The 71731-nt window shown below is 38.6% G+C and overlaps 3 protein-coding genes and 2 non-coding genes across 8 annotated transcripts in view; 2 read left to right on the top strand and 3 right to left on the bottom strand.

Annotated features, from left to right (window-relative positions):
• Positions 1–20828, top strand: part of CMKLR2 (chemerin chemokine-like receptor 2) — a 46875-nt gene extending 26047 nt beyond the window's left edge. For 2 of the 4 annotated variants that reach the window (XM_059928535.1, XM_059928533.1), the window contains 2 exons: positions 8866–8927; positions 19481–20828. In XM_059928535.1, coding sequence (XP_059784518.1) covers positions 19509–20576 — 1068 coding nt within the window. In that variant the 5' untranslated portion in view covers positions 8866–8927; positions 19481–19508 and the 3' untranslated portion in view covers positions 20577–20828. The remainder of the gene's footprint in view (positions 1–8865; positions 8928–19480) is intronic. The other 2 variants (XM_059928536.1, XM_059928534.1) reach the window with 1 other exon arrangement.
• A 9181-nt stretch (positions 20829–30009) lies between these two features.
• Positions 30010–33671, bottom strand: EEF1B2 (eukaryotic translation elongation factor 1 beta 2). The gene is made up of 6 exons (XM_059928537.1): positions 33526–33671; positions 32944–33066; positions 31209–31335; positions 30865–30931; positions 30319–30444; positions 30010–30208 (listed from the first exon to the last, which is right to left on the bottom strand). The coding sequence occupies exons 1-6, from the start codon at positions 33603–33605 to the stop codon at positions 30054–30056; spliced, it is 678 nt and encodes a 225-aa protein (XP_059784520.1). The 5' UTR covers positions 33606–33671; the 3' UTR covers positions 30010–30053.
• LOC132369391 (small nucleolar RNA SNORA41) lies at positions 30577–30709 on the bottom strand. Its single transcript, XR_009504371.1, has one exon. It is a non-coding gene; the product is annotated as a small nucleolar RNA SNORA41 (small nucleolar RNA).
• On the bottom strand, positions 31014–31092 carry LOC132369389 (small nucleolar RNA SNORD51). The gene has a single exon (XR_009504369.1). It is a non-coding gene; the product is annotated as a small nucleolar RNA SNORD51 (small nucleolar RNA).
• A 467-nt stretch (positions 33672–34138) lies between the features above and the next one.
• NDUFS1 (NADH:ubiquinone oxidoreductase core subunit S1) lies at positions 34139–71296 on the top strand. Its single transcript, XM_059928532.1, has 19 exons — positions 34139–34267; positions 37763–37827; positions 38354–38445; positions 40493–40600; positions 41303–41379; positions 42028–42109; positions 42190–42320; positions 42775–42960; positions 45325–45459; positions 46138–46252; positions 47514–47659; positions 48003–48131; positions 51664–51793; positions 54584–54744; positions 59018–59172; positions 61234–61409; positions 62098–62232; positions 62336–62408; positions 63949–71296. The coding sequence occupies exons 2-19, from the start codon at positions 37767–37769 to the stop codon at positions 64038–64040; spliced, it is 2184 nt and encodes a 727-aa protein (XP_059784515.1). The 5' UTR covers positions 34139–34267; positions 37763–37766; the 3' UTR covers positions 64041–71296.
• The last annotated feature ends 435 nt before the right edge of the window (positions 71297–71731 follow it).

Genomic DNA, 71731 nt, shown 5'->3' with positions numbered 1-71731 from the left:
TTCAACTGGGTCTAAGCTACAATTTTATGCATCCATTAAATTAAATTTCAAGATTAACTTTGTAATTTCTAGAAGTTCTATTTGATTCTTTTTTGGCCTCGCCATGCAGTATGTGGGATCTTAGTTCACCAGCCAGGGATTGAACCTGTGCCCCCTCCACTGGGAGGGCAGAGTCTTAACCACTGGACCACCAGGGAAGTCCCTCTATTTGATTCTTCATAAAACTTTCTTTGCCCAAAGTCGATATTCTGCCTAAAATTCTAGTGGTTATTGGTGCTTCTGTCTTTCATATTCAGGTCTTTTAAAGTGTTCTGCTAAATTTCTGTTTTCTTGTGTATAAAATGAAAGGACTAGAGTAGATTATCTCTACTATCTCATCTTACTTTAAGGACTATGATTCTGTGGTTTTTAGCCACCTGACTCCATCCTCCTTCAAAGAGATTAAAGAATTGAAACTGGTCTGTAAAGGAAGAGCTCCCATTCCCCAAGCAATAATGGCAAGTTGAAAAAGAATAAAAGTAATAGAAATGATAACCAGATCTTTGGGGGTGAATATGGGGCATAAGAAAATTGTTTCCCTTCACTGTACATCACATATGAAAGAACTTTTATAGTGTTTTCTCTCCATGCCACCCCATCCCTCTTAGCAGAAAATAAAATAAAGTAAAATAAAATAAAATAAAATGAAATGAAATGAAATGAAATGAAACTACACTTAGCAAGGCAGCACTGCATATATGCATTGACTGATAGAAGACCATGGCTAAGCCACAGAATCAGAACCGTACATCCTGACCCATGGCCAGGAGAGCCATTAAACTGCATCAAGTGTAACATTAGAGTAACCAAAACATAGAGTTTCAGGGTTGGCAGAACTTTAGACATTAAGTCCAGTCACATTCGATGCCAGAAAAACCTTCAATTTATGGTTGTCTCATTAAACATCTCTAAGTATGAGAAATGTGCCATCATCTGACAAAGCTTTGTGCTAGACTGAAAGCTCCATGGCTTCAGTTCATTGCTATTCACTTCTGTTTCACTGGGGCCTAGAACACATAGGAGATGCTCAGGAAATATGTATTAAATGAATAAATGCCAATTTTTAACAACTATAATCTCTAGAAAGTTTTGCTTTATATTGAGCTAAAATTTCTCTTTCCGTCATATTCTTAGCTTTACTCTCTGGCCAGATAAAACAATTCCCTTCTCTGCATGAAAAAAGTTACCCTGCTCTTTCTTTTCCAGGATAAATAGCTTCCACCAGTTCATTCAACACTCCTCCCATGATGTCATTTTAAGCTTTCTCTTCAACCTGTCCCCTCTCTTCTGGACATGCTCCAGTTTATCCTTGTTCTTCATAAATTTAATTCCAAGGAAAGAACACAGTACCCCCGGGTACATTCTGACCAGCTCAAGCAGAGTTGGACAAATACTCCCCCAATTCTATTAAAACAGCCAAGGGCAAATTCACTCCCCCTCTTTTTATTTTAGGCTGCCACATCCCTTTCTTGACTTACTTGAGCTCATGGTCAAGGAGAAAGCTTGTGCTGAGCAGAAATTTAGCATGCCCAAAGGTCAGAAGAGGTCACCAAAGGGCACCAATCTCAGTACCCTGGGTGAACGGTGCCCATCCCGTGGAAATGCAGGTGAAAGTGGTTGATTGGGATACCTTCTGGGTACATCACATCAACTCCCTTCTCATGGTTGTTGAAAAGGCACTGAATAAACCATTAGTTCATATTATGTATCTCTTTAATGTAGGCTTACCAAATCCATTTTAGGGTAATAATTCAGGGCCTGTAACTGCTGCCTAAGCACATTAGAGCTGGGAAAACCTGTTTGAGAAGATGATTTGCTTTGCACTGTAACTGGCGTAAAGTTCAACGCAGGTGTCGCTTAACAAGCTAGTTCCGAAGTGAAAGACAGGTAAATTCTAAAGAACATTCTGGACACTGCCTTTCAGTCAATTTTCCAGGTCGGTATGGTGGAATTAGACTTTTTTAGAAGTAATAGAATGACCATTCTGAATATCTCTTTCCAGAACCTTCAAAACTTTATCTTGAATGCAAGCAAAACTAAAATGTTTTTGACTCAAGATATCTATGGTTACTATTAACATGACTATTCTTAGGTGGCTTTAAAGTTGAGCTTAGAATTGCCAAGATTTTTCTTTTAATAACTAGTCACGTGAGTTATTAAACATAGTTTCAGGGAATCAGACTTTAGGCTTGAAGTGGTTTGTCTGACTTTGTCTTAGTAGAGAAAATCTGTGATGGACAGAAAAGATAGAGGAAAGTGTTCTAAAAGTAGAATTTTTAAAAAGGAATTTTATTGTATCAAGTGATTTGCTACTCAGTTTCTTCCAAGTTCCTTGTCAGGAAATAAACTGCTTGCATTATGTTTTAGTGACGATATATTGTGTTACTTGTATAGGTGCCAGGATATTTTCTGACTGCTTTCTTGGGCTTGAGTACTTGGAGAAATACTTGGCTTTTGAATTATCAAAAGTACAGACCGTCCCCGACTTACGATGATTCAACTTATTTTTTGACTTTATGATTGTGCAAAAGCAAAGCACGTTCAGTAGAAACTGTACTTGGAAGTTTGGATTTTGACCTTTTCCCAGCTAGCAATGTGCAGTATATGATATAGCGATACACTCTCTCCTGATGCTGGGCAGCTGCAGACACAGCCCCCAGGCAGCCACGTGATCACGAGGGTAAACAACCAGTACACTTACAACCATTCAACTGTAGCCCCCTGCAGTGGAAGCGCAGAGCCCTAATCACTGGACCGCTAGGGAAGTCCCTAGGAGAAATTTTTTGAATACCCATTCTGTGCAAAGCACTGGATTTGGTGCTACTTGGAGGCATAGACAGTAAAAGAGCTAGAATACATTGTCCTGCCATCTCTGACCTTCTCATACAAGTTTAAACTAAATGTCACCTGTATTTTTCAGATTTGGCCCCTGGGATCCTAAGTGGGAATGTGGCTCATCCAAAGTCATGCAGCTAATGACATGTAGAACAAAAATTTAGAACCATCTCTCCTGAGTTCCAATGCTCTTTCAACATGATAGGCTACCTAGTACCGTGGACGTCAATGGGCTCAGGTGTCATGGCAGGGCTGGAACTAGGGTGAGGTAATTAAGGCAAAATTTAACAGGCACCAAAAATCTCAGTAAACAAAATGAATGTAAAAGATCCATGCTGAACAAAATATCAAAATTTTAAGTGAAGTCAGGATCTGGCTCTGTACTTTCATGACCCAACCTCACTTGCCTCACCCTAATCTTGGCCCTATGTCATGCAATCTGAATTTGTGGGTGGACCAATGGGGAAAACCAACAAGAAACTATTGTGGAACTGGGACACCAGGAATAATTGTGAAGGAATCCTGGAATAGATAGAGTAAGATGTACAGATGTTCAGAGATGGGTCACAAGTGATCCACAGTAGTGTACTGAGATAAAATAGCTCTCGTTTGTTTTAATAAGAAACATATCTAAGAGGAGAATCTCGAGATGTGACGATGGGTCATGCTAACCTCTAGGGGGCACTGCTCCCATGAAGAACCTGGTTCCCGTTGAGGGCTCTGCTAGGTGAGGACAAATGGAGTCCTCAGAGCCTCACAGTGGGGTTTGGTTGGAGGGCTTTGATCAGAACTAGAAACTGGGGGGCTTCCCTGGTGGCACAGTGGTTAAGAATCCTCCTGCCCATGCAGGGACATGGGTTTGAGCTCTGGTCCGGGAAGATCCCACATGCCGCGGAGCAACTGAGTCCGTGCGCCGCAACTACTGAGCCTGTGCTCTAGAGCCTGCGAGCCACAACTACTGAAGCCCGCGCGCCTAGAGCCCGTGCTCCACAGCAAGAGAAGCCACTGCAATGAGAAGCCCGCACACCACAAGGAAGAGTAGCGCCCGCTTGCTGCAACTAGAGAAAGCCCGCGCGCAGCAACGAAGACCCAATGCAGCCACCAATAAAAAAATAAAGAAAGAATAAATTAATTAAAAAAAAAAAAACTAGAAACTGGGTTAAATTTTTCTTCCTCTTTCTGATTTTCTTCTCTCTCACCTATGTCCTGTGCCTGAAGTGTTAAGCCAAGACGTGGATATGCACCTATTGAAAGTACCCTTGCCCTTTGTAGGACAAGAAGAAATCACAGTGGGGTCCCGGCAGAAAGAAGAGGCTCTTGGGCAAATGCAGTCCACATATGGCCCAGGTCACGAGAGACCACAAGGGGACTTGAGACTTAACCTGCTATGGAGCAGTAAAGAATATGCGTTTGCCTGATATCCTCAGAATCCAGCTGCCATGGCTGGATAGTCCAGCCATGGTCTGGTAATTTGGTTCCTGGTCTGGTAATTTGGTTCTTCACTTTTCCACATTTGCAGTAACTTTAACAGCAGAGTTAGAACCAGGCCCAGGAATAGAATAGATTCTGGGTAAATATGGGCCTCTGGCACAGCACTACTGTGTAGCTACAACAGAAGCTCAAAGATAAAAACCGTTCTCACAAGCTGGGTCCACTGGGCTTGGAGGGTTGGGGGGCGGGTGAGGAGTGGTGAGAAAGGGTCTAATTAAAAAACAAAGAGGGCTTCCCTGGTGGCGCAGTGGTTGAGAATCTGCCTGCTAATGCAGGGGACATGGGTTCGAGCCCTGGTCTGGGAAGATCCCACATGCCGCGGAGCAACTAGGCCCCTGAGCCACAACTACTGAGCCTGCGCGTCTGTAGCCTGTGCTCCGCAACAAGAGAGGCCGCGATAGTGAGAGGCCCGCGCACCGCGATGAAGAGTGGCCCCCGAAAAAAAAAAAAAAAAAAAGAGTGGCCCCCGCTTGCCACAACTAGAGAAAGCCCTCGCACAGAAACGAAGACCCAACACAGCCAAAAATAAATTAATTAATTAATTAAAAAACAAAAAACAAAGAGGCTTTCTTTATCTTATATCATTCTGAGCTTCCTCCTACATAGTCTTCCTCATTTGCAGGGAGGAGTGGTTTATTTTTGTTTTGCTTTTTTATTCAGCCACAGGTACAGTTCTAGAAAAGGAAAGTAGAATTATTCTCTAAATTCAGTGTCATTCTCAGAAACTATTTCCTTAAACACTCTTGAGAAAGGATTCTTGTACCTTGGGTGCCCAGAGGGTAAGAACTTGGGCACTTACACATTTCAATAAGAATCTAACCATGCCAACTCACCAACTGAATGGTTTTTGCAATTTCCTTAAGTTTCCTCACCTTTAGTTTCCTAAGCAGTAAATAGAGAATAAGGGCTCAAAAGTAATGTCTATTATCATAGACTCTTGTCCTTAATGGATGATGTTAAGGACCCCCTGAGTGCAGGTGTCAATGCCTTCTACAGTGTCCCCACCAGCAGCCATTCAAGTGCAATGTATAAATAAATATCTCTTTGTTTGGTTTGTTGGTTAGTTTTCTCTTTTTTTTGGCCTCTTCTTGCGACATGCAGGATCTTAGTTCCCTGATCAGAGATCAAACCCAGGCCCCCTGCAGTGGAAGGATGGAGCCCTAACCACTGGACATCCAGGGAATTCCGGTTGGTAGGTTTTGAACAGCTATAAGTTCTTGGTTCCAACTAAACCAAACTTTTTTAAAATATTTATTTTATTTATTTCTTTTCTTTTTTTTTTGGCTGCATCGGGTCTTAGTTGTAGCACTTGGGATCTTCGTTGAGGCATGCGGGATCTTTCGCTTCAGCGCAGGCTCTTTTGCGGCATGCAGACTTCTCTCTAGTTGTGGCATGCGGGTTTTCTCTCTCTAGTTGTGGTGCGCAGGCTCCAGGGTGCATGGGCTCTGTAGTTGTGGTGCACGGGCTCCAGAGTGCGTGGGCTCTGTAGTTTGTGGCACACAGGCTTTCTCGTTGAGGCGCGTGAGCTCAGTAGTTGTGGCACGTGGGCTTAGTTGCCCCGTGGCATGTGGGATCTTAGTTCCCTGACCAGGGAAGGAACCTGCGTCCCCTGCATTGGAAGGCGGATTCTTTACCACTGGACCACCAGGGAAATCCCATCCACTAAACCAAACTTTTCCTAGCTATTATGCCAACTAATTTTTTGCTCTAGCTCCAACTTTGGAATCAACATAAATGTCTTACTATTTATGACCTTAAGACAGCATAAATGTCTTACTTTTTCCTCATCTTCAAGTATCTGAAAACAGCTCTCAGACTCCTTTATTTTCTAATTAATTTGTTTATTTATTTATTTTTTATTTTACTTTATATTGGAACATAGTTGATTAACAATATTGTGTTTCAGGTGTACAGCAAAGTGATTCAATTATACATATACATGTATCTATTCTTTCTCAAATTCTTTTCCCATTTAGGTTATTGCAGAATATTGAGCAGTATTCCCTGTGCTGTACAGTAGGTCCTTGCTGGTTATCTATTTTAAATATAGCGGTGTGTACATGTCAATTCCAAACTCCCGATCTATCCTCCTCCCCCACCCTTCCCCCCCCATAACCATAATTTCATTCTCTAAGTCTGTGAGTCTGTTTCTGTTTTGTAAATAAGTTCATTTTATCATTTTTTTTAAAGATTCAGCATATAAGTGATATCATATGATATTTGTCTTTCTCTGTCTGACGTACTTCACTTAGTACGATAATCTCCAGGTCCATCCATGTTGCTGCAAATGGCATTATTTCATTCTTTTTAATGGCTGAGTAGTATTTCATTGCATATATGTACCACATCTTTTTTTTATCCATTCATGTGTCGACGGACATTTAAGTTGCTTCCATATCTTGGCTACTATAAACAGCGCTGCAATCTCAGACTCCTTTAGTCTTCCTTTCTCACTGATTCCTTCAACCATTCCAACAGATATAATTCAGTCTCTGGAGTCCTTTCTTTTGCACTGCTTCTTTTTCCAATGGTCTCCTCAACATCTGTTTTTGCAGACCTCAACAAACTACACCTAATATAGATTGACCATGATAAAGTGCAATGCTGAGCCTGCTAGCTTTACTTTCACTACTGTCAAATAATTGAAAGTGTTCATGAAGGATGTCTCTAAACCATCGCAATAATGATTCTGGAACTCAACGGTTTGTTTACTGTCAATGGGCAAATCTTTCAACTGGTTCTTTATTTTATCTTCCACTACTACATTTGATCCTATACTCCCTCCTATATCTCCTTCTAAGTGAAAAAAAGGCAGAAATATTTTCAGGCGTAATCTTGTATGAATGGGAGGAAGTTCTAGAATTGTTGCCCCTCCCACCTCCCCCGACGTTTTTGCTTCTGTCTTGAAAAAACATTACCGTTGCTACCAAAACAAGTTTCCCTTCCACCCGCTTTACCAAGTTCACTAACTACCTCTCTGGATGATGAATAGTTTCGTGAAGTGGCTGCAACTTCAATACATTTTGCAAATTACTTGAGTGTTCTTCCTTCTTTTTTTTTAGAAAGGAAATATATTGATACAAATTGAAATAAGCATATAATAGCTGCTAATTCAGTTTCTATCCTAAACTGGGTATTCTTCCTAGATTTCTGTCAATGTTATTGACAATATGTGATTAAGACCAAAACATCTTTAGTGCCAAGTAATGATGAAACAGAAAACAGAGGTATGTTACAGTAGCAGCACAAACTTCCACTCGGTGTCCCTGAGTTTTCTGAAGCATATCTTTGTCTGCAGAGATTTCAGGTCATGGTTAACGATTTTAACGTACAACCTTTTTTTACTGTCTAAACCATGGGTGGTATCTATTTTTGAGCAGTTTAATAATCTGGTAGGTATTCTGTTGTGGCTGCTGCTTCCAAGATCAGTTCTTCAGTAGACATAACATTGCCCAGAAGACCCTAAAAAGGATTAAAGCTCTAGTTTTGACTGCTTATGTGGATGAAAATATCCACGACATAAATTGAACATTTCAGATCTCCAGTAGCTATCTAGTCATATGCCCTACAAAAATAGTTACAGAAGTCCTATGGCATCAAGGTTTCCAAATTAAGTGCCTACTTCTTCTTGCTAAAAAATTATTTGCATACATAGAAATCACTTTTTAAGGAAATTTAGGGATTTCTGCTCTGACCAAGGCTTTGAAACATTACATTGCTAATGGTGGTGATTCTTTCCCAGACTTTAGATAAAATTTGGAGAAAAGTGAGGTAAAGACCTAGACCTTTAACAAAAGATGAAAATAGCTTTGTTAAAAAGTAAGAGAAATATAATGCTTTACAGTGTCTATTTTCTCACCACTCTTGGTCAGATATGGGGATAATAGTGGCCTTTGGGGGCTTGACATAGGGGTCCGCCAACTGCCTTCAGAAGGCAGGCATCTAACAAGGTGTGATCTCAATACAGATCAATATTTTTCAAAATATAAAACACACAAAACAAGTTTTAAAATCTGTACTTAAATCTTCTCATTTTTCTCCTGAAGTGATAAAAAGAAATCCTGTTATCTTTCTACCTTCCCTCTACCCCCCTCCATTGTGTACTGCTTTTAGTCTTAAACTGGTAGTAATCAATAGCTATAATTATTGAGCATGCTTTCTGTGCCAGGCACTGAGCTAGCCACTTTCTGAGGATTTCCTTTTGTGATCATCATAGCAACCCTATGAGTTAGAACTATTACTACTCTCATTTTACAAATGAGGAAACTGAGGCTTCAAGGTAGTAGGTGATTTGTCTAAGATTCCACAGCCAGGAAGAAATAGACTGGGATTTGAAGACAGGCATTCTGATTCCAGAGGCGATAGACCACTTTATGGCCTGATATTTAAATTGTACCCATGTGTTCATTATCTTAAAGTCTTGCAAAGGAATTAAGCCTGAAAGTTTCTCCCTGACCCAAGGTTAATCATTCACTCTGTTTTCCTCCCCACAATCAACAGAGCCATACAGATTGTACAAATCGGACACAACCTTCTGGGTGGAGCATTAAATCAACTGTTATGTAAGTAGGCGTTGACCTTTCAAATAAGTGCTGTGTTCTCTTAAACTGTCCTAGTGAAGCCTGAGGGTAGGACATGAAAATCAGCCTGCAAGTGCCTTTTATGAAAAGAGCTTGATCCCAGCAGAGTGAAAATAGGTATCATTTCCTGTGCACTTGATTCAATTGTATTTTTTTTTTGTATTTTTTTCATAAAGAAAAAATTTTCTCTTCCCCCACCCCATTGCCTTTAAAATGGAATAAAACATTTGTATGCCTGAAATTAGCTATAGTTTTTCTATCCAGGGTTGATTTTCAATGACAACTCAATAAAAAAGGTTATTGTGAAGGTTATCCTAGCTTAGCTAAGCTTCCTGAAAGCTTCTATTAATCTCCAAAATGAATGTCTTTCAAATAAGTCTCCCTCATCTCCATTCTAACTCTCACTGCCTAAGGCCCTTCCATCTTTGACTTCAATTGTGGCAATATCTCCCAAACTGCTACCAGATGATCTTTACAAAAACAAAAATTCAGCGATGCCACACCCTGCTACAAACATTTTTATTTGCTCCCAGCTGACAATGGAATAAAACCCAAATGCTTAAGTATGACCTTCAAAGGCCTTCATTACCAAAACACTCCCTTTTTTTGTTGTGTCTTTTCCAGCCAAACCAAAACACTTACATTTATCCTAATATGCCAAAGAATATTGTCATTTGTCTTAAACTATGGCATTAAGCAATAAATGACATGGGAACTACAGATAGGCAAGATGCTTCTCTTAGTCAAGGTTAGGCTATGCCAGGCCAGAAAGGTGCAATCCAACAATTATCTTTCTACCACCTCCCAACCCCAGGAACCATCACTATCACACTCAACCTTCAATTTCCATTTAAAACTCCCTGGTTTCTCTTGGGTGAATAAATAGGGAATCTTTATAAAATACTACTGTGCTCCAACACCTTCCAAGCAGAGATCGTTTTTCCAAAGGGCAGCAAAATATTCTGCTGGTGCCAAACATCTTGAGCACAAACTGGGGTGTGGTATACAGTTTATATTTGATAGTTAGTGGAAAATATTGAGCAATGACCTCAAATAACTCCCCCCACCCTCACACACACACACACACACACACACACATATACACACACACACACACACACACACACGCTTTTCAACAAAATCTCTCTTCCCTAACTAGACGGCTCTTGAAAAATAAAGTTTGCTGACCATGTATGTTTGCCGGGTAATGGATCTGTGGTTTTCACCAAAGAGTTTCTCTCTCATGTCCATTGATTCTTTCTACTCATTCCTGTCATTCAGTCAGAAGCAGACTACAGTTTCCCTCAAGCGCCCCTGTTCTTTTCACGGAAGATGCATTTCACAGGAGATACATTCTTGAGTTCTTTTTTATCAGGGTGTATGGGGAACTCTACAAAGGCAATCCACGTAGACAACTGTCAGCAACATCAAATCCTTCTCTCTGATCAAAGCAGATTAGAGCCTAAATTTTCTTAAGGTTCTGTTAGGTATACATTTCTGCAATGGTCCATGAAAACCCATCTAACTCAACGACATGGAACTAAATTGAACCCCTCTGCATTCACCAAATGCTCTGCCAGAAAGAATCTTTGTGTTTTGTCAAGGTGGATAAACAAAATGTTTCCCTCTACAGCCAAGCCTCATTTAAAACCACATTTAAAAGTTTAATGATACACATTTCTACCAGACGTCCTTTCCCCAAATCATCTGGATTTTATAGACTATTTATCACTATTCTTTCTGCCAGAACTCTTTGTAGTGAAATCTATTTATCCAGAAAAGAGTTTCAGCTTTACCATCTATTAAATCTGCATAGATAAGAAACCAGTTTGTTTAATTCAATAAACAGTTCTGTGCTCCAGAACTAGACATTAGTCACTTGAGTATCGAAGTAAATGTAACCCAGGAATGTGATAACTTGGTTCCTCACAGCAGCTGAATCCCTGTAGTAAATACGCCTCTTCACATTCTTTGGCAACCAAACCACAAACTTGAGGGATGCTTCTCTGAACTTTGCTCCACACCAAGCATTTTTCACACATTTCTAATGGACTTGGGTGGACCTGTTTATATTCATGTCCACAATGCAGCCTGGCACTCACTTCAGTGGCTACTCTAAAGATTTAAGATCATATAGATCTTTATTAGTCTTTATTTCAGTGAGAATTATTTATTTGCCTTTCAGCAACACATATGGTTTAAGACAAATACAGTAGCTATTTCCTCTTTTCAGTCAAGTCTAAAGCCTCATGCTGGCATTGTTATTGTGCTCTTCTAAACTGAGAAAAATGTATGACATCTCAATGGAAAGTCACTGCCAGCCAAGACAGTTTGACTCTTCCTGTTTAATAAATGGCAGTTTCCTTTAAACCTGGATTTAAAGACCTAAGTCTGCCTGCTACCCATCTTCATTTCTGGTTACTGCCTAGCAAGCCTTTTTTCTATTGCCCAGATATCCCTCTAGTTTCACCTCTGAGTCTCTGAGAGATTGGGATTGACATATATACACTAATATGTATAAAATGGATAACTAATAAGAACCTGCTGTATAAAAAAAAATTAAAAAATAAAATAAAATATGAAAAAAAGTAGTGTATATATATATATGTACGTATATGCATATATGTACCTGTGTATGTATATATATAGCCACATTGTGAAACTGAGGGCAAATTTCCCCATATTTTCTTTCTGTACCTCTTTTTGCTCTTTCTCTCTTATCTCATTAAGAATAAACAGATCAGTATAACACATCATGATGGATGATACAGCAGAATATCAGTTTTTAAAAGTTTAAAAATACATGTTCTTAAATGTAGGTCCTTAAATTTAAGTTGGCAGAAATGCCCAAGGCAGTAACCTTTCTTTGCAGACCATATTTTTACTTTGAGATTGCAGATATTATTTTGAGATTGCATTATCACACACTTCATTTGCACCCTCATATGTGTATAGCTTTATTTTTTTCAATAATTTTATTTCTTTTTTTAAATAAATTTATTTATTTTATTTATTTTTGGCTGCGTTGGGTCTTCGTTGCTGCACGGGGGCTTTCTCTAGTTGCGGCGAGCGGGGGCTACTCTTCTTTGCAGTGCGCAGGCCTCTCATTGCAGTGGCTTCTCTTGTTGCGGAGCACAGGCTCTGGGCATGCAGGCTTCAGTAGTTGTGGCTTGTGGGCTCTAGAGCACAGGCTCAGTAGTTGTGGCGCACGGGCTTAGTTGCTCCGCAGCATGTGGGATCTTCCCGGACCAGGGCTTGAACCCGTGTCCCCTGCATTGGCAGGTGGATTCTTAACCACTGTGCCACCAGGGAAGCCCAATAATTTTATTTCTTACTATATACAAGGCATAGTGTTAGCAAAGACTTCAAATTCAAGTACTGACAGCATCCTGGAAAGTGTCATAAATGAGTGATTTGGAAGTGGTGGTGACTATGGCAAGTCAGAGTACATACCTTGTCTGGAGAGGAATGCAAATGCTGCTACAGAAAATACAGGCCCATTATTACCAGATGATACAAATTATCAAAAGAAGCTAAAAATTGCAATATTTTTGTGAAGTCTATTAATGTTTAATATTAGCATCTACACCAAACATCTTTAACACTTTTTCAACCACAGACACACAGACCAACACACAGACTAACAGTTTGCAACCTCTATAAAATACAGTTGGTTGGTGGTGGGATAGAGCAGACCAGGCCAAGCCAGGACTCCAAGATGAAGGTGCCCACGGGAAAAGAGCAGATTCAGCAGCAAGAGATAGAAGAAAGGAGTTCAGACTGAGCTCAGTGTGTGTAGATCAGGGTTTCTTAACTTTGGCATCCTTGACTTTTGGGGCAAGATAATTCTTTGTTGTGGGGAGCTGTCTATTACAGGGTGCTAATCAGCATCCCTGGCCTCTACTCACTAGATACCAGTAGCATTTCCCCCCTCATCCTCCATCCCCTGTTGTGACAATCAACCATGTCTCTAGACATTGTCAAATATCCCCTGAGAGGCAAAATTGTCCCTGGTTGAGTACCGCTGGTACAGATGGTGGTGGTAATAAGGGATGAGAATTAGTGTCAGAGCAATGCCTCCTGGGGTGGTAAGTGAGTAGTCTAACCAATGTAGGAGAGAAGCATGGATCCTCCCAGAGAGCAAAGGAGCAGGGTCACGGAAATGTGGTAACAGAGGTCAGTGTTCTCCAGAGGACCTAAGGTATAGCAATCCAAAACTGGAACCTGGGAGCAAGCACTAGGAACAAGGCAATAACCCAGTTACCCAAATCAGAGAATGAAGTAGAAAGAGAACCATGGATCAGGATGACTGCCAAGTTACACTTTGAACAAGGAACATATTTGAGTTCAAGTTTGGGGCAGAGCAGAGCTTACAGGTAGGAGTTGAAAGGCCCAAGTTGTGGGACTTAGAGCAATGATGAGGTGGGGACATAGGGATCTAATGAGAGGTGGCAGAAAACAGGATGAGGGTCATTTATCAGGGAGTTTCCTCACCATTCCTCTTGAGAACCAGCTTTGTTACAGCTCCAAGGAATAGCTCTGGTTCTAGGTTATGATCCATTTCATTGCCTTTCTTATCATGGTCCTCCTTAGTAACTAACAGAAACCCAGTAAAGTTAGGAACTTGTACATAGCATCTTTTTTCCTGGAGGAAAAAAGAGTTGTCTCAACTCTTATAGTCAATCTCTTATATCAATTTGGAGAAGGTTAAAATGAGGATCTATGGAAAGGCCCCGAGTAGCATTAAATCTTATGGTTGCCTTGCTGGGACAAAGAGGCAAGTCATTCTCAGAGGCCAACTCAGAGTTTCTATTTCCATTTTATTTTTATTTTTACTTATTTATTTGTTTTTTGAGATTATGGAAGTCAATTTTTATTTTCTCCTTTTATACTTTATACTTTTCTAACTTTTCTACAATGAACATTTACTGTGTTTATACACAAAAGATAAAAACTAATATATGTGTGTGTTGTTTATTCAATTCTTTAATTATAAGACAAGACAGAGATCACTTCTTCCAGAAAGCCTTCTCTGAATTTCTTCTTTTTTTCTGTTCTTTTTTTATTGTGGGAAAATATATGTAACATAAAATTTACCATTTTAACCATTTTAAGTGTACACTTCTGTAGCATTAAATACGTTCACATCGTTGTACAACCATCACCATTATCCATCTCCATAACTTTTTCACCTTCTCCAACTGAAACTCTGTACCCATTAAACAATAAATCCCCATTTCCATTCTTCCCCTAGTCCCTGGCAACAACCATTCTAGTTTTTGTCTCTATGAACCTGAATAGTTATGGATACAAGAACAATCATATGTTTGTCCTTTTGTTCCTGTCTTATTTCATGTATAGCCTCCTCCTATACTTTTGAAGAGCTCAGAGTCTTCAAAGAGTTTGCCTTCCCCAGAGGTCACAAATTTATAGCTGGGCTGAATACAGCCCACAACTATTTTGTTTTAAAACAGTAGTTTAGGAGTTGGAAACTTTTCACATTAAAAATATAGATATTCAGTCATTTGTCAAAAACTCTGGCAACACTAAGCCCTCATTTCCCACATGGAAGCACTTGGCTGGAACTGAGTAGCTGCTCTCCACTGAAAGCAAGTCCACTGCTTTTTGGTTTACCCAAATCCCGTTGTCTCCCCAACTTGGACTGTTGCATCCATTAAAGTTACCTGCCCTTGGGACATTTAAATTATGAAATAAAGGGCAGAGGTTGTTTAACTCTGCCCAAATAACATAGGTCTATTACAACTCTAGATCTGCCCCTCATTTCCTTACAAAGCAGGAGTCTTACCAGCCCACGGTAATCAATTGAATCAATTGCAAAAACTCTCTCACATTCTCTTTTGATGGCTAAAAAGGATGTTCGTTAAATGGCTCCCTGACCATTCCTGGGGTAAAAGAGATCCTCCTTACAAAGCCAGCTTTTTCCTCTTTCTGCCCTCCCTAAGGGAAGCTCCCCTCTCTTTCTTCCGGAAACCATGACAATTGTTAGGAATAGTTCCCACCTCAAGGGTTTCTTATAACATCTTTCACAGGAGGTGAGCACTGACAAGTCTCCACCACAGTTCTTAAAGTCAAGGCCTAGAGAAGCTATATTAGGATACAGGTTCAGCTGCTATAAAAGAATAGTGGGGGAAATATTTTCTCACTTAGTCATCCAGAAGGAGGTGGTTCAGAGAAGTAGGGCAGCTCTGCTCCATGCGGTCATCCAGGGACCCAATCGTCTATCTTGTGAACAATCATGTTTTCCTTATCCACCTGGTACATGATGGCTCATCACTGCATCCTCATTCAGCCAATGAGAAGAAGAGAAAGAGGGTAGAGGAAGGCCCGAGACTCTGGCATAGAACGAAGAGGTCAAAACATCTTGTTGCATGTACAAGCCAAGAACTGCCAAAGTTTGCCAACAAACCACTGGAATCTAGACAAGAAGCATGGAACAGATTCTCACTGATAGCCCTCAGAAGGAAACAACCCTGCCTACACCTTGATTTCAGTTTTCTCCAGACTTTGAAACAATAACTTTGTTATTTTAAGCTATCCAGTTTAGAGTACTTTGTTACAGTAGCCCTGGGAAACTAATACAGTTAGTTAGTCTCTAGATACTTGGGTAGGTCTAAGTAACGTTTGGAAATTCTATCTGGAGGTGCCTATAAACTATAAAGCAATACACAAACAAGGTACAATAATTAAGCAAGAATATGCCCTCAAGGGTTAAGTGTGTCTAGCCAAGGACTTGGTAGGATAGTTGCTGAATTCTGCCTTACTTCTCACTTTTCTCCATCCCACCCCTCCCTCTCACCATCACCAGCACACAAAAACATCTACTCACGTCTGAGGGGAATTCCTAGCTTGTATTTGTTGTGAAGGATTCAGCTGGGCAGTATTCAGCTCTTCTTTTTTTTTTTTTTTTTTTTTTTTGTATAATGCTGTAAAAAGCTGCATTTATTGCAATTTTTTTTTAATTAAATTTTTTTTTTTATACAGCAGGTTCTTATTAGTTATACATTTTATACACATCAGTGTATACATGTCAATCCCAATCTCCCAATTCATCCTACCACCACCCCACCACCCGCTGCTTTCCCCCCTTGGTGTTCATATGTTTGTTCTCTACTTCTGTGTCTCTATTTCTGCCCTGCAAACCAGTTCATCTGTACCATTTTTCTAGATTCCACATATATGTATTAATACACAATATTTTTCTCTTTCTGACTTACTTCACTCTGTATGACAGTCTCTAAGTCCATCCATGTCTCTACAAATGACCCAACTTTGTTCCTTTTTATGGCTGAGTAATATTCCATTGTATATATGCACCACATCTTCTTTATTCATTCTTCTGTCAATGGGCATTTAGGTTGCTTCCATGACCTGGCTATTGTAAATAGTGCTGCAATGAACATTGGGGTGCATGTGTCTTTTTGAACTGTGGTTTTCTCTGGGTATATGGCCAGTAGTGGGGTTGCTGTGTCGTATGGTAGTTCTATTTTTAGTTTTTTAAGGAACCTCCTTACTCTTCTCCATAGTGACTGTATCAGTTTACATTCCCACCAACAGTGCAAGAGGGTTCCCTTTTCTCCACACAGTATTCAGCTCCTCTTGAAGATCTTTCTCCAAGCCTGAACTGGTCATTGCATCTAACCTACTCATCTGCTTTCTGGAAGATTAGGAATTTCTCTGGAACAAGGGTTTCTGTTTGAAGGGATTCTGTTTGGAAAAATCAGTCATCCTCAAGGTACCTCCCTCTTCCCCAAGAGAAATGGGATGAGGGGTGGTTGGTATCCTTCAGCAGGCCCAGCGACCACTCTGGCCCAGCACAGTCAGCAATGACTTTGTAAGCTCCTGACTTGCTGAGGACAGTGGTTTTGTGTAATTAGAAGTCCTCCACTGGCTTTTCTATGTTTGGGGAATCAAGTTCCATCTACTCACTGCTTAGGGTTTTGTAAGGTGATTTAGGGCCATTTGACTTCAGAATTGCTCATAGCCTAAAAGAATAGGTCATAGGCACCAGGAAGGTAAGGGTGTCTCAGTATACAGGCAGAAAACCAAGACAGGGAGTTGGAGGTTAGACAGGAAAGGATTTGACATGGAGGGGGTTCAGCTACCAGAAGGAGTGAAGAGGGCAGAGTAAGGTCCCAGACCTGAAAGAAAAGGGTAGCAAGAAAGAAGCCAGTCTTGGACACATGAAGGAAAGGACTCAGTGACAAGGAACAAGTCTAGATCTTGAGGATAGAACTGTGGGTCAAGGCCAGAGAGATTCTGGCAATGAGAGTGACTTAGGGGTGAACTCACAAACTCTCACCTGAGGCTTTAAAATTACATTTGGTTCTGAACAGGCTTTATAGCAGAGCCAATTATTTACTGAGCATATGTTGAGCACCTGTGATACGTTAAGACCTGTACTAGGCACTGTGGGTTACAGAGATGACAGTCATTCACAAGGAGTTCACAGTTTGGTAGGGCAGGAGTTAAAGAGAAATCAATGACAGTATAGTGTATTAAGTACAATAAGAGAAGTATGGCAGAAGAGGGGAACGTCGTAGTGGTTAAGAGCCCAGGATCTGGGTTCAACAGATTTGAATTTAGATCTTGACTCTCTAATTATAGGTTGCGAGAAACTGGGAAAGTCACTAAGCTTCTTGAAGCTTCAGTATTTTTTCTTGGAAATGGAAATAATAATAGTACTTATCCACTTTATATGATTCTTTCAAGGGTCAAATTAGATCATACATGCCTGGCGTCTAGTAAATTCCCAATAGCATTGACTGTTGTGTGTAATAATAGTTGTTATTATGTATTATAATTATCTGGGGGAAGGTAATGTCAGAAAATGTTTCCAAGAAAAGGTGGCATTTGAGCTAAATATTGAAAAATAAAGAGAAGTTAGCTGGGTCTGGGGTTGGGAGAATGCTAATGAAGCGCTTTTGTTTTTAACTATGCTCTGCTAGATTCCTCAAATGATTTTAGGTAGGATGATGAATTTAGTGTTAGTCAAATGGAGTTTGAGCTGGCTGTGAGCAACACAAGATGTTTTGACCTCTTTGTTCTAACCCTACTATAATCTCAAATTGTACATATTTACCCCATTAATGACTATAGCTCCATGAAATGAATATAACTATTAGTCTTCTTTCTACTTGATTTTGAATACTACAGATAGAAATAACACAAAATAAATTGATGAAGCTATATTTACACCCAGTAAACTTTTTTGGTTGAAAAATTGACATTCAAGTTTTCTTAACGCAGGAAACTGGATTTGATAGCAGGGAAAAAAAAAAAAGGCCACAAAAGAAAACATACTTTGCATGAAATTATAATAGATAACATTTGGTATGGATAAAAATAAACAAAATAGGGGTGAGATAGGGAAGGTGGGAGGGAGACGCAAGAGGGAGGAGATATGGGGATATATGTATACATATAGCTGATTCACTTTGTTATACAGCAGAAACTAACACACCATTGTAAAGCAATTATACTCCAATAAAGATGTTAAAAAAATAGAAATAAACAAAACTGATTAATAAATCAAATCTTTGTTGTAATGTAGAAAAGAATTACTTTGAATTAATTCAAAACAAAGAAATTTCAGGAAAATAAAAAATTTAAATAAAGCTTAACTGCACTCTATAGGAAATTAATATAGAAATTAAGTGGTCATAGTCAAGTTCATTCCAAAATATATCTTGTAGTTGAAAAGCCTTCCATATTGATATAATTCTGATGAACATATTTGAATGTATAAACCTAGAATCAAAACATCCATGGGTGCAAAACAGTGGGTCAAAATCTCCAGTGCTTGCCCATGACATCCAGGTGGATAAGCCAAAGAAGCAATTGGAACTCTTGTCTAGATCTTAAGAAGTCAGGGTACAAATAAGGATTTTGAAGTCATCACCACATAAGTATTCATCTGTTTTCTTTTGCATCTTCCATAAAATAATAATGCCTGGTAAGAACTTAATAAATATTTGTTAAATGTTAGAGTCTCTCTAGTCAGCCCTACAAGCATTATGAACATAGGAATTGTACCTATAGAGTCAATCATTTCAATTTAGCACTTACTGAATACTTTACAAAAATAAACTCTCACAGCTTTGAGAATAATTATAGCAAAACTTAGGTCCACTGAGACTTAGACACCTGGAGTGTTAATCACAAGTCCTACCAAGAAATATACTATTTCTAGTTCATAAGATGAAAAACATTTTTTTAACTATGATATTTCTTTAATGGTTGTAAGTCTATTCAGGTTTTGTTTCTGCTTGTGTCCATTTTGGAAGAGTACATTTTTTTCTAGGAAACATTTTGCCAAATATTTCAAATAAGTATTTTTTTCATAGCTTCCTCTTGTTTAAAAAATCTCTACTTCTATGGTTACGTCCCCCTTTTGGTCCTAAATTGTTATTAGTGTCTATTAAGATAAAATATTTTTATCCTTACGTTCTGTATCATTCACTAAACATTTGTTCTTTTAAAAATTGTTTTCTTTCTTTTTAAATTTGCTTCCATAGATTTCTTCATTCTGCATTTAGCAAGGTCATGGAAGATCTAGAGGAAACATTATTTGAAGACTTTGAGAACTACTCCTATGCCCTGGAATATTACTCCCCAGAGACTGATTTGGAGGAGAAAGCACACCTAGGAGTCGTTCACTGGGTCTCCCTCGTGTTATACTGTTTGGCATTTGTTCTGGGCATTCCAGGAAATGCCCTTGTCATTTGGTTTACGGGATTCAAGTGGAAGAAAACAGTCACCACTCTCTGGTTCCTCAATCTAGCCATTGCAGATTTCATTTTTCTTCTCTTCCTGCCCCTGTACATCTCCTATGTGGCCATGAATTTCCACTGGCCCTTTGGCATCTGGTTGTGCAAGGCCAATTCCTTCATTGCCCAGTTGAACATGTTTGCCAGTGTTTTCTTCCTGACGGTGATAAGCCTGGACCGCTATATCTACTTGATCCACCCTGTCTTATCTCATCGGTACCGGACCCTAAGGAACTCTCTGATTGTTATTATAGTTGTTTGGCTTTTGGCTTCACTAATGGGTGGTCCAGCCCTGTTTTTCCGGGACACTCTGGAGTTCAATAACCACACTCTTTGCTATAACAACTTCCACGAGCATGATCCTGACCTCACGTTGATGAGGCATCATATTCTGACCTGGGTGAAAGTTATTGTTGGGTACCTCTTCCCTCTTCTAACAATGAGCATTTGCTACTTGTGCCTCATCTTCAAGGTGAAGAAGCGAAGCATCCTGATCTCCAGTAAGCACTTCTGGACCATCCTGGCTGTGGTCATTGCCTTTTTGATTTGCTGGACTCCTTATCACCTGTTTAGCATTTGGGAGCTCACGATTCACCACAATAGCTATTTCCACCAGGTGCTGCAGGCCGGAATCCCCCTCTCCACTGGCTTGGCATTCCTCAATAGTTGCTTGAACCCCATCCTTTATGTCTTAATTAGTAAGAAGTTCCAAGCACGCTTTCGGGCCTCAGTTGCTGAGATACTAAAATATACGCTGTGGGAAGTGAGTTGTTCTGGCACAGTGAGCGAACAGCTCAGGAACTCTGAAACCAAGAGTTTGTGTCTCCTGGAAACAGCCCAGTGAATTCTTACTCTTCCACAAATCAGTATATGGCTTTCGTGTGGGTCCCCTGACAGATGCTTTCGTATTGTTTGGGTCCAAGACATAGAGCTGACTGTATCTTTTTATTGTTTTCGGTCATTTTATTGGCATCATATTTTTCTATTGATATAAAACATAAGAAGGATCTTCGGGTTTGTTTCAGCAACTTAAATTATCTGTGTTATTCTTGCTAATTATACTGTAATGGATTAATTAACACTCTTTTTTCAATTTTAATGACTTTTTTAAAGTTCTAAATCTTAATATTAAATATATGACTAATTTCAAAAATATAAAACTATGTGTGCTTAAGCTCACTTTAATTTTGCACAAGTAACCTATTAGACCTAGTCTTAAAATACAACATATGTACTTAATTTCTTTATTTCATGTAATCTGTATATTGCATTTATGAATTAAAGTAACAGTTGGTTATAGTAGGTTAAAACTGTCCCAAAATCTAGTTGCTTAAAATAACAATTTTTTATTATTATTATTATTATATCTCACAATTCTGAGGATCAGCAATTTAAACAAGGCACAGAAGAGAGGTTCGCCTCTCTGCTTCGCAATATCCGGAGCCTCAGCTGGACCAGGATGACCCGACTGGCTGAGCAGCTCTCTTCCCTTCTCCCCATCCCCTTCCCTTCCTTCTCCTTCCCCTCTCTCTCCTCCCCTTCCCTCCTCCCCTCTTCTCCTCTATCTTCTCCTCTCCTTTCTTCACACGGGTATTCCAGCATGGCACCTCAGGGTTAGCCAGACTTATATGGCAATGTAGGGCTCTAAGAGACCAGGGTAGAAATTTCTACTCCTCTTAAAGGCTATGCCAGACACTGGCACAGTATCACTTCCACGGTACTCTACTGACCAAAGCAGTCACTGGCCAGCTCAGATTCAAAGGGAGGGGACATACACCCTACCCCTCAATGGGGATATATGCCCATCTTTAATCCCCCGCGATATCATTATAAACATTAATGTTTTTGCAAAATTCTGAGTATGTATGTATGCAAATAAGTATAAGATTGCTATAAACATGAAACACTGACATCCAGATAGTAGATAGGCCAGCTCAATATCAGAATGATTTCAGGAAAATAAAGTATGTATGACATATTGATATATTTCTACCTTCCATTCCTATATTTCTAAGACCAATAAAGTATACCTTTAAGTCAGTGACCTCTTCATGGTGCAAATCTGTTGCATTTAAGGCTAATAGTATTTTGACTTCTATTCATTTATGCCTTTAGCAAATAGATGAATAAGAGTTATACAGAACCATGGTAGACAGATACTGTGAGGGACGCCAAGATGCATAAGGTACTTCTAGGGGGTGAGATTAAACTTGCATAAAAACAATCCTAAAACAAGGTAGAGAGTAGTAAGTGCCATAAAAGAGCCAAGACAAGTGTAGACTGTTCAGAGGAAAGAGATGGCCTCCAGTGTGCAGGTGAAGAAACACTGGAAATCTATGTCCTTGCCACTGGGGTTTCCTAAAGATCCTGCTCCTTTTCCACGTCTCTGCTTGTACCCTGTCTTTTATGAATACAAACTCTTCTATTTACTGCAATTTTTAAAACATGTAATTTTCTATAATTTCTCGGTTTTATTTTGAAAGTCGTGAGGGGAGCTATGTTATTCCTTGAATCGGTATCCTTTTTTATTTCATCTCATAGCTTTTAGAAATGCTAATATCAGATCATTTATTGGCTCTGTTCTTTACTGTTAGCCCCATGCAACAATCAGATCTTGTTTGGAAATTATTCCAAGAAAAAAAATGTGTGGCATAGCTCAGCATATCCCAAATTTCTGTCATTCCCAAGCTTCCTGGCTTCTGCCATACTCAGTATGGGTTAAGGGAAGACAAGGAGAGAAAGGCTCATTGTGAGTTTCCAGCCCTTTGTGCACCCTTGAACCCCGCCCCTGCACCACCAGGGCTTGCGATATTCCACTCCAGTGTCCCCCTCGACCCTCAATGGATAGGCTCCCAGGATGAGGAGAAAAGCTGGAGGATCCAAGAAAGAGAAGAGAATTCTGTAGGTTCATCCCTAGTTTGGGCAAAGGGAGACACTGACTCTCAAGGCTGGGGGAGAAAGAGGAAGGCTGAGGAGCAGGAAGGAAGGGGATTAAGCAACCAGGGGCAAAAGTACATTACAGAGCTGGTGGTGGTCTGGAAGTTACATTTCAGGGCGGTGCTTCCTAAGCTTTGTGAGTTAGGAACCCGTGCAAAGCTGTTCGTTTTTCCCACGCTACGGGCTACGGGCACAGTATCTAGGGCCTGGGAGCTTTCCAGAGGCCTATGAAAATATTTGAGATCCTGGAAAGTATCATTGGCTCTAGAATAGAAAAAGAAAACTTGAGGGAATTCCCTGGTGGTCCAGTGGTTAGGACTCCGAGCTTTCCGTGCCAGGGGCCTGGGTTCGATCCCTGGTCGGGGAACTAAGATCCCGCAAGGCTCGCAGCATGGCCAATAAATAAATAAATAAATAAATAAATAATAACTAACTTGAAAAGTCAGAATTAATAAATACTCTGAATTCATTTGAAAATCTATTGAAAGTTATGGGTCCTTTCCCCAGAAAAATGCTTTTAAATAAAATTTCAGGGGATCCTTGTACCCTAGGCTAAGAACTCCAGTTTTAGTGGCTTTTTAAATAGCTGATAGTGGGGATGTGACTTACAGGAATCTACTAGTAGAAAGTAGCAACCAGGGCAGGAACTTTCCAGCAGAAACAGGAGTTAATTTTTTTATTCTCAGCTTGATCTAAAGTGTAGCATAGGACCCAAGCTTAGACCCAGCATTGGAGACTCCCCAGCCAGCTTCCTCCCCTGGCAGCTGGAATCTGGATAGTGGGGCTCTCCAGAGGTCTAATGACCCCTAATGAGCAGGATGAGTGACTGAAAGGACAGAGAGGCTGGAGGAGAGGAGGGCACTGGGGCAATCTGAGGAGGAAGCAAGGAAGCTCAATGCTTAGTTGGCGGGAGAATAAAGAATCTTAGGGCTCCCAGGGACTGGGGCATAAACCCAACCAGACAGACCTGGCTCCCTCTCGATGGAAGGAAGCTCTTCGAAACAGGGGGCAAGTTTCAGGGACTCCAGAGGCAGGATATCTGGCTTTGCATTATGGCTCCAATATATCCTAGCTCTATGACCTTGGCTAAATTAATCCAAATTTCTAGACCTCAGTTTCCCCCATCTGCAAAATGGGATCACAATAGTAGTAACCGCCACATAGGGTTATTATGAAAATTAAATGAATCGACACAGGTAAAGCACTAAAAGTGGTGCTTAGCCCTATAAATACCTAATATTAATATATTACCTGGTATTATACTTATTCGGTGAAACTCTTGGCACCTTCTGACACAGTAATTACCTAGTAAATGTTAGATCCCTTCTTCCTCTTGAATGAATGTAAAAATCTCATAGGCAGAATAAGGGAACTTACACAAAGAACTTCAAAATTTATAAATTTTATTAAAAAATTCATAAAGTTTATTGGGAACTCCCTGGTGGTCCAGTGGTTAAGACTCCGTGCTCTCACTGCCTAGGGCCTGGGTTCAATCCCCGGTCAGGGAACTAAGATCCCACAAGCCGCGAGGTGTGGCCAAATAAATAAAATGTTTTCTAAAAAAATTTTTTTTAATTTACATAGTTTATAAATACTATGAAAGGATATGGGCTGAGAGGCTGCAAGGGGCAGGAAAAAGTAGACTGAAAGACTTCTTGAAAGAGGTAATTTAAGTGCATCTTGAAGAATGACTATAAATTTAACAAGTGCAGGTGAAAAAAAGGCTATTTCAGGTAGGTGGCATAGCAAGAGCAAATGTTCAGAGGCTGGAAAACAGGCTGTGTTCAGAAAAGAGAGACTAGTCCCATTTTATAGGGATAACATGAGGATAGAAGATTCCCAGGTTGGAATCAGGCTTGAATAGTAACTCATAGTTCTTCAATATCCTCACATGTGAGCAGTAGTTCTTTAGGCAATGCGTACTTAGAAGTCTACGGACAGTTTCCTTTGATTTTCACTTTACTAAAAGCTATTCAGGCCAATGACATTCCAAATGCCAGACTTCCATTTGGGACATTTTCTAAATGCAACTAATATCATCTATACAGGGCATGTATTGAGAGAATATCTGTTTATCTGTCTCAATTTTCATTTTAGGTTTACACTTATGTGATTTTAATGTTCTTACTTTTCCTAATTGAGGGTATGAAGAAAGGGTTACATGAAACAGAATCAAATTGTCTGAAAGCAGGGATGAAGAACTTTCCCCATTCTATTGCCAATACATTATCTGGCCCATGAAGACCTGGTTTTGAGTTCCTCCTCTCTCACTTACTAGGTGGATAACTGGGGAATCATCTTTCAGAGTTGTCTCCTCATCTGTAAGTGCTGATAACAGTGTTTGCCTTTATCTCACAGGCTTATAATGGGGTTCATATTAGACAGTGTATGTGAGGCATGCATTTTTTTTCCTTTTTTGTTCTAAGGACAATAACTGCCATTGCCAAATGTATTTGTTTGGAAAAAATTTATACATACATCCCAAAACATTAATGCAACTCTTTTGGTATCTGTGTCTTTGTCCATAGTTTATCTTTTTATAGTTACAGTCAATGAAAAATCAAGCATTTTTCAATGCTGCTATAGTCTCCATTACTTTCTAAAGTAAATATATTAAATTTATAAAATGTTTCACATATGCCATAATTTAGCCCTTTCTGTTTATTAAAACAGTCCTCTTATTTCCCTGATTCTATCCACATCATCTCCAGATCGGAGCTCTGCCTTTTTTTTTTTTACTGAAATGCAGCTGACATACAATATTATATTAGTTTCAGGCATACAACATAGTGGTTTGACATCTATAAACATTAAAATTGATCACTACAGTAAGTCTGGTAATCACTTGTCACCAAAGTTATTACAATTTTACTGACTATATTCCCTATGCTGTACATTATATCCCCGTGACTTATTTTATAACCGAAGTTTGTCCCTCTTAATTCCTCTCATCTATTTCACCACCCTCCACCGCTCCCACCCACTCCCACCTCCACCTCTGCTTTGCTTTTGTCATTCTCTGGCTTGGAAACCAGGCTTCCCATTGCCCTCACAGAATGAGCCAGCCTATAATTCAGATGCCTCTACAACCGGGCCCTATCTAATCCCAAACTGACACTGCAAAATCCAGCCAAACTGGTCTAATTGCCTCCCAAACCTCTGTTCTCATTCTTGCCTTTATCATTCTGCCTTTCACACCATCCTGGATTTTTTTTTTTTTTTTTAACGAATTACTGATTAAGGTCTGTCCAGCTCAAGTCCTAACTCCTCTAAAAATACTTTAATTCTAGCCTTCCCTGACCCTCTGCACTTTTGGATTATTGTCAGCCTTCCTTATCTGCAGGTTCTACACCCACAGATTCAACCAATCACAAATCAAAAATATCTGAAAAAAGTCCAGGAAGTTGCAAAAAAGCAAAACTTGAATTTGTCGCCTGCTGGCAACTATTTACATAGCATTTACATTGTATTAGGTATTATGAGTAGTCTAGAGATGACTTAATGCTGGAGGATATTAGTAGGTTATATGCAAATACTACACCATTTTATATAAGGAACTTGAGTATCTGAGGATTTTGGTACCTGAGGGTTGCGGGGTGGTTCCTGGAACCAATCCCCCCTCGGATACTGAGGGATGACTGTACTTGTTTAATCACAAAATTACTTTTATTCTTAACAATTTTAAGTATGTTTGAACCACCCTTAGGGTGGTTTGAAGAACCACCCTAAGGGTTTGAATAACCCTTATGGTTATTTTCTTAATCCTTTTGTATTTTTATAGCATCTAACATAGTGACACTAAATGAATCAGTTTTGAATTCCCACACTGCCCAGTCCTTGTACTAGGGATGGCTGAATGTGAAAAAGAAACAAGGTTTCAGGGTCATGTAATCACTTATGGAGCATGCAAAAAAAGGTGCGTTCTTATTCCAAAGCCAGAAACAGAAAAAAAAAAAGTCTCTTTATGTACACCTGTGCCTTCTGAACCCACTGGTTCAAAAACAGTTCATTCAGTATACTGGCTCACATGAATATGTGAGCATTGCTCATAATAGCAAAAAACTGAAAGCAAACTAAAGCTCCAATAACTAGACTGATTCAATAAGATATGAGACAATGGATTCTGTAACTGTTAAAAAATGAGGAAATCTTTTATGTACCGATACAAAATATCCAAGATATAATCTCCAAAATATCCAAGTCTATTTCTATGGACAAAACTTAAGATGCAGAAGTTTGTATCATATGCTACAATTAGCCTGCACGTATGCTTAGACTAGCTCTGGAAAGACCTAAAAAACTGGTGACATTGGTTGCTTTTATGGAAGTGAATGGGAGACCTGGGGGACAGGGGAGATGTCACCGTATAACCTCTAGAATTTTGAATGATGTTAATGTATTATCTACCTTTTAAAATGACATTAAAAGATACCATTAGGGGCTTCCCTGGTGGCGCAATGGTTGAGAATCTGCCTGCCAATGCAGGGGACACGGGTTCGAGCCCTGGTCTGGGAAGATCCCACATGCCGCGGAGCAACTAGGCCCGTGAGCCACAATTACTGAGCCTGCGCATCTGGAGCCTGTGCTCCGCAACGAGAGGCCACGACAGTGAGAGGCCCGCGCACCGCGATGAAGAGTGGCCCCCGCTTGCCGCAACTAGAGAAAGCCCTCGCACAGAAACGAAGACCCAACACAGCCAAAAATAAATAAATACAAAAAAAAAAAAAAAAGGTACTATTAAACACATTTTTTATTCAAGGCCGTGGAGTCAAGATCTTAAAGTCACATGCTTCATCATTCATTAAGATTCACAAGACAGCTGTGGTTTGTATTGACTATTTAAATTTTTTAACTTTTAACCATTTTTAATCATTGGGTTTTTTTTATCATTAATAAATTTTAATACTTAACGTTTTGGCCAAGCTCTTTGGTACTCAATCAAGCTATCTGTTACTCATTACAGTGATTGTGAATTATTTTTGGCTATTCACTACTACACCTCTACTTTTCCACAGCATTTCTAGAATCCCTGGGCTCTCCTGTTCTCCAGAAAATGAAGTGCTGCCCTCTGCTGGCTCTCACGATACTGACAACCTGAAAATTTCCCCAGTGATTTCAGACTGGGTCTGTTGGACTAAATGTTGAAGGTGATTTTATTCATCAGTACATACATGTCCGATTGAGTACACATTTTCTTTAGAATTTAAACAATTTCCCACATTCAAGTTGGTTGGCCACATACAAAGAAAATCAGATTGAGAGGGAAGGAAACAGCATCGTCTGGTTCTGCTAGGAAAACCTGGACCTCAAACATTCAATCTCCTTGGCCTACAGAGAGACTACAAAATGAAGATTTTTAGAGGTCTACAATTCCCAAGCTCTACTTTTGTGAAAACTACTACTCTAAAAAATATATACTCAAATGTTCGATACATCCCAAATTAACTGTTAAGATGCAGCGGTTTCCAATACTGGACTCTCACCTCACCTGACTACAGCAATACCATCCTGAGTACACTCACCTGCAGCGCCACCTTAGTACTGACGTCTCTGCACCCCAACAGGCTCAATCAGACTTACAAACCCAGGTAAGCTGTCCCACCTCCACACCCAAGCCAGGCTTATGAACCGCAGCCGAGGGAGCAGTCACCCATATAGCCTCCCTCCCAGGACACACTACTACTCAAAGTCACATGCTCAACACAACTTCTCCCTCAACAGTACAGGAAGCATCCCTTAAATTTACAACATCTGCCTCGACAAACTCTGGGAATCCTCCCCTCCCCTGGGTTAGGTGTCCTTTAGTAAATCGCACATGCCAACTCATAACTTAACATTAATTTTAGGTAGGATTTGTAAATGTGATTTTTTTTTCTTAGTCACAAGTAACCCCTAACTTGAAGATGCTAGGTCACAACAAATTACTTTGTCAGTCATTGTAAGTCACTGGTTACTAACTATAAATTAGTCCTGGCATTTAATTCCTTTATCTCCAAATGTTTCATGACCTGGCAAATGACATTATTTGCTATGTGTATTGACCTGAGCACTTTCCTGTTTTTGACTCATTTCTCATGATTCTTTAAGGTACTCCCAACATTCTCATCGAGGAAAGCTAGCTCAGATATTAAGTAACTTTGTAATCACTTGCAAAGGGCAAGGTCTTGAACCAATATATATGGGACTAATTACCTAAAATCAAAACTCTTGGGAGTTTCCTGGTGGTCCAGTGGTTAGGACTGGGTGCTTTCACTGCTTTGGGCCTGGGTTCGATCCCTGGTCGGGGAACTAAGGTCCCACAAGCCACGTGACGTGGTCAAAAAAAAAACAAACCTCTTACTACAAAAATTTCAGTCAAGTTTACCTCCCCAATTTCTTTTAAAAAACAAGGCAAATATAAACACTTGAAATACTGCGGTAAAAGTTGTATCATCGGGGGCTTCCCTGGTGGCGGAGTGGTTAAGAATCCGCCTGCCAATGCAGGGGACACGGGTTGGAGCCGTGGTCTGGGAAGATCCCACATGCTGCGGAGCAACTAGGCCCGTGAGCCACAGCTACTGAGCCTGCCGTCTGGAGCCTGTGCTCCGCAACAGGAGAGGCCGCGATAGTGAGAGGCCCGCGCACCGTGATGAAGAGTGGCTCCCACTTGCCACAACTAGAGAAAGCCCACACACAGAAACGAAGACCCAACACAGCCATAAATAAATAAATAAAAATTAAAAAAAAAAAAAAAAAAAGAATCCGCCTGCCAATGCAGGGGACGCGGGTTGGAGCCCTGGTCCAGGAAGATCCCACATGCCGCGGAGCAACTAAGCCCGTGCGCCACAACTACTGAGCCTGTGCTCTACAGCCCACAAGCCACAGCTACTGAGCCCGTGAACCACAACTACTGAAGCCTGCATGCTTAGAGCCTGTGCTCCGCAACAAGAGAAGCCACCGCAACGAGAAACCCGCGCACCGCAACGAAGAGTAGCCCCCGCTCAACGGAACCAAAGCAAGCCTGCATGCAGCAACAAAGACCCAACGCAGCCAATAAATAAATTAATAAATTGATTTTTAAAAAAAAGTTGTATCATCACACACTGAGGACATCACTAATGGGTAAAGAAGTTGTACTGAGTCCACTTCTGTTAATTTGTTTATAAAGTCTACTCTACATCTATGCATAGTCACAGTATTTATAACAGGTAGTTCCCTCCTTTTTTGGGCTAAACGTCGAACGACAATGCGGACCCAAATTTATATTATTTATGAATTATCCATCCATTAAATTTCTTCCTTCAAAATGGAAGGAATATAAATAAATACCATCCTCTTATTTAGAAGTCAAGAGCCAAGGGTGTCTTTCAAGCTTTTATTTAAGAGCACTGATCCACGATGGATTTTAGATCTTGTTGAACGCAGCCACGTCCATAGACTGCACATACTCGTCAAAAGCAGTGATCTGCTCCTCCAGCATATCCGTTCCAACTTTATCGTCTTCAACTACACACTGTATTTGAAGTTTTTTAATTCCATACCCCACCGGAACTAGTTTAGCTGAAAAGAGCATCAAGAAAAATCTTAGTTAGAAAAGTCCTGTTGAGTGACAAAGGTTGAAACTATGCAAACTCCAGATGCCAGTGTCAAAAGGCAAAGACTAAACTCACAACAGCCCCAGACTAAGCCGTCTGCTTGAACGCTTCTGACGCACTCCTCTAGTTTTGCCATATCTGTCTCATCATCCCAAGGTTTCACGTCTAATAAGATGGAAGACTTGGCAACAAGTGTGGGTTCTAAAAATGAGTACAAGAAACAGCATTATTCAAATAATTATTTTTGCCCTACTTCAAGACACTTAACAAATCTTAATTTGTTTCTAAATATGGATCATCTCCTTAGCCACATAAAACTATAGAAAATACACCTTGTGTTTGTCACACATATGCCCACTTTCTATTTTGCTGAGAAAGAGGTGTTTAGTTATGTAACAGTTTCTTTCCCACAGAGGAATGCCACAGCTGCTACCATAAAAACAGCTGCAGACCAGTAGCTGTGGAAGTTTTGAAGCTCCACTTCAACAGAAGGTTTTGAAATACTGACATATTCAAGGAATGGGGAAGAAAGGAAATTACTTTGGGAATCAGTCTTTGAAAAAGATTATTCACATTATTATGAAAACAATTAAGTTAAACACAAATTATAAAATGACCTACTTTTGGCTTTCTTTGACTCATACTGTGCAAGGCGTTCTTCTCTTAGCCTCTTGGCTTCTTCACTTTCCTGTGAAAAAAAAATTTAATATACTTCACAAAGCTGGTTGTTCCTCAGCTTAAGGCTGGTGGGTCCTCAGCTTAAAGCAGACCAGCTTTATCAGAAAAAAGCAAATCCATCATGAGCTCAGCCGAAAGATGGTGCTTTGATTTTATTCATCATGTAGCCAGTGAGAATTTTTAAAAGGCAGGTAATAAAGTGAAGCCAGGATTCAAACCCAGGCACTTTGGCTACAGAGCCTGTGCCTAAGCACAATGATACGCACAAATGTCAACTTATGCCATACCTCCTCATCATCAGATCCAAAGAGATCAATGTCATCATCATCTTTACTATCTGTAGCTCCACTTTCTGTGGTGTCTTCCACGTTAGCAGGGCCATACTTGCCCAAAGCTTTCTTCACTCCTGGCAGGCTTGAAAAAAATTTAATCAGCTAGCTACTATTAGGTCGGTATGATGTCCCTTTTCAAACAATACATGAGAACTTGTTTTCATTACAACTTCTCAATAGACCCCTTTTGCACCAAGAATTTACCCTTCAACATTCCCAGGTAAATGCTTTTACATGTTTAGCTCCTCACCTAACAAACGTCGGTAGCATGTGAAATGCTATATTCAATATGCACAAAGATTTACTCTCAGAATGAGTTTTCCTGTTTGAGATTTCATTAAGTACACTCAGTTCCATTCTCAGTGAACTGGAGTCCACCTGCCCAAACTTCCATCCTTGTCAGCAGTTTCAGAAAAATGGCAAAGGACTGAAAGAATGAGCCACCCCTCACCCAGAGGTGGGTCCCCAGGTCAAGGTCAGGCACACGGGCAGGCCAGTGTGGGGAAAAGCTAAATTGCTGTCATTGATGAACTAAAATTCATATTTTGTGGCAAGACAAGAAAAATTTAAACATAAAAATTTTCTTTGCCTGTTTGGGCCACCTCCCTCCTCTAAACTGTGTATTGTGCATCTGCATTAACCAGCCCTCCTGAGGAGATAACATTCCTTCTGAATCTTGGGCCATGATGACCCATGACCCACTACTCACTTTGTACCTGTAGATCTGGATTGTATTAACTGTCAATAATACATTATTTAATGCGCAACCTTGTCTTAAAAACTTATATGCGAAGTGAGAGAGTGGCATGAACATATATACACTACCAAATGTAAAACAGATAGCTAGTGGGAAGCAGCTCGAATAGCACAGGGAGATCAGCTCGGTGCTTTGTGACCACCTAGAGAGGTGGAATAGGGAGGGTGGAAGGGAGGGAGATGCAAGAGGGAAGAGATATGGGGATATATGTATATGTATAGCTGATTCACTTTGTTATAAAGCAGAAACTAACACACCATTGTAAAGCAATTATACTCCAATAAAGATGTTAAAAAAAACAAAACACAACACAAAAACCCAAAACAAAACAAAAACTTATATGGACAGAGACATCCCTGGTGGTGCAGTGGTTAAGAATCTGCCTGTAAATGCAGGGGACACGGGTTCGAGCCCTGGTTTGGGAAGATCCCACATGCCGCGGAGCAACTAAGTCCATGTGCCACAACTACTGAAGCCACATGGGCCACAACTACTGAGCCCGTGAGCCACAACTACTGAAGCCCGCGCACCTAGAGACTGTGCTCCGCAACAAGACAAGCCAGCGCACCGCAACAAAGACCCCAACACAGCCACAAATAAATAAATTAAAAAAAAAAAAAAACACTTATATGCACAGAACAGTTTTCAAAGGTTTCTTAGGGGCTTTTCACAGGTTATAATCCTCAGTGTGGCTTGAATAAAATTTTCTATTTCTTAGATTGACTAATTTTTTCTTCGAAATTGTCATGTTCTACCTGTTACATGAAAAAACGGAAGATTTCAGCCTCTTGGCCTTCTAAAGTCACAGAGAAATTTAATTTACAATATCCCCACAAAACTAAAGTAGCCTGAACCCTAACTTGTCACGTGAAAACCCTGAGTTTAAGCTTAAAAAGCATTTTATTCTTCAGATAAACACAAAGATACTTTTACCTGGCCTTTTCCTTTTCGTAAGATTTGATATGATTATACCAACGTAGGGCATGACACAAGTCGGCAGGTGGTGGGCCGGAGACTGCTTCAAATACTGCCACATCTGCTTGTGACGGCACATACCTGCCAATGATGCAAAACTAATTACACACGCCTTTAAAAGAAAAACCACAAACACCAGCCAACGAACGACAAACGCTACGACCGTCAAATTAATTAGTGGCAATTCGCCCTCTTGTTACCGGGCTACCTAAGCAGCTTTAGTTTTCTGTAAAAAATAAGTTCCTTAGGATCAGGGATCATTTATTTGGTTCTCCGAGCTCTCCTGAGACACAACTGCCACTCAGACCTCAGAAATTGCAATCGCTAACGTGGACCTACAGGTTTACATTTGTTAATTAAGCAAAGACGCGGAAACACCTGGTGGAGTCAAGTAAGCCGAAACAAAGCACATTTTTAACCCTTGTCCCCTCCCGCGGGAGAGCCCTGGGGTCGGGCTTCCTTTCCTCCAGCCGCAGCCGAGGCCGCGCCACGTGGCACCACTGCTCCCGGCCCTGCCCCGACCCCGGCCCGTCAGCTCACCCTTCGATGTAGCTCTTGTCCGCCAAGTAGTCGTTGAGCACCTGGAGGCCGGCGGGGCTTTTCAGGTCTCCAAAACCCATGGCGATGGCTGACAGGGAACTGGGCGGCAGCGGAGGATGAGGAGCGCAGACGGTCGCTGCCGAGCGCTAAGAGGGAAAAAGGCCCGCAATGAGGCCGGAAATGCCTTATATAGACACGGAGGCGTTTCTCTCCGATGCCCCCAGCAGCAGGTTAAAGGTTAAAAGTAAAGTACGTTAAGATTTCTCAACGTAAAAATCAAGAGCTCTTAATTAATGGCCCACAAATTATCTGCCGAGCTTTCTTTGTGTTTGCAAATCAATTACTAAAATGGGCATTGCTTAAATTACTACCTCCAAGGTTTGCGAAGACTACCGGAACCGCCCCTTGAAGCGCCGGAAATGACGGAAGACGCTCGGCCTCGGGCGCCAGGTTACTTCCGGCGGAACTGAGGTCCGAGCCCGCCCCCTTATCCCGCCCCCGCTTCCTCCCGGCTGCTACGCCCTCCGCCCCGCCTTCTGTCAAGCTGACGGAAGTTGCCGAGCTCAATCTAAACGAGAAATTGTCGAACTGGGGTTTCTAGTCCCTCCCGGCTTTCCGTTCTTCCAGGCCCGGCTGACTGAGATACCCGAGGCCGCCATATTGAATAAGAAACCTGGCCTCTGAAGGGGTCGGCGGGGTGTAGACAATTCTGCAGGGCAGCCTCGGCGGCTCCAGGGAGAAGGTGAGGTTGTGTTTGGGTGAGAAGGCTGAGGTGCCTTGGTCCCCGGAGTTTGTTTATTGACGAGACTGTTTTCTTTGGCCCAACCGACTCCTTCTCCTCTTGTCCTTGAGTGGGCGCCGCCTCCCACCCCGCCTCCTCGGGAACCCCCGAGAGCTGGCAGGTGAGGACTGTTAGCCAGCGTCTCTGGTCTGACGGAGCAGAGAGGAGGAGGAAATCAGGCCCTGGGGAGCGCTGGCCCGAGTGCAGCCTTGTGGGTGACCTTCCCTCTGCAGGGGAATGCGGGACAGTCCCCTTCCTGGAGAGGAGGCCGTTTTGTTTCCCGGGAGAGGACCTCTGTCAAGGACTTAGGCCTAAAGACTGAGCCTTTTCCCCCCAATTACTACATACCTGGTATAGTGCATCTTTGTTTGGCTGCTGTTGCCTTAGCAACTGTCCATGCCTCTGTTTTTTTGTTTTTTGGTTTTGTCCATAGATTGCGTTGGCTAATACTTCTTATCCTTTTCACTGGTGGGGAAACTGAAGAAAAAAGACGTTTAAAAAGTTGGCCCAAGGTCGCACTGCAGATAACAAAGCTACGTTGTTTAAAAGTTTTGGGAATCTAATGCATGTACATGTACTGTAAAAACGTGGATCAGACACTGCTCTGCTCAAACACGAATTGAGGGTATAGAAAATGTAACGTGAACTGTTTCTGATGAATAAACATCAAGTTGGTTTTTTTGCGGAACGTCCTTTTTTTCCACTGAATTGTGTGTGCATCTTTAAGCAGGGTGTTGTAAGGCTGCCAGAGCACCTGCACTCTTTAATACCAGGAAAGTGGAAGTGATGGCCAGAGAGTAGAGATAGAATTCATTTAACAGATAGTTGTTGAATGCCTATTATAAGCTAGAAGTGAGTCCACAAGGAAGAATTAAATGAGTGATGTGACTGGGGAGTAGTTAGGATATTTTAGTTAGGCTGGTCAAGGAAAATCTCCCTGAGAAATGCCTTTTAAGCCAAAATTTGAAGGATGAGGAGGGGCCAGAAAGATCTGAGGGAAGAGCATTTCCATCTGAGGTCACAGCCCCTGGGAAGATGGGAGAGGCTGTGGGAGCAGTGTGGAAGCCAGGAGACCTGTTAGGGGGCTACTGTAACAATCCAAGCAAGAGATGATGGTGGCTTGGAATAGGACAGTACCTTGGAGGGAGAGAAGTGGATGGATGTGGGATATCTGGTGGAGAATGTGGAGTAGTATTGTCCCTGCACCAAAAAGTGTCCAGTCTAGTTTTAGAAATGATTATTCATTAGCATTTTCCCATCTTAGGGATGATTATTTCTGTTCTTACATGGTAGCCAAATAAGTGTAAAGTGCTTATCAAAGTTTTGCAAATCTGTATTTCTTATGTTGGGGCGATGCAGTCTTCCACTTGATGCTGGGTTTTCAACAGACAGCCTAGTCCTGGTGGATTTCCTAGCTAAAGTGGGCACCACTTTCATATTATATTGGAGACAAACGTAATATTAAAGTTTTTACATTGTTGTGTGAAATATTGTTGATTTTGATCTGTCTTTAGCAAATTCAGTTTTACCTTTATATGAATAGATTTTAATAGGACAGATGCTACTCATTCTGGAACTTGGTGGTAAGACTACAGTTGACCCTTGAGCAATGAGAGGATTAAGGGTTCCAACCCTTTGTGCAGTCGAAAATCTGTATATAACTTATAGTTGGCCTTCTATATCCATGGTTCTGCATCTGAGGATTCAACCAATCTCACATCTTGTAGTACTGTAGTATTTACTATTGAAAAAAATTCACCTGTAAGTGGACCTGTGCAGTTGAAACCCATATTGTTTAAGGGTCAACTCTGTTTGATGGTTCATTTTCTTAGGGGCACTGTGCTAGGTCTTCAGAAAAGGGAAATGACCAAAGTGCACCATTCCTTGTCAGGGAGCTTACAGACTAGAGATACTGAAATTGATTACTAGCTTTCAGTTTAGTAGGTGGAATAATAAAGATATATATATATATATATATATATACACACATACACAGTGTGTGCTGGTAGTAAAGAGAAGGAGCGCAAAGGAAGAGCCCTTTAAAACTGATTTTCAGTGGCCAGTCCCATCTAAATTGAATTCAGATATAACTGACATTTATTGAGCTCCTACTAGTAACACATAGCCTAAGAGGTATTGTTTTCTTTTATAGATAAACAGAAACTGTGATTTACCAAAAAGTCACTCACTAGTAGGTGACAGATGTCTGCAGATTCAGTATCACAAATTCTGAATTAATGAATTGTTTGAGTTATTGACGTCTGAATTAATGAAATTTCTGTGAAACTTATGCTTAAAACTTATGTATATATACTGTTTTCTAATATAAACTTTGAAATTCTTTATGTGATACATTCTGATCACATAATTTGTTGTATTTTTAAGAGTTCCAAATGAAAAATTAGATGCTTAGCCCATATAATCAAGTGAGTAGACAGAAAGTTCAGTGCTTCGCCGATATGATCAAGTGGATGGACAAAAAACTCTAAAAGATCAGATAACTTTTCTCTCTGTTTGCTTATGTATACCTTTAATTGGTGTTAATTTATATAATCCACTTCCATTTATTTCAGTAATTCAGCAAATCCTTTAGAGAGGGCTTCTCAACTGCAGATCTGTTGACACTTTAGATAATTCTTTACTATGGGAGATTGTCCTGAGCCTTGTAGGATCTTTAGTAGCACGCTGACCTCAACCCACTAGATGCCAATAGCTTTCCCCTAGTCGTGACAACAGACAGTTTGTCCAGACATTGCTAAATGTTCCCTGGGAAGCAAAATTATCTCTTATAGAGAACCACTGTTTTAGAGCTTACTGTGTGGCACCCTTGGTGGTAGGTACTGAAGATAGAAAGATAAAGAAGTTCATAATACAGTGGGGGTAGAACAGGCACATAAACAGATAATTGCAAATCTGTAAGATAAATGTACTCCTGGACACAGAAAATAGCACTCCAGAGTTTTTAAAGGCTTGGGCTTGTGAGCCAGCTCAGAATATCTCAGAAGCATTTAGTAGATAACTGCTCAGAACGTAGAATGTTAGAATGCATTTTAGCAGGAAATGAAGGCAGAAAGGTAGGCTTTATTTTACATGGCAATTAATGATAAGCTCACTGTTAATTCTTGAAATTTATTTTACTATATAGTAGTATATTAAGTTTGATCATTTGTTTATAATTAAAAACAACAAAACTGCCCTTTATATAGAATTAGAAGATTCAACTTTATATGCTAGCTGCTCCTTCTTAGCTTCTTAATGATGTACAAGTCAGTTAATCTATCTGAGATGGAGTATTCTCATCTCTAGAATTTCAGGAAAAATATCAGGACTTGTGAAATGTTCAGTGAAATAATGTATATATATGAAGTGCTTTAAAACCATAAAATATTACCAAAAAGTTTGGGATTGGCATTGTTTTTTCTATGATAATATAACTCTTCTCTGTTTTATTCTTAGCAATATGTTAAGGATACCTGTAAGAAGGGCCTTAGTGAGCCTTTCTAAGTCTCCTAAAGGATGTGGTGAGTGTCTTTTTTTTGAATTTGCGTTTGTGGGTACTAGACTTGCTGTCTTTGTAAATTCATAGGTTTATGGAATGTTTCTTGAAAGACCAATAATATACATTAAATAAAAATGGAAACAGTGACCCAAGTTGAATAGAATGATTTTCAAAATACAACTTTAAACATTTTATAGAAATTATCATGGAATAGAAAGTAGTAGGAATTGCCCATCAGTGCCAAAATGGAAAAAGCAGTCATTCTGCTTTTGAGAAGTGGTCTTCCCTAGGAACATATTTTCAGTGGTATTAAAAGTTACAACTTAAACTGCTGTTAAAGGTAGACAGCCATATTCTGTTTGGTATTCAGGACTGGAAAAGCTTTCCTCTAAGTCAATAATTTAGAAGTTTGCATCTAGAGTAATAGAAGGGAATAGTATAAAATGAGGAAAAAATTTAGATGTGAAGGTTAATTAATCCATTATCCTCTGCTGTAATAACTTGAACTCTGTTAATTTCGTTTTCACCTTAATATTTTTGATGGTCAGTTCGAGCAACTGCCACAGCAGCAAGCAACTTGATTGAAGTATTTGTTGATGGTCAGTCTGTCATGGTGGAACCAGGAACTACCATCCTCCAAGTAGGCATTCATTTTAATTCTTTATTTTTGTGTGTGTTCTGATTTAAAAAAACAAAAATAATTTATTTTCTTTATACTGTTCATTTACTTCTAAAATTTTCAAGATTCCTTGACAAATGCTCATTAAAGAACTATATATAGATAGTAAAATTATATGAAAATAAGTTTGATTTGAAATCTTGGCGTTTCAGAGTGAGTGAGCTATCATTTATCAGTTTCTGACTTTCTAAGTGAACTGTGGCAGTTCTTTTGTTTCACTTCTGCCTTCAAATAAATTCCCATTTAGAAGTTTTAAGTTACCTAAAATAAATTATTGATTAATATAGGTAAGTTTGGGGAAAAGATAACCTTTGTTGTGAGCCTGCTTGATGCATTTCACTTTTATGTAACCTTTCTATTTTTAATAATATTTCTAGGAATGTGTCCTACAAAGCAGATAAATGGAGGGTAGTAGGTTCTCAAATTTATGCCCTAAATATTTAATTTCTCCAAATTCCTCCAGAACTAACAGAGTTGGTCATGGAGAAGTGGTGCTTCATTCCATCATAAATTATTGCAGAGCTAAATGCTCTTTATTCATTTTAACAGTAATTTCTAGACTGTCAGGCATACACATGTAAACAAAAATATATAACAAAATTATGTTCAATGTACAGTGGAGAGTATTTTGGCATGTATAGGAGGTGGTAGAAAGAGATGTCAGGAATATCTCAGGTGATCTCTGAGAAGATTTTAAAGGATGAGTAGGTGTTTATATGTGGACAAGGAAGCTTCAGGTAGTTTGGTATTGATGGAACATAAGGTATGTGTAGAAGACGAGATAACAGGAAATCAGATTCTGGTAGAGAAGGTCTGGTCATTAAAGACAATCTATGCAATGTTGAAGAGCTTATAGTTTGGACCATCAAGAATATTCGTGGCTACTAAGCAGTATGACAGTGACTGTAGAGGATGGTGGTTTGCAGAATAATAAGACTGGAATGAGACACGGAAAGAGTATATCTTGCATTCGTGGAGCAGGAAGTGAAAAGGCCTAAAATAGTGGCAATGGAATGAAAACAAGAGGGTCTATTCAAGGGAGAGTGAGATGTAGGTAGACAGGCCTTCAGGAATGATGAAGAGCAGAGGAGTTTTTGTGATTGCTGCCTTTGTTAGCTTATTTGGGGATGTATAGTAGGGGACAGAAATAGATTGAATTTTAACTGTCTATAGAGTGTACACATGTGAATGCCTACTTACATCTAAAGAAGTGGAGGACTATCAGGGCTGCAGACCATCAGGGCTACAGATGAAGTTTTGAATGTAATCATGTGTAAATGAGCTAGTGTGAAGGCTGGGACAGTTGACCCACTGCATCTAGCACACAGGAAGACTCCATACATTTTTGCTAAGTAGTTAAAATATTGAAAGTCGATGAGATTGCTTTAGAGTGAGGGCTAAGGATGGAAGAACTGATTCTAGAGGAAATTTGAGTACATTTGTAGGCTCAGAGAAGGAGCAGGGATAATTGGTAGAGGGAACTAATATCCTTCACTAAGCAAATGGGAACTGGGAAGGGAGTGAGAGTCCTGGGTGGGGTATTTGGAGCCAAAGATAGAACCAGATTGTAGTCAGCTGGGTGGTGTAAAATGGAGTCTAATCTAAAGGAGGAAGGCTAGTCAATGAGGAAGTCCAGGTATGAAGCCACTGGGACAGAGTTTGAAGGAGGAGTCTTTGTAGACAATGGTTCAGAGTAGAAATGGGGAGTCAAGCCTTTAGCACAGTCTGAATATGCTTCTTTATCCAGTTTCTTCCACGTAAGGTATAGGCACGGTGAGGATCTTTAAAGAGGTAGCTTCAGAGCAGACAGGGGTTGGAATCAAGAGCAAAGAAAAGGAGGGAAATCTCTTTGAGGATCAAGTTACAGGTATTTGTAGGTAAGAGTAATAAGATAGTGGATGGCCTCATGTTTTTTTGATTGTTTTTTGTTTGTTTTTACTGTGTTTTAGACAAGACAAGGATGAGGTCAGGTTATGCTAGTGCAAACATTTTTTACTTTGTCTTCTAGGCTTGTGAGAAGGTTGGCATGCAGATCCCTCGATTCTGTTATCATGAAAGGTTGTCTGTTGCTGGAAACTGCAGGATGTGCCTTGTTGAAATTGAGAAAGCTCCTAAGGTACTTGATACCTAAAATTCCACACCATGCTGTAGAAGGTAGAAAACTTTAAATCTTGCAGCAGACTTTATTTAGAATCAATATTGTTGTAGTGGAGAATCTGGTTCTGTTTACTTCTATCTATAAATTTATTTTTTGTGTGATTGATTCTCTTCATTTCAAAACTGGAAACACATTGAAGAAAGTGCTTTATATAAATGCAAGTGGCATATAATGGTAACATTTAGAAATTAAATGGGTCTTTTTAGAGCAGTCACTATTTGCAAATGGCTGTGTGACACACAGCTAGGATGTGGAGCTGCCAAGCAGCACATTAGAAGTGCTTATGCTGTGCCATTTGCACTAGAGAAAAGGATTGCAGTGAAGAGGTTCACTTTCAGTTTAATTTCGTTTTGGCTTGTGCAATTTTAATTCAGCACTGCCTGCTAATCAAAACACAGTTATCTGATGTTCTGTTTCAGAGCCTCTTAAAAAAAATCTCATTAATTATTAGAATAAAATTAAGAAGATGTCTAGTTTCTAAGAGAAATGTATCATGCCAGATTATCATATTATAAATATGAAAACTGAAAAACTCAGTCTTCAAAAATACTCTGTTCTTTCCTTGTTTTCATATGTATAATTTAATATTTTTATATATTGGGTTAACTTATAATTACCAATAAATACAAATACTTAGAGAATTTTGCATTGAAATTCCAGGTTGTAGCCGCTTGTGCCATGCCAGTAATGAAAGGTTGGAACATCCTGACAAACTCAGAGAAAACTAAGAAAGCCAGGTACTTTATTGTTAACTCAGCATAGTGACTTTTATTAGAGCAGAAAATTGCACATTTCAGTATGTAGACCTTCCCATAGATGAGAAATTCAGTATCAAACTCTGAAGAAGTTGGCGTGCTTGGCTTCTAGGAGCAGTTGGAAGTGAGTGCACATAGAGGAGGTGAAGTCAGGTGTTTATGGTTTTGAGCCTACAGCAGAATCAGCATTAAAATCCCTTGTTTATAACCTTGCTCATCTTGTGGTAACAGTGAGTTTGGGGCTATTGAACTGAGATTATTGCAGTGGTATTGTACTGTACTGTACTGGCACTGATTGTGTTTGTTTTTCCTTTGCATTAATGTTTTTTTGAATTAATGCCAGTGTTTTCTGAAGACCATTCAGCAACTTTTGGTATTTCTGTATTGTTAAAACTCAATTTTCTAGGTTCTCTAATGATATTTTATTGTGGACTCCTATAAACATTTTTTAGATTATGTATTTAATACTACTCTTATAATAGTTACATTGGCGTTTCTGATAGTAAATGTAAAATCCATGTTAACTATATGAGAGTATTCATCTGTGACAGTTATTTAAATAGCCTATATGTAAACCATTTTGAATGTCAGCAATTTATGTAATTTTATATATTACAATTTTCTTTACAGGGAAGGTGTGATGGAGTTCTTACTAGCAAATCACCCACTGGATTGTCCTATTTGTGACCAGGGAGGTGAATGTGATCTGCAGGTATGTAGTCTAATTCCTTAAATCTTTTTGTTTTAATTTTGTTAGCAAAATTTGGTTAACTCTTTCATAATCTACTTAAGGATCAGTCCATGATGTTTGGAAGTGATAGGAGCCGGTTTTTAGAGGGGAAACGTGCTGTGGAGGACAAGAACATTGGGCCATTGGTAAAAACCATTATGACTAGATGTATACAGTGTACTCGGTGCATCAGGTAATATTTTTCTCCTTCTCTCTCCTGCAATATCATTTGTATACTTATTTAATATTCACAGAATTTGGTGGAATAACACCACTGGAACGGATATCAACTTATTTTTGGTGAAAGAAGAGGGATGTTGTATTCATTGTTTTTTATATAAGCCAGTAAAATGAATAAGTTTTCACTTTTAGTTAATATCAACTTCACTTGGATTTAAAAATCAAAATCTACAAGCATTAACTTTGTGATAACTTGCTGAGCTGTGCACATGATTTGTGCAATTTTCTGTACGTGTGTTACACCTCAAATTAAATGGAAACATTTATTGTTTTTATTCAGGGACTACATTTTCCATTGAAAATCTATCTTTTTAGTGTTTTGAAAATCATTACCTTTGTGATAATGAATAGGAAAGGAGGTAAGTTTGCTGCGTTTGACCCTTTGATGGTACATTTTTATCTTGCAGGTTTGCAAGTGAGATTGCAGGAGTAGATGATCTGGGAACAACAGGCAGAGGAAATGATATGCAAGTTGGCACATACATTGAAAAGATGTTCATGTCTGAACTTTCTGGGAATATCATTGACATCTGCCCTGTAGGTGCCCTGACCTCTAAGCCCTATGCCTTTACTGCTCGGCCTTGGGAAACAAGGTATTCATCATGGTATTTTTTGTCCTTTAATTCAGTAGTATTCAAAAAAATTTAAGATTCATTTTCTTCATGAGTTCTAATTGTTCTGGTCCAAGTTTTTATTTATTTGCTTTAAGTAAAACCCTTTTAATAGAAGATAAGTTGTTAAGTTGAAGGATAGGATGAACCTGTGCAAATTGTAGTTTTCTTGGAAATTAATTCCAAAGTACTTAATCACAAAATTATTTTATTCACTTGTTCTTCCAAAGAATAAGATTGTCTTGATTTTTAAAAATTTATAGTTTCCTCTCATTGTACATTAAATTTTCAACCATGTACACATATTATACTTTATTTAATTAGTTCTTATTAGACATTTAGTTTATTTCTATTTCTTTATAATTACAAATCTATTTTTTAAAATCTATTTATTTATGTATGGCTGTGTTGGGTCTTCGTTGCTGTGCATGGGCTTTCTCTAGTTGCTGCGAGTGGGGTCTACTCTTCGTTGCGGTGCACAAACTTCTCATTGCGGTGGCTTTTTCTTGTTGCAGAGCACGGGCTCTAGGCGTGCGGGCTTCGGTAGTTGTGGCACGCAGGCTCAGTAGTTGTGGTGCATGGGCTTAGTTGCTCCGTGGCATGTGGGATCTTCCTGGACCAGGGCTCGAACCAGTGTCCCTTGCATTGGCAGGTGGATTCTTAACCACTGCACCACCAGGGAAGTCCTACAAATCTAAAATAAACATATTTATAACTTTTCTTATATATCTCTGATTCTTCTGATTAAATTAAGAAATGAAATAGATCGTTGCAATAAATTTGAATACTTTTAAGGTTCTGAAAATATATCATCAAATTGCCTTCTAATTTTAAACTCTTACCAGAGTATATGGGAGTATCTTAAAATTCCAGGCTTTAAACCATGTATTTGTGTATACAAAAGGTTTAGGGAGTTGGGGGCAGGGAGGAGACAGTACATAATTGAAATGTTTAAGTAGAGAGTGTTTTCTCCTTTCCATAATACATACAAATGCTACACTTAATGTTGTGTCACAGGTCTTTGAGACACTATTCATTTTTCTTAAAACTTTTTTTTTCTTTATTCTTCAGATTGGATGAATTCTGTTGATCTACTGTCAAGTTCATTCATTCATTCTTTTGTCATCTCAAATCTGCTGTTCAACCCCTATAGTGATTTGTTTTATTGCAGTTACACTTTCCAACTCCAGAATTTCTATTTCGTTCTTTTTTGTAACTTCTGTATCCTTACTGGGAATCCTTGTTGATTCAATGTTTCATACTTCCCTTTAATCTTTAAACATAATTTTCCTTATTTCTTTGAACATATTTTAATATTCTTGTTTTTATTTTTAAGCAAGGCTTCTTAGGAGTTGCTCCTGTGTCTGCATAGCTTAGTAGTCAGATAATGACTGTGCTTAAATTCTTTGAGCCAATAAAGCTTTCATCCTCTGCCATTGGATCTGTGTGTGGATAGAAGAGCATATTCAGAGTTAAGGCTGTTTTCAAGTCTACCCAGCTTGTACTTTACAGCAGGTCTTTTGGGTCTCTGTGTTGTCCAGGAGAGTATGAATAGCCTGGGCGCTCTCTGGTCTCAGCTGCACGTATGTGCAGCCTCCACCAGGAATGCTTGCCCTGACTGTGACTACAGCCTCAGGCTAGTACTCTTGACTTTCCTCGGCTCAGTGACCTCCAAGATACCACTTCCACAGACAACATTTGCCATTTCTCCAAAACGAGTGAGCCTTGTCTGTGGAAAGAAAGAAGCCCCTGTCTTCATAGCTTGCCCCATCTTAGCAGAACCTCCAGTTCAAGGTGGTAGGAAAGGGGATAAGAATGGTCCCAAGCCAGAACACCACTGATTTCCACTGTTCTTACTTGAAGTTCAGGAGTTTTTCCCACACATGAAAGCGTCTCATGATATTGTGTGCTTTTGTTAGCTCTCCAAAGAGCTGAATTGGTTGCTTTTGTCAGTTTTTGTCTAGCTTTATTTTTGTTTTTGGGGGGAGGATTTGTGAAGCTCCTTAATCAGCCATACCCCAAAATCTTGCCCCTTTTATTATTTATTTTGATACTCTAATTGTCCACATTTGGCTATTTGCAGCCGTTCCAGTTGGTTTCTGTTTTAAATAACAGTTTTAAAGGCTTCATTTTTGCATTATGGTCTGTTCAAATATAAGGGTATATTTTTATTTATTTACTTATTTATTTATTTAATTTTTTAAATCACAGTTCCTCTGAGTTCCATTAGTTTTAGAAATTCAGAAAGGAAATTTGTAAAATTTTTTGTTTTTGGTAAACCCGGTAACAAAAACTTTTTCCTTATTTTGAAAATCAACTAGTAAATATATGTGTTTATTTTCTTAGAAAGACAGAATCCATTGATGTAATGGATGCAGTTGGAAGTAATATTGTGGTCAGCACAAGAACCGGAGAGGTAATGAGGATTTTGCCAAGGATGCATGAGGACATCAATGAAGAGTGGATCTCTGATAAAACCAGGTATGTGCTATATTGTTTCCTTTAACTTTTGGACTTGATTTAAAGGAAATTTTATAATAATTTTGATTTTAAGGAACAGTCTTTTATATTTGCAAATCAATGTGTATAGACTATTGAAATCTGGACTGTTTATATAGAGAATTGGACAAAACTGACTTTAGTAGTCCTAGGTATATCACTGGCTTTCATATTAACTGGCTTTCATATTGAGAAATATGTTTTTTCCTCCCAGATAGAGAAATTGAAGTAAATTAAGATACTTACTCTATTTCACTTTGCCTCTGTTTCATTGGAGAATAGAAGCTAAATATAAGTTAGATTTGTACAATATAATTTTGATGAAATATCTAAAGATACTCAAGTTTTATAAATGGTTTGGCTTTTTCAGCTACCAGATTTTTTGTGTATTGTAATTTTAAGATTATTTAGGTAGCTGAAAATAAATTATAAGAACTCAAACATTTTAGGTGGTATTTTAGTTTTAGATGATGTTTGTAGAATATTTATTAGTTCATCTCCAAAGAAACCTGGAATAATTATTTTATCCAAGTGTTTACTATTCTATTTGACCTTTAACCAGTACTGTATTTTAATAACATTTCTTTTAGATTTTAAACTTGAAAATTATAGTTGCCTTTTTAGCAGGATTCCACAAATGGTATAATTTCTGTTATCTAGATTCGCCTATGATGGGCTAAAACGTCAAAGACTTACCGAGCCGATGGTCAGAAATGAAAAGGGGCTTTTAACATACACCACCTGGGAGGACGCACTCTCGCGTGTAGCTGGAATGGTAAAAAATTGAAGTATAGAATAACTATATTTGTGATTTCCAAGGCACATCTTTCTAATGAAGAGGGGATATGTTTCTCTTCACTTCTTTCATCTTGCCAAGATTATCTTCCATTTAACAAACATTTATTGAGAAAAAAAGAAAACATTTATTGAGAACTATACAGCATGTCATGCTAGATGTAGGGATATAAAGACCACTAGCACATAGTTCTTAACCTCCCACAGTCTTTTAGGAAAAGATGCATAATTAGGCAATTATCATATGCTACTTTGGGTAGTTGTGCAGAAAATGATATATGAGAGAGCACATTGGAGGGATGCCTAACCGGGTATCGTGTCACATAGGTAAGGTGACTCCTTAGGCAAAGTCTAAGCATGAATACAAGCTTGCCAGAGCAAAAACAGGGGGAATGGCCTTCTGGTCAGAGAAGAGCAACATACCTAAAGGGCTTGAAGGAATGACAGATCCTTCAGATGAAGTTGTATTTAAATATAATTCCACAGTCTTCATTTTCCAGACCTCATTTTGAGACCCTTTGTTCCTAGTTTAAAAACAAACAGGGGGGCTTCCCTGGTGGCGCAGTGGTTGAGAATCTGCCTGCCAGTGCAGGGGACACGGGTTCGAGCCCTGGTCTGGGAGGATCCCACATGCCGCGGAGCAACTAAGCCCGTGAGCCACAATTGCTGAGCCTGCGCGTCTGGAGCCTGTGCTCCATAACAAGAGAGGCCACGATAGTGAGAGGCCCGCGCACCGCGATGAAGAGTGGCCCCCACTTGCCTCAACTGGAGAAAGCCCTCGCACAGAAACGAGATCCCAACACAGCCATAAATAAATAGATAAATAGATAAATAATAAATAATAAATAAATAAATTAAAACAAAAAAAATAAACAAACAAACAGGAACTTCCCTGGCTGTCCAGTGGTTAAGACTCCATACCTCCACTGCAGGGAGCACAGGTTCGATCCCTGGTCAGGGAATCAGATCCCACGTGCCACACAGCGCGGCCATAAATAAATAAGTACATGCATACATACATACATACATCTTTATTCCAGGCTGATGTCATTAACCTTGGCCCCACATACGCTTCTGCTTCTCACTTTCAAATTAATAATTAGTGTGAGAACATTTTAGTTAGAAGTTTGTTCCTTTTATTGTACTTGAAAATGACATTATTGTTTTGTTTTCTGAACATTTCATTGTGATCTTTTGCTGAATGAAGGTTTCTTGGTGATAGCCTTTTCATCCATTTTTAGTTGCAGAGTTTTCAAGGCAACGATGTGGCAGCAATTGTAGGTGGCTTGGTGGATGCTGAAGCCCTAGTAGCACTCAAAGATTTACTTAATAGAGTGGACTCTGACATCCTATGCACTGAAGAGGTCTTCCCCACCACAGGAGCTGGGTGAGAAGTTTGAAGCTAGAATCTAGGCTTTCTTTTTTTTTTTTTCTGGTTACAGGTTTTGTTTAAACCAACACATCTATGGCATCAATGACTTTTATGTGACAGCTTGGATACTCCAACATACCTACCAGCTTATTATCACATACAGACCAAAGTCAAACCAGGAGCTATTAGAGAATCCAGTTATTAATATGTATCTGAACCTTTGATGTAATTTAAGAATGCTTCATAGATTTTTTTTGTCTAGGAGTGCCATGGGTTTGATGACAGGAGAGTATTTCATGGATTGTCAGTGTGTATTAGTTTTAAAGTAAAACTTGCATTTTATATTTCGTGTTTCTAGCACAGATCTACGTTCCAATTATCTTCTTAATACTACAATTGCCGGTGTGGAAGAGACAGATGTTGTCCTCCTGGTTGGTACAAATCCACGTTTTGAGGCACCACTATTTAATGCTAGAATTCGAAAGAGGTTAGTAATAATATTCAGGGTTTTAAAAACATTTATATGATAATTTGTTTTATCTATGAAAAAATGACTATTTTAGCTGATTCCTAATAGTGTTAGTGGGAGTGAGACTCCAAAAGATAATTGGAGGGCAATTTCTAACAGGTCCGTTCCCCGCTTCTCCCCCTGCTGATCTTTTTATTTTATCTTTTTAGTTTGAAATAATTCAAGATACTTGAAATGTTCTTTGTATACCCATTTTTGTGTAATGTTCACCCGATTAGTCAATGTTCATGTTTTATATTTTTTTTTATTCTCTCTCCATGTATGTATTTGTGTGAATATAATCATCTGAAAGTAGGTTGTAGACATGATGCCCTTTTTATCCCACACTGAATACTTCTGTGTGGATTTCCTAAGAACGAGGGATATTCTCCATTTAAGAATTTGATTCTTTATTTAATCAAGACTTTACTATTGATACAGTATTATTATCTAATCTGTAGTTTGTGTTCAGACTTCACTGATTCTTCCATAATTTCTTTTATAATTTTTTTTTTCCTGCCCAGGATCTAGTCTGGAGTTACACATTGCAGTTAGTGTCGTGACTCTTCAGTCTCCTTTTTTGACATTTGTTTTGAAGAGTACAGGCCAGTTATTTTGTAGAATGACTCTCCATCTTTTTATATCTTAGAGACTTAATAGATCGACCATATAATTGATTGTCTAAACTGGGACACTGTTGAGAGTAGAAAGGGGAGTTGTTAATTACTCCAGGATGACAGGTTAAAACCACCACTGTCTCTGACAAACCAGAGTATATGGTCACCACATTTATAACTATTTTTGGAGGAGCTGGATCCATACTTCCTTGTCATAGAGAATAAATATGAATGATGTAGTTTGTTTTTTATGAAATTTATTTAAATAGCCTTAACGGATAATTAGGAGGTAACTGACTCTGCTGTGTAAATATGACAAAATAAAAACTACCGATCACTTATTCTAAAATTAAAGTCTTTGTTTATAGCTAGCTTAGAGTTAGCATTCTAACACAGCAAATTAATTCATTGAATTTCCTTGGTGTGTACGGGCTTACCTCATTTTGTTGCACTTTGCTGTACTGTACTTGCAGATATGGTATTTTTTGCAAATTTAAAATTTATGGCAGCCTTCATTCAAGTAAGTCTTTTGGTGCCATTTTCCAACAGCATTTGCTCACTTTGTGTCTCTGTGTCATATTTTGATAATTTTCACAATATTTCAAACTTTTTCACTATTACATTTTATCATGGTGACCTGTGATCAGTGATCTTTGATGTTAGTATTGTAATTGTTTTGGGACACCACAAACCATACCCATATAATAAGGTGAACATAATAAATGTTGGTGTGTTTTAGTAACCTACAATGGCTTCCAGGTGTCAAAGTGAAAGAAAGAGTTGCACATCTTTTACTTTAAATCAAAAGCTAGAAATGATTAAACTTACTGAAGAGGGCATGTTGAAAGCCGAGACAGGCCAAAAGATAGACCTCTTGTGCCAGTTAGCCAAGTTGTGAATGCAAAGGAAAAGTTCTTGAGGGAAATTAAAAGTGCTACTCCAATGAGCACATGAATGATAAGAAAGCAAAATAGCCTTATTGCTGATAATGGATAAAGTTTGAGTGGTCTGGATAGAAGATCAAACCAGCCATGACATTTCCTTAAGCCAAAGCCTAATCCAGAGCAAGGCCCTAACTCTCTTCAATTCTGAAGGCTGAAAGAGGCGAGGAAGCTGCAGAAGAAGAATTGAAGCTAGCAGAGGTGGTTTCATGAGATTTATGGAAAGAAGCTATCTCCATAACATAAAAGTGCAAGGTGAAGTAGCAAGTGCTGATGCAGAAGCTGCAGCAAGTTATCCAGGAGATCTAGCTACGATAATTAATGACGGTGGCTACACTAACCCACAGACATTTCAGTGTAGACGAAACAGCCTTATATTGGAAAAAGATGCCATTGCTGGAGAAGGACTTTCATAGCTAGAGAAGAAAAGTCAGTGCTTGGCTTCAGAGCTTCAAAGGACAGACTCTATTAGGGGCTAATGCACCTGGTGACTTGAAGTTGAAGCCAGTGCTCAACTTACCAGTCCAAAAATCCTAGGGCTCTTAAGAATTTTGCTAAATCTATTCTGCCTGTACTCAGTAAATGGAACAGCAAAGCCTGGATAACAGCACATCTGTTTGCAACATGGCTTACTGAATATTTTAAGCCCATTGTTGAGACCTACTGCTTAGAAAGAAAGATTCCTTTCAAAATATTACTGCTAATTGATAATTGCACCTGATCACCCAAAAGCTCTGATGGAGATATACAATGAGATTAATGTTGTTTTGTGCCTGCTAACACAGCGTCCATTCTGCAGCTCATGGATCAAGGAGGAGGATTTTTGGGTCTTATTGAGAAATACATTCATAAGGCTGTAGTTGCCATAGCTAGTCATTCTACTGATGGAAAGTAAATTGAAAACCTGGAAAGGATTCACCATTCTAGATGCCATTAAGAACATTCTTGAGTCATGGGAAGAGGTCAAGATATCAGTGTTAAAAAGGAGTTTGGAAGAAGTTGATTCCAGACCTCCTGGATGACTTTGAGGGGCTCAGGACTTCAGCTGAGGAAGTAACTGCAGATGTGGTGGAAATAGAGTACTAGAATTAGAAGTAGAGTCTGAGGATGTGACTGCATTGCTGCAATCTCGTGATAAAACTTTAATGGATGAAGAGTTGCTTCTTATGGATGAGCAAAAAAAGTTGTTTCTTGATATAAGATCTATTCCTGGTGAATTCTGTGAAGAAATTGTTGAAATGACAACAGTGGATTTAGAATATTACATAAATTTAAGTTGATAAAGCAGCAGCCAGATTTGAGAGGATTGACTCCCAATTGTGAAAGGATTTCTACTGTGGGTAAAATGCCATCAAACAGCGCTACAGAGAAATTGTTCATGAAAGGAAGAGATCGTCGATGCAGCACACTTCATTACTGCCTTATTCTAAGAAACTGCCACAGCCAGCCCAGCCTTCAGCAACCACCACCCTGATCAAAGTCAGCAGCCATCAGCAGGAGGCAAGATTCTCCACCAGCAAAAAGATTTCCATTCACTCAAGGTTCATACGATGTTTAGCATGTTTTTAGCAATAAAGTATTTTTTAATTAAGGTGTGTATATTGTTTTTCTGACATAATGATTTTGTACACTTAATAGACTGCAGTGCAGTGTAAATATAACTTTTATATGCACCAGGAAACCAAAAGATTTGTGTAACTTGCTTTAGTGTGATACTCGCTTTATTTTGTGGTCTGGGACCGAACCCACAGTATCTCCAAGGTATGCCTGTATTTTTACAACACTTTGTTTTTGAAAGGTACACAATAATATCTGTTAAAGGTAAATGTTCTAGGAGGGCTTTAGTGCTTTTAACATTTTCTAATTTAAATAGATGTAGCACATAGCATTGAAGAGACCAGTAACTGCTAACTTAGTGATTTAGCTCTAAAAACTCTGTTGTTTTTATTTCAGCTGGCTTCATAATGACTTAAAAGTGGCCCTTATAGGCAGCCCTGTTGATCTCACTTACAGCTACGACCATCTGGGAGATTCTCCCAAAATTCTTCAAGACATTGCTTCGGGCAGCCATCCTTTCAGCCAGGTGCTCTTGAGTTATATGTATCTACTCTTGTTGATTTTTAAGTATTATTTTTAAAATTTATTATTTTTGGAATAATATGTGATTGCTGTTAAAAACTACATATATATAGCAACATACAAAATAATATATAAGAAAGTAAACATTATCCAAAATCCCACTACCCCAAACAAGCATTGATGAAACATCATACAGTCATTTCTCTATTCATATATAGAGCAAGATGGATGGGATGGATAGGTAAACAAAAATGAAATCATACTGTACATTTTTATTTTTCAGAGTTTAATTTTACTTGAAGTTATCATTAAAAAATGAAGTAAAACTGAAAGAATTAAACTTTAAACTTCAGTGAAATCTTTCTTTACAGCAAGGGTTATTATTCCTAAAAGAAATTTCACCAGTTTTTGTTTGTTTGTTTTTTCTTTTTTTTTTTTTTTTTTGTCCACACCACGCGGCATGCGGGATCTTACTTCCCCGACCAGGGATCGAACCCGTGCCCCTTACAGTGGAAGTGTGGGGTCTTAACCACTGGACCACCAGGGAAGTCCCTCACCAGCTTTTTTTACATGACTTTTTCATTACTAAGTTCTTTATTTACATTCATTTAATTGCCATCTGGAGTTTAGAGCTTTGGGGTTTGGTTTTGTTTGTTTGCTTGTTTTTGTTTTTGTTTTCAAGAAGAGATGTAGGTGCACTATTCCTCGAGTTCTTTCTTACTTGAGAATGTTTATTTTATTCCTGAAGAGAGCCTTGGCAGGATATAAAGATCTAGGGTTATACTTTTTTTGCCCTCTGAACTTCATAGATACTGCCTTTTGTAACTGTGGAGAAGAAGCCCAATGTCAGCCATATTGTCTTCCAACCCTGTCCTATTTTTTGTTGTTGTTGTCTAGATACTTTTTTATTGATATTTCATGCTTGATATTTTACCTATGAAATTTAGTAACTTCACTAGAATATGTCTTAGTGATGGTGGTTCTCTACCATTTTTTTTTTTAATGGGACATGCACCTTTCAGTCTGAAGATTCAAGATTCTCTTTATTTTAGGAGTAGTGTGTGTGTGTGTGTGTGTGTGTGTGTGTGTGTGTGTGTATGTGATGTGTGGGATGGTGACTGTTAAAAAAATGTAAAAGGTTTCTGTTTCTCACATAACAGTGGTTCTGAAGGTAAGCAGTTTGACAGATGGTGCAGTTGTCCAAGGATGTCATGAAGGCAGGAGCCTACCTTCCTGCTTTGCTATCCTCAGTGCATTTACTCACTCACGTGTGTTTGTGTGTGAGCCTCTCCTCATGGTTCCAAGATGGTTGCTTTACTGACAGCTTCATGTGTAGGCAAGAAGAAAGTCAAGTGTGAGGGGACAAAGCAGCCAAACCAACTTCTTTGTCGGTTTTGAGTAACATCATTATTGTTACTGTGATCAAAAATATTTTTTTAAAATGTATCGAGAAGAATCCTTCTCTTCTCTCTAGTTCGCATCCCTATGCCCCAGAAGGTGATGAGTGTTCGTCAGGAAAATTTTCTTCTCTAATATATTTAAATGTATTTTCCATTAATTAGTTCTTTTTGTTAAGAACTCTTAACAATGCAGATATTGGATCTCCTCTTCTATCTTTTCTGTCATTTTTTCTTTATTCTTTTGTTCTTTTTCAGTTTATTTTATATAATTTCATATAAACTGTCTTTCTTGTCCCGGTATTTACAGTCGTGTTTAATTCTGTTTTTTATTGTTTCTGGAATGATTTTCATCTCTACTTTGTTTCTCTTCTAGTTCTTTCTTGAATTCTCTGATGAAAATCTTCCATAATACTCTCTATTATGTAACTTCTCTGAGCTCTTTTTTTAAGTGAGGAATTGTTTTGTTTTTCATTTTCTTTGAGGCTATTGAAAACTGTTTCTTATTTTTTTGAGGCTACTGAAAGCTCTTCACATTTCCTTGGGAAATTCCTCTTGTCAATGTCCTCCTTTTTGTAGTATCTAGGCATAATTCTCATGCTGATTCATTGATTGGGTCCAGCTATTTATTGAAGAATGACACAGAAGATGGGCAGGAGAGTGAACTGTTATAGTCTACAGCTTTACTTCTAATTTTTCCATCCTCCACTGTATGTGTAGTTTCTTTTGCACTTGCGATACATTTCCTCTCAGTTTTTGGTATTCAGGTAGTTACTGTGGTTTAAAGCAAAGCCCTTAACTTTAAGGTATTCTGCATTGCGATCTAGTGATCATTGCTTTCCCTACCTTCTCCTCCCTGTCTGGGGCATAGAGAGTAGATAGAATATAGTAGACATGGTACTTCAGCATGGTCTCTCCTGTTACAAATCACCTGAACCTCTGTACGGGCATTCCTCAGTTTTTTCTGGGACCTATCCATAGTCATTCTGACCAAAGGATGTTTGGCTAGGGTTTTCATTCCCAATGCTTCCTTTTTGAAAATCTGTTCTATTTGATACTAGTTTAGCTATTTCACAGTAGCATTGGCAAGACATTTTTGAGTAAATCTGGTTGTATGTATATCCATATGTCGACTAGCAAATTAAGACATTCACGTTAGAACTAAAACTTGGGACAGCATATTATAGATGCAAATTTGGTTAGATTTAGTTACTTCTAATGTTTGTTTATTTTATTTTTTAATTAATTTTTATGGGAGTTTAGTTGCTTTACAATGTTATGTTAGTTTGTGCTGTACAGCAAAGTGAATCAGTTATACATATACATTTATTCCCTCTTTTTTAGATTTCCTTCCCACTTCTAATGTTTTTTTAAATGAAAGTTCTTTTTTCTAAAAGGTCCTAAAGGAAGCTAAAAAACCAATGGTGGTTTTAGGCAGTTCTGCACTCCAAAGAAATGATGGGGCAGCAATTCTTGTAGCTGTTTCCAACATTGCTCAAAAGATTCGGATGAGTAGTGGTGTTACTGGTGATTGGAAAGTTATGAATATCCTTCATAGGTAAGTTGAGTAGTTGTTTTATAATCTATAATTTTGTGTATATTTTGTGTACACTGTCACATTTAGGTTTACAAACAACTTAATATTTAGCAACATTATCTCAGTAGCAGATGTGAAATAGAAACCTTTATTTTGTGTGAGAAGAAGCCAAGATAATAAATAATATTAAAAATATCCAAATTGCAGTAAGTGCTAATAAAATCTTAAAAATCTGTATCATATTTAGATACTGTGGTTCAAAAATTGCAGTAAGTCCTCTGACTTTTTTTTTTTTTTTTAATTTTATTTATTTATTTATTTATGGCTGTGTTGGGTCTTTGTTTCTGTGTGAGGGCTTTCCCCGGTTGCGGCAAGTGGGGGCCACCCCTCATCGCGGTGCGCAGGCCTCTCACCATCGCGGCCCCCCCCTGCTGCAGAGCACAGGCTCCAGACGCGCAGGCTCAGCAACTGTGGCTCACGGGCCCAGTCGCTCCGCGGCATGTGGGATCTTCCCAGACCGTGAGCCACAACTACTGAGCCTGCGCGTCTGGAGCCTGTGCTCCGCAACAACAGAGGCCGCGACAGTGAGAGGCCCGTGCACCGCGATGAAGAGTGGCCCCCGCTCGCCGCAACTGAAGAAATCCCTCGCACAGAAACAAAGACCCAACGCAGCCATAAATAAATAAGTAAATAAATAAATGTATGTAAGCTAACGTGAGAATTCAAATAAAGTGAGGTTTTTCTCTGGCAATATTAATAGTGCAGATATATTTTAGAAAAGTTGGAAAGAGAAGAAAGAATACAAAAACGGAAATTATCCATAGTTCACAATCTGTAGATAATTACTGTTGCAATTTTTGTGCACTTTGTTTTGGGTTTCTTTGTGTGTGTGTATAAATATTTTTTTAGTTATATAGTTGAAGTCATACTGTGTATGCAATTTTGTGTCCTGATTTTGATTGATTTTCATTACCAAACAAGAATTTCCTCATGATTAGAAATTCTTTATAAACATAAACATTAATAGCTATATAATATGAATATATATAATTTTTTTAGCCTTTCCTTTTATTTAACATGTTATTCATTTTGCATTAGTGAATGAATTTCCAATTTCCCATAATCCTTTCTACCTTAAGTATTATTTTTCAAATCTTCAAATTTGTTTAAGGATTGAAGCTAAACACTCTTAAATTTGCTAGGCAAACTTTTTTAAATTTAAAAGTGTTCAAATACATTCTTAAACATTAATTTCAGTGTTCTATTTCCCCACTTATTGGTTTAATTTAGCATTGTAGTTCATCACGTAAACATTTTTTTTAACTTTTTTTTTTTTTTTTTTTTAATTTTTGGCTGTGTTGGTTCTTTGCTGCTGCACCCGGGCTTTCTCCAGTTGTGGCGAGCGGGGGCTACTCTTTTGTTGAGGTGTGCAGGCATCTCATTGCAGTGGCTTCTCTTGTTGCAGAGCATGGGCTCTAGGCACGCGGGCTTCAGTAGTTGTGGCACACAGGCTGAGTGGTTGTGGCTCGTGGGCTCTAGAGCACAGGCTCAGTAGTTGTGGCACACAGGCTCAGCTGCTCTGAGGCATGTAGGATCCTCCCGGACTGGGGATTGAACCCGTGTCCCCTGCATTGGCAGGCAGACTCCTAACCACTGCACCGCCAGGGAAGTCCCAAAAACTTTATATTTTTTAAATAGTTTATTTGCATTGACCACCTCTAGATCCTTTCTAGCCACAGTTTTTAGCATTTTAGAATTTTTAGAATAGAAAAGAGACTAGATATTTTCTTATTTTTAATTCACTTTTGAATCCATGTCTTTATTAATATTTTTTTGTTGTTTGTTTTTACTGAACGGGTACTTGATAACTTTTTAAGAAAAATTTCTGTGTCTAACAATGTCTTCCTGATGCCTTCTCACAGATGACCACTTGGCTAGATACAAAGATCACAAGTTGTTTCCTTTAATACTCAAGGTTTTTTTTCACCTTTCTTTCACATTTTAGAGAAGATCTCATCTAATCTGAGTTTTGTCTCTGATTATAACCTGATTTTATATATGTATGTGTTTTTGTCCACCTGCTCACCCTTTGGATTCCTTATTTTTGATGTTAAAAATTTCTACTAGAATATAACTGAGTGACATTCATTTGACATTACCTTTGCCTGGGAATATCATAGAACTCTCCATTTTCAAATTGAAATTTTTGATATGGTTTTTCCTTTTAAGTTCAGAAAAAGCCAGTTGGTTTACTTTTACATTGTTATTTGGTTCATGCAGAAGCTTCTATTTGTTATGCATTGGTTGGCCCTTCAGACTTTTATCTCTTATCTTTTCTCTCATAATTTTTCTCACTTTCTTTCGATGTTTAGGTAGAATTTCTTATGTCATTTGTGAGTTTTCATTATGGAGCGCACTGACATCATTGTAATTTTTAATTGATTAACCTTGTTTTTTTATTTCATTCTTACCTAAGTTTTCCTTTTCATGAAAATTCAATGTAGTTTATTAGGACATACCTTTTAATGCTTGTTGAGAACATGAAACAGATATTTTAAAACCTTTTCTTTCTTTCCTTTTTTTTTAGATATTTATTTATCTATCTATTTATTTATTTATTTATTTTGGCTGTGCTGGGTCTTAGTTGCAGCATGCAGTATCTTCATTGCGGCATGCGGGGTCTTTTAGTTGCAGCATGCAGGGTCTTCTACTTGCGGCATGCGGGATCTTTAGTTGCAGCATGCGAACTCTTAGTTGTGGCATGTGGGATCTAGTTCCCTGACGAAGGATCGAACCCAGGCCCACTGCATTGGGAGCTCGGAGTCTTGGCCACTAGACCACCAGGGAAGTCCCTTGTCTTTATTTCTTATAGTATATTTCAGAGTAAAGCATATTTTCTAATTCTTGGAGAATCCTTTAATCTTTTTTTTGTTTACTGATCATTCTCGCAGAGGCAAACTTAGGTTACTTAGTTTGTTTTCCAAGATGAGGTGGGCTCTGTCATAAGTTAGCGTGTGAGTCTCTGCTCAGATCTTTGAGAGACATCAAGGCTTAGAATGAGAGACATTAAAAAAAAATATTGTGTCGGTGGGGCGGCAGGTGGAGCTAAGTTTTGAAATTGAACTTGGGAAGTGTGAGTTCTCTAACTTTGTTTATTTTTAAGATAGATTTGATTGGGAACTCCCTGGCAGTCCAGTGGTTGGGACTCCACACATTCACTGACGTGGGCCCAGGTTCAGTCCCTGGTCAGGGAACTAGGATCCTGCCAGCCATGCAGAGTGACCAAAAAAAAAAAAAAAAAAGATAGATTTTGTTATTTTTGGTCCTTTGCATTCCATGTGAATTTTAGGATCAACTTGTCAGTTTTTGCAAGGGATTCAGCTGTGATTTTTTGATAGGGATTGCATTAAATCTATAGATCAATTTGGGAAGTATTGCCGTCTTAACAATATTAAGTCTTCCAATCCATGAACATAGGATGTCTTTCCATTCGTTATGGTCTTTAATTTCCTTTGGAGTTGTTTTGTAATTTTCATTATACAAATCTTGCACTTCTTTTGTTAAATTTTTCAAAGTATTTTATTCTTTTGATGTCCCATTAGAGAGTTTGACAGAGCAGCAGCATCTAGTGGGAGTTCGTTTGACCTGCCCTCCTCCCTTACCAAATAGGTAAAACCCAACTAGCTTTATTCACAGTAGGTCCTCAAAATGGCTACTATCTCTTTAAAGAAAATTAACAATAGCAAACTAGACCAAAGACTCTCAAATGTTCAAAGTATAGTTCTTTGAAACCTTTTCTTTAAAAGATTATTATCTGCTTGTAATAGTAATATATGTTCATTGAAAAAATTCCATAAGGACATACACCAGTGTACTAATTATAGTTTTCTCTGAATTAGTTTTATGAGTGGTGTTTAAATTTTTCCCTTTTGGTTTTCAAAATCATCTAATTTTTCTCTAATGACTGTGCTTGACTTATCAAGTCTTACTGTATTGAATAAAAATCAACTTAAGATGATTGCAGTTGGCATAAAGTTTCCAGAATTAGTCCATTAAGTATTATTTCATGAAGAAACAGTGTCCTAAGCATCTTATTTACTTTTTTGCCATTCTTAAAACAGTACAAGACGGCTGCTTCTGGTTTTGACATCTATTTCAAATGGGTAAAAAAGATGAGGGAAGATCTTTGACAGCATTGAATAGAAAAGAGACTAGGTATCATTTCAAGAATCACATTTAAATTTTTATAATGAAAACACAACAAGTATGCTAAAAGCTCATAATTGTTTTACAGGATTGCAAGCCAAGTAGCTGCTTTGGACCTTGGCTATAAACCTGGGGTGGAAGCAATTCGGAAGAACCCTCCCAAAGTGCTGTTTCTCCTGGGAGCAGATGGAGGTTGTATTACTCGACAGGATTTGCCAAAGGATTGTTTCATTATTTATCAAGGTTAGTAGCATCTATGGCACTAGAAACAGAAGAGAATAGTACATTGTGTATATTAGAAACTGTATGGCAATATATTTAGTGGATTGAATATTTTCCATTTGAGAATTTCCCTACACACACACACACCAATTTTAAAAAAATATTTGTTAATATGTATTTTTATAGATATTTAAATGTTTTAGATTTTATATTTAAAAATATAGGTTTATAAAAAAAATAGGTTTATTAGTTACATAGTTGCTATTGCTATTAAGAATTATCGGACTTCCCTGGTGGCGCAGTGGTTAAGAATCCGCCTGCCAATGCAGGGGACACGGGTTCGAGCCCTGGGCTGGGAAGATCCCACATGCCGCGGAGCAGCTAAGCCCGTGCGCCACAACTACTGAGCCCGTGTGCTGCAACTACTGAAGCCTGTGCACCTAGAGCCCGAGCTCCGCAACAAGAGAAGCCACCACAATGAGGAGCCTGCGTACCGCAACAAAGAGTAGCCTCTGCTCGCCCCAACTAGAGAAAGCCCGCACGCAGCAACGAAGACCCAAAGCAGCCAAAAATAAATAAATAAATAAATATTTTAAAAAAAAAAAAAAAGAATTATCACCTCATTTTTTTTTTTTTTAAAGTTATACAATTTTTATTTATTTATTTATTTATTTATGGCTGTGTTGGGTCTTCGTTTCTGTGCGAGGGCTTTCTCTAGTTGTGGCAAGTGGGGGCCACTCTTCATCACGGTGCGCGGGCCTCTCATTATCGTGGCCCCTCTTGTTGCGGAGCACAGGCTCCAGACGCGCAGGCTCAGTAATTGTGGCTCACGGGCCTAGTCGCTCCGCGGCATGTGGGATCTTCCCAGACCAGGGCTCGAACCCGTGTCCCCTGCATTGGCAGGTAGATTCTCAACCACTGCGCCACCAGGGAAGCCCCTCACCTCATGTTTTTTAATAACAAAGAATTAGAAGAAACCTAAATGCCCCCAGTAGTAGTAATTTAAATTACAAAATATTATGTAACATTAAATTCAGTTTTTCAAAGAATATTTAGTGTTATTATATAATCAAGGGGAAGCTTTTTTATATATATAAACAGTGTAAAAGTTAGAAAATCACGAGTCCTGTGTCATAAGACACTTAATGAATTATATTTAATAGCACTCCTTTGGCTTTTTGTGTTTGACTCATTTTCTTGAACTCTTAACTCATTGCAAATATAATCAAGCTTCTTTGGAATAAATGGAGTCGAGTATTCCTGGATATTTTATAGAGAAAAGTATTATATAACTTTTCACTTCATTTAACACAAACACCATACATTTATACTAGGCTTTTTATTGCCATGCCACATAAAAAGCATTATGTAATATTTCATATCTTTAGTTTAATAAAGTTAAACCAAAATGCATAAACTAAAATCCTGTCCTAGTTCTATCCAGAGATAATCATTGATGATGGTTTAGATATGCACAGTTCATATGTACTTCTATGCATATGCAAACATGTACATAAATGAGATCAAACTTTAAATATTGTTCTATAACTTTTTCAATTAACTAAAGTTTCTTTTTTCTTCCAACACTTCTGTTAAACTTTTAATGAGTGATAGTCTTTCAGCATACTATTTTCTGTAATCGTCTGTTTATGCTCTTAATCGTACTCCTGTATGTCATACTCCTGACACTTTTTGTTCCTCCACCATTTCAGTTTACTTTACCAAATTTCACTAAGATACATCTGAGCGTTTCCACTTTGTAATGATCAAGAAAAATGATACACCTAGTTGCCCATAATATGTGTGTTTATGCTGTTATACGTATTTGTGTATTTGCAAAAATTAATCTGGGAAGACACATACCAAATGCTTTCACAATAGTTTTCTTTGGGAAGGGAGTTTAACTGTGGGCAAAGTGGGCTTTAATTTTTATTCCAAATACTTCAATACTATATTGTTTTAATTTTTAAAACACTTATAATTATAAAAATGTAATTTTAAAAGGGTATATCCTGTGTTCATGTATAATACCTAATCAGCTTTGTGCTAAAATGTTGTTTGCCATTTTCCATCTTTTCGCAGGACATCATGGTGATGTTGGAGCTCCTATAGCGGATGTTATTCTCCCCGGCGCTGCTTACACAGAGAAGTCTGCTACTTATGTCAATACTGAGGGCCGAGCTCAGCAGACTAAAGTAGCAGTGACACCTCCTGGCTTGGCAAGAGAAGACTGGAAAATTATAAGAGCGCTTTCTGAGGTATTTGTCGTTAGTGATGCTGCTAATGGAATGTTTGACATGTTAGCTTGTCAGAATGATTTTCGAAGTCAAGGAAGATGCACGTCTGAAATGCAGAGATGATTTGAATAATCTCTGTAGGAAAAACGTGTTCAGAAAACGGGGATTTGGGGAATTCCCTGGCGGTCCAGTGGTTAGGACGCCACACTTTCACTGCGGAGGGCGCGGGTTTGATCCCTGGTGGGGGAACTACGATCCCACAGGCCACGTGGCGTGGCCGAAAAAAAAAAAAAAAACCATGGGGATTTGAAATAGGTGTTTTTACTTTTGACTTGTCTTTTTAACTCTTTGACTATAAAAAGAAGCATCATGAGATTTAAAATAATAATATACAGTTGTCTGTCAACTTTATATATGAGCAATAGCAGGTTAGCCAAAGCATTCAAATTTAGCAAAGCATTTCTTTATTTCATAATCAGTGTATATTCTAAAAACAAATTACTAATGTATTGACAGCTGTTTATGAATTAGAAGAATTATTGACAGTAGTATTCCCCACTTAACCACCTGCTTAATATACATACAAATGGACACCAATATATTTTTCATAGTAGTACTGCATTATTTTACCATAGTTGCAATGATGTATTATTTGAAATTTTTAAGTATTAATGCTTTATGTCAATTTTTGGAACCTGTTATGTTACAGATTGCAGGTATGACTCTTCCATATGATACTCTGGATCAAGTAAGGAACAGATTGGAAGAAGTCTCTCCTAATCTTGTTCGATATGATGATGTCGAAGGAGCTAATTATTTCCAGCAAGCAAATGAGCTTTCCAAGGTAAAAACACGCCTATTTGCAGTTTTCATAATAATGTATCCTCTGGTGTAACAGTACTGATTTTCAATACTATTATTATTGATCTCTTACTCTTTTCTTGCAGCTCGTGAACCAGCAGCTTCTTGCTGATCCACTTGTTCCACCTCAGCTAACGATAAGAGACTTCTACATGACAGGTACGCAGCTGTCAGCATGACTGCCCAACATGAAAGGTAGAAAGGAGTAAAATCACTTAATTTAGCATTATGATTCCAGCGTGCTAGTGGTAGTATTTGATGTTTTTAATCTCAGAAGATTTTTCAAATATCAGAACTAATGTAACTTTATATTTTCAGATTTTACTCTAATTTCTTTTCTTTCTGAAATGTAAGTAGAGTTTGAAAATCCAAGAATTAACAGATTTTAAATATAAAATTTTACTACTGTATGAAGAATTACTGTGTAGCAATTTAGGGAGAATTTTCTAAGTGACAAACATCTGTGAAGGTTTTTCTGAGACTTACAGTACAAGAATCAAAACACTAGAATGTGAAACATGCTAAATGGCGCTTCTGATGTAAATTGTTAAGAATGTGCTTAAGGAATGCAGACTAACAAACTTGTTTACTACAGATTTTACAACACTTGATATAACATCTAGGTTATGAGGTAGCTGATAGACAATTTAAAATAATTTTCTGTCTAAAACCAGATAGGAGTATATTTTTCAAGTTCTTGGTGCAGTTTGTATCTAAGATTTTTTTTTTTTTAATTTATTTTTATTTATTTATTTTGGCTGCATTGGGTCTTTGTTGCTGCATGCAGGCTTCCTCTAGTTGCGGCGAGCAGGGGCTACTCTTCTTTGAGGTGTGCGGGCTTCTCGTTGCGGTGGCTTCTCTTGTTGCAAAGCATGGACTCTAGGCGCACAGGCTTCAGCAGTTGTGTCACGTGGGCTCAGTATTTGCAGCTCGTGGGCTCTAGAGCACAGGCTCAGTAGTTGTGGCACACGGGCTTAGTTGTTCCGCGGCATGTGGGATCTTCCCGGACCAGGGCTCGAACCCGTGTCCCCTGCATTGGCAGGCGGATTCTTAACCACTGTGCCACCAGGGAAACCCTAAGATTATTTGTAATAGGTTTTTTTCAGTTGTATTATAAAAGTTATGTTCATTGTAGAATACATACCTAAGCCCACAAGAGCAAGGAATAATCACTATGATCCCATTACCCAGAAATAACTATGTTTAACATTTTGGCCAGTCATCCAGGGATATACACATATATTAATTTATTTAAACTAAAAATGAGATTACTTATTTACTCTGGGAGAGAGGGTTTGGACAGCTTTATTGAAATATTCACATACATAAAATTCACCCATAAAGTGAATTCATGGATTTTATTATACTGTTCTGTAACCTTTTTTCAATAATGGTATATTGCACATTCTTTTCCTATCTTTAATACTTTTCTATAATATTTTTAATGGTTGCATACTGGCCCTGTGTATGGCTGTATATAATTATTTAATCATTCCTAGGAGTACTTATTAAAAGCATTTAGCTATTAAGGGGCTTATCTTCTGAACTTATTGATTTTACAACGTTTACGTATAGTTACATAGACTCTTCCAGTCTTTTTTGTTGTTGTTGTTCCTGAATATGTGCAACAGGAAAGTTTTACTGTGTGCTTCTTTTGAAGTTGTATTATCAAAACGCACATTTTCTTGATATCTTTCAGATTCAATTAGCAGAGCCTCACAGACAATGGCTAAATGTGTCAAAGCTGTCACAGAGGGTGCCCATGCAGTAGAGGAACCAACCATATGCTGAAACATCTACTAGCACCCAGTTAGTTAAAGGACAGTTACGTTGGCATGATCTCTTAGAGGTGTATCTCTCTAAAAAATAATCTAAATGATGTAATATTTAAGGTTCTACCATGCTTTATTTGAAAATGATATTGCAATTATCAAAGAACTTTGAGGTTTCCAAACATTTATGTATTGTGTGTATACGTTAAATAGTTTAATAAACATGTATAGATGGCCTTTCATGTAAAAGCACTAATAATCTTTGTGACATAAAAAAGAAAATCCTTAAAATATGAATTTTTGTTTATCTTCATTGATCACTTATGTTTGTAAAATGGATGAAATAATAGCTTCCATTAGGACCTATTTTTTTCTAGTGCTAAAGAAAAGATTTAAAGTATTCTGTGAAGCTGGGTAAATAGAAAATATATATAATATAATCATACATCAGATGTGTATCTTGGACAGCGCTAATAATAATAATAATAATGATGGCTAATGATTATTTAGGATTTTCTACGTACTAAGCACTCTGGTTTTACATACATTATCTTGTTTTGTCCTTTTACATCCCTGTCAGACAGTATTATCTCATTTTACAGGTGAAGAAACAAAAGCCCAGGGATATTGGGTAGCTTGCCCAAGGCCACAGCAAAAAAGTCATAGAATCAAGCCTGGTTCTCTGACTTCAAAGCCCACTGTTCTTAACTGCTGCACATAATTTCCTCCCATTAGTACAGATTCCATAGGTTGTTACGTCTAAGAATCAGTATTGAGAAGCTTAATGGATAACACATTTTTCTGTTTTCTCTTGAATCTGTTTATATAATGTCATGGTGATTTATGGGATATTTTTCTTTGTATAATAGATTGCACACACATACACCCTTGGAATGAGGGAGGTTTCAAGAGATATAATTTAGGTCCTCATTGATGTTCCATATTTATTATATTAACACCATCTGTAGTATTAAGTCAACTAAATTATTCCAGTGATAAAAGACAAAACTAACAGCTCTCATAATTTTCAATTGTCAAAAAAAGTTAAAAATTTCCAATTAATCTAGGAGATAATCTAATGCTATATTGATTTGTTTTCAGAATCTATGTTCAGAATCCTTTGTTTTGTAATCCTTATTCCTTTTTGCTTTCATCAAAGACTTAGCCCAACTATAGGTTGCGATTTTACTGATATAACAGAGGATAAAAATTTTAGACTATAGTATGTCACCAGTACTTTATCTTCAAAAATTGTGCAAAATTTGTCGCCTGTTAACAGTTTTTTCAGAATTATTTTATTCACTTCAGTCATGAAGTTGTATACTTCGCTTAAAGTACTTTGCTTAAAATTCTCAGTTGCCTGAAATTGTATAAATTGTATAAATTCTTGCTGAAAGTCTTTGAATTTAATACAAACTTCTTATCTCTCTCTTCCTTCTTTATCCCTTAGCACTGTTGCTGACCTCAAGGGGGCAAACACTTTCAGTTTTGTGTTTTGCACAGTAGTCTTCAATGAATGAGTGTAGATTTCATAGGATTCTTGGTGAGGGAATATTGCATTCAAATGGAGAAAAGGTGATATATAACTAAGATGGTCCAGGATCCTAGGACTGCCATCTAGGCAGCATGTGTTGAACTTGGAATTCTGTAAAGAATACCTTGTTTGGGCTAAGTAGTACTCAATAAAATTTGTTGGTTTTTACATAAAGTAAACATGAAAGTCTGTCCCATGGGCACCTATTAGTCACTTAATGTTAAATATTAAGGTTATTGTGACCATAAACATTGATGATGGTTGCAAAACTTTCTGAAGAAGAGAGCCAGATAGAAGAAAAATACATATAGATGAGAAGAATAACAGCTGATGGAATTTTGATTCTAAGCAACGAGGGAGTCAACATGAGAAATCTACAGAGGATCAAGGCCAAGTCCATTTAGGTGAAGACGGCAGTCTGGAAAGACCCTGGAATAATAAATAATACAATTTAGAAAAGACATTCTAATATGTGCCATTAAAGCTTTAAGTACATTGTGTCTAATTTTCACAAAACCCTGCTAACAATCGGTATTAAGACCCAAGAAATATCAAATAACTCGCCCATTGTTACCCAGTTAAAGACTAAAGGCAAGAATGTTTAATTAGAGATATTTTTTACTGTCCCATTTTGCCTCAAAAAACCTTGTGGACCACTATAAGAATTGAATAGATATACAGGAAAAATTTTAAAGCCTAAACTTCATACAGAATACCCCCCAAATTTATTGTGAATTGTAGTATAATGAATCCATCAATAAAAAGTATTATACCTTATTAACAATACTCAGTATACAATAATTTATTATTGTTTGGTGCTGAGTTGTTTAAACACTGTTTCTTGCCAGGTCTGACAGATCTTGTTCAACTTTGGAAATATTACTTGGAAAAATTTAACTATTTCTTCATCTGTAAAATGAGGATAAATGTTCTAATAATTGTACCTACTTCCAACCTTATAGGGTTGTTATGAGGAGCAAGTCAGAAAGCCTCTAAAACTTTCTTGGCCTATTTCCTGACACATAGTGAATGCTCAATGTGCTTAGGGACTGAGAACCATCATTATAGGAAAATGTGTATTCAGAACTTTGCTGGATGTTTCAGGAGGTTGCAACTAACCATCCATGGGAGCCCTTGAAGTCCCCCTTCTCAGTGAATTGAGTAAAAAACTCAATTCCATTGATTGTGAGGGAAAGTCATGCCTAATGTAACCTCTAGCTGCTGTTTTCCTAAAGAAATGGATTTCTTTCCTAAGACTCGAGAATTAAATGACTTGTCCAAGGTCAACCCAAGTAACAGAATACTGCTACTACAAACTGTCCACCAGCGTTGTGAAGATTAACTTATTATGCAGAGCTCTGCATATTTTGATGGAATTTTTACTAGTCACAGTAAGATTTACTGAGTCTGTTGGATTCTAACGCTTAAAAGAGACTACTTCTGAAAGCAAAAACAAAAGGCAGTGCAATCAGAAGAGGGAAAACTATATGCTGGTGATAGAAAGGGTACTGAAGGAGGGTAAGAGCTATTGATGGGCATAAAAGGGGACAGGTGAATTCTTATGCCAACATGAACCTTTAGCTAATATAAACTGTCAGCTTTATTGTTGCCGAAACAAATTACCCCACCACGATTCAAGCTCCCACGGGGAGAGGAACTAAAGCAGCTTAGCAACAAAAGCAGTGGTAAGAGGTGGTTTTTTTTTTTAATGTTAACAATGTCATTCATGACCACTGTTAAAATGTCACTAGCAAAGTGATTACAAACCCCTGTTACCAAAGGCCCAGTGTGGCTGGGGAATAGTTCAAGCAGAAATAAATGACACGCGTGAGTATGACAATTTTTTAGACATTTTGTAAGGTTAATCCTACCTTAGCATAGCTAGACCTTAGGTTTGTGATTGACCCAACTTTTGGAAACAAGTACACGTGAAAAAAATGAACCTTGATAAAGACATTTCGGAACCAAAAAAGCGTGTGTGTATACATATATGGCCACCTTTTATAAAAAGATAAAACTGATAATCCCCAAATAATTTTCTACTAACCAGTATTTTAAAATGTCTTAACAGTTGCACAGTATGTTGCTTATTTCATTTAGCCCAAGAGACAAGAATGTTAATGAGAAATTTGATTAGACCTCAGATCTAGCTTGTAAGAGAACAAGGATCTCAGAGCCAAATACCCTTTTGCTTAAAGTGTTTTATGGTTTTTATTACAGAAAAATTTTAAAGATTAAAGACTTACCTATGACTGATATTCAAACTATGATTGATATTCAAAATCATTGACATCTTAATATTTTTTAAATAACTTACCCTGAAAAGCATATGTTGATATTGAAAAATAGGGTAAAATGTACAGTCTAGGACTAGTAATTAGTTTACAATATTTAATTGGAATTTGTATATAAAGAGATCGTAAGATGAATAACAGTTTCCTTCTTATTTCTTTTTGGCCATGCTGCACGGCATGCAGGATCTCAGTTCCCAGACCAGGGATGGAACCCAGGCCCCCTACAGTGGAAGCGCGGAGTCTTAACCACTGGACCACCAGGGAAGTCCCTAATTTCCTTCTTAGATGCATATAATTTTGGATCTGAAAAGGACTGTAGAAAAAAAAATACCTTTGGTAATTATGGAAATGGAGGTCAAAGAGAATAAGGAGTAAATGAGGGACAGATCCTGTGATTTGAACCAGCCCTTCCGACGCCTGGTTCATTGACATCTCAAAGCCTTAAATTCAGCTCCAACATTTATTAAAGATTTGCAGAGTATCTGCTGTGTGTGAAGTACAATATTAAGTATTAGGACTACAAAGAGAAATACATATATGAAAAGTATCTCAGCAGATGCAAAAAAAAACTTAATTGTGTTTACCTCTAGGTAGTTCAACTTTATTCTGAGGAATAGCATAAAGAAAAGGATTGTACACCTCTATCATTTGAGCATTTGAAGGCTTTTACAATAAGAATATATTGCTTCTATAATTTTTAAAAACATTGCTTAAATGAAAAATAGCAAAACAAAACATTTAAGTTGATGAAAACTAAAAATAGCAGGATGCAAAATTGTATGTGTACTACATGTGGTTGACAGCCTCTAACATGGCCCCAGTGATCCCTGCCTCCTGGGATTCACACCCTTTTGTCATCTTCGCTCCTTGCGTGTGGGCTGGACTTCCTGATTCACTTCTAATGAATAGGGATGTCTCTGCTGAGATGAAGTTTTAAACAGTCTGTGGTTTCTGTCTTGGGCTCTCTGATTCTCTCCCTCTCAGATCACTGCCTGCCATGTTGTGAGGATACTTAGGCAGCCTATGGAGAGGCCTCATGTGGTAAGGAAGAGGCCTTCCAGTAACCGTATCAGTGAGCTGAATCCTGGCCGCCGATTGAGTGGAGGTGACTGTAGCTCCAGCCAACAGCCTAATTGCAACCCCATACATTTCTGGATTCCTAACAGAAATTGTGAGCTAATACGTACTTGTTGTTTTTAACCACGAAATTTTGGGTTATTTTGTTATGCAGTAATAGATAATACACTATGATTACAACCAGGCAAAGGCATATACCAGGGTACCCACATCCAATGACTGACTCGTGGGAATATAAAGGCCTGGCCATCTAGACCCAATGGAGGACACTTTTCGAAGGCTGTTTAGTTCTCAAGCGTTCTGTGGGGCTGGCTGAGGCTGTCATTGGACCTGCATTGCAGCTCAACTTTTCCCTCTGCCCACTCCTGCCTTCTTCCCCTCCCTTACAGGTGTTGACCCCCATGGAACTCCTTAATAAATATTTTGCACATTGAATTCTGCTCAGAGTGTGCTACCTGGGGAATCCAAACCGTGACAGCCATCTAGAATATCTATGGATCCTACGTAGCTGCTCCAATTATCACTATGTGTCAGCCAACATGAAGAGTGAGGGAGAAGAAGTGGAGGACAAGCACTGATGTTTTATTGACATGACTTGGAAATTGCATCACTTCCATTCACATACCATAGGCAAGACTTACAGCCACACTCACCTGCATGAGAGGATGCTGGGAAATGCAGCCTCCAGCTGGACAGCCATCTACTCAACTAAAACAGAAATTCTAAGAGGTGTTCTAGTTGATCTTTTGCTATGTAACAAACCACCCCAAAACTTAGTGGTGTAAAACAACAACCATTTTATTATGCTCATGTGATTCCGTGGATCCAAAATTTAGAAAGGGCACAGGGAGATGGAGTCACAGCTGGATGACTTGAGTATTTGGGGATGTAAAGTATCTCATATATGAAAAGTATCTCAGCAGATGCAAAAAAAAACTTAATTGTGTTTACCTCTAGGTAGTTCAACTGGTCTGAGGAATAGCATAAAGAAAAGGATTGTATGTCTATCATTTGAAGGCTTTTACAATAAGAATATATTGCTTCTATATAGAAGCAAAATATAGAAAGGGCACAGGGAGATGGAGTCACAGCTGGATGACTAAGTATTTGGGGATGACTCAAATAGCTGGGGACTGGAGCAGCTGTGGCTGGAGGACCTTCAGTCCCCAGATGGCATCTTCACTTACATGTTTGGCTCCTGGGCGGGAATGGTGGAAGGACAGGTTCAGATGGCATTGTCTTACAGAGCATCTACCTGTGGCCTATTCATCATGACAGTCTCAGGACAGTTGTACTCACAGGTTGGTTCAGGGCGCCAAGAGCAAGAGCGTTCCTAGAGACCAAGGAGGAAGCTGCAAGTCTTCTTAGGACAACCTCAGAAGTTATATAGTATCACTTCACTGTACTTTCTTGGTCAAGCCAGTCTCAGAGCCCACCCAGATTCAAGGGGAGGAAGCATACATCCCACTTCTTGATGGGAGGAGGGTCAAATAATTAAAACCACCACTAAGGGAGAATAGATATTGGGGGACAATTAGTTCCTGCCATCAGCCCTGTGATACGTACTGCAGTAATGAAGAGGGAGATACACAGGAAAAAATGACTATAATAAACTATAAAGTGAAGTTTCTATAATATACCAATTAATCTATAGCTATTTTCTCATTACTTACCGCAACTCGACTGCTTTTGTATTCAGTATAGAGTTGGTAAGTCCCCTCATATATAGGATAGAGTTAAGGCCCTTCTCTTTGGCTCTAATTCTTTAAGCTTTTAAATATAACTCAAGAACCTTGGCACCTATAACTGAAATGCTTTTGGGGGGATTAAGGCTATTTAGAGGAGGAAATGAGCCTTTGTTAGGTTGCCTACAGATTGTCCAGCCTGGGTTACTACAGATTGGGTAAGTACTAGGCCAAATGGAGTAATGTTCCTCAAGTAATATATTTAGTATCACAGTTTGAGTACAGTAGTGGAACCCAAAGTGTACTTTTTCAGTATCTTCTATTCCATTTCCACTTCACAGGATTTACTGTATTCTTCAGCAGGTTAAGCAAACCCCCTGCCAGACAATGTACTGTATGTTATTAATGTAAATTATTTTCTGAATTAAAAAAAGGTGGCAAGTCATGGGTAAACTAGGACAGGAACTGAGTCTGTTGAGGTCTTTAAACTCTTCCAAGACTTGGGGATTTTCCTTATGTTCCTAGGGTTAGGGTGACCTTGTCCCATTGTTCTAGAACAGAAGCATCTACTTTGCTGCTGGAAAGCCCTGGGATAATGTTGGAAATCTAAAAGGAGCAGTAAAGCATGACTAAATTTCATTAATTTCAATTTCCCCTGCCAAGAAAAATAAAGGCCAAAATTTTTTTTGCCTGTTTCTGCTTTTTTTCTTTTAAGACTGAAAGTAACCTGGTCTTTATCTGAGATGTGTTGTTATGTGGATAAAGTTAAATCATAATAGAGCCTTCAGATAGCTCCTCAAACCCCAAACTACAATTCCCATAAAGCATAAAGTGGAAATTTATGGTTTGCTTAGCAGCCGGAACTAAACAGCTGCACCCCTTCATGGGATGGAGCTTGTTTTGTATCTGCAAACGCAGAGGGAATGAGGAGTGAGGGGCAGCAGCATTCCCTTGGGAATTTGGGGTTGTTCCTCAGCAACTTGTGTACGTCTTTACTCTGTGACCGGTGCCCTCCCCTCGTTTACCCTTCACTTTCTAGTCAAATGCATGTGTCCATCTCTCTTAAAACCTTTTGTTCCATAAGAGGTGGGATTTGCTCCTCACTCCTTTCACTCTTTAT

The sequence above is a fragment of the Balaenoptera ricei genome, chromosome 7, assembly GCF_028023285.1.
Source record: "Balaenoptera ricei isolate mBalRic1 chromosome 7, mBalRic1.hap2, whole genome shotgun sequence".
Classification (NCBI taxonomy): Eukaryota; Metazoa; Chordata; class Mammalia; order Artiodactyla; family Balaenopteridae; genus Balaenoptera; species Balaenoptera ricei.
This window is presented reverse-complemented; position numbering and strand designations above follow the sequence as displayed.

What these genes read in the sequence shown, in the direction of transcription:
- NDUFS1 (XM_059928532.1), top strand. Translation starts at nt 37,767, where the DNA reads ATGTTAAGGATACCTGTAAGAAGGGCCTTAGTGAGCCTTTCTAAGTCT. An exon ending in GAGAAAACTAAGAAAGCCAG is followed by an intron (nt 41,380 to 42,027) that starts GTACTTTATTGT and finishes TTTTCTTTACAG; the next exon opens with GGAAGGTGTGATGGAGTTCT. An exon ending in TCTCGCGTGTAGCTGGAATG is followed by an intron (nt 46,253 to 47,513) that starts GTAAAAAATTGA and finishes ATCCATTTTTAG; the next exon opens with TTGCAGAGTTTTCAAGGCAA.
- EEF1B2 (XM_059928537.1), bottom strand. Translation starts at nt 33,605, where the DNA reads ATGGGTTTTGGAGACCTGAAAAGCCCCGCCGGCCTCCAGGTGCTCAAC. An exon ending in TTGGATCTGATGATGAGGAG is followed by an intron (nt 30,932 to 31,208) that starts GTATGGCATAAG and finishes TTTTTTTCACAG; the next exon opens with GAAAGTGAAGAAGCCAAGAG. An exon ending in TGAGTCAAAGAAAGCCAAAA is followed by an intron (nt 30,445 to 30,864) that starts GTAGGTCATTTT and finishes ACTCATTTTTAG; the next exon opens with AACCCACACTTGTTGCCAAG.